Raw genomic sequence first — 72,089 nt, forward strand, 5'->3', positions numbered from 1 at the left:
ACATGTCTTCGACGTCAAAGGATCGAAAGTCATACTTCTCCTCCCTTAAAGAACCTAGAAACGCGGTGACCTCTTCTGACCGCGACAGGTAGTAAGGGTCCTTAACTTCAACGAGGTTGAGGCCCTTGCGTAGTACACTGGAGACGTAGGACTGCCAGGACCCTCGCTTAGACACAATCGGACGGAAAGGTAACCTTTGCTTGTGAGTTTTCGCTGTGAAGAAGACGTCAAGGTGGGTCTTCATACACTTCTTTACTAGGTTAACGGTGCCCGGCATGGCGGCATCCTCTAGAGCTGCGGTGGCCGACCTCCTGAACCCCCTGATGTCGTTTTCAGACAAGGCCATGAAATTCTTATTAAGGGCCTGCAGCGCCTTCTGTTGAAACTCCCCTTGTGGAAGAACCACGAATCTTCCCTCCTTGTCCGCCTGAAGTAGACAACAACCATTTGTTTTCAGATCCCTTTTCACTGCCGATAAATTCAGCCCCGATCGCATTGCTCCTTGATCTCGTAAGGTCGTCACTTCATCAATGCACTGGTCCGTCACTGCTACTTGGGCGTTTGGCGGGCATTTTAGAGCTATCTTTCTAGTGAACGCCACCATCTCTTCTGATGAGACCCTGCTCCGTGGACTATACTTTGGTCCCCGGGCCAGAACGTCTAGGGTATTCTTATGCAAGGCAACCCCCTCCGCCTCATAAGGTGAACTGTTGGGCCTTCCCCCTCCCTGGGCATGCCTGTTCCGACTGTACAACAGTTCCTTCATAACTGCCTTCCACACGACGTCGTGTAGGTTTTGGGCAGCCCTTCTAAAATATCCATACTCCCATGCCGAGCGGTAGGATGATCCCAACTCTTTGGTACATACCAAGTCAACAATCCGTCGCAGCATCCCAGCTTGGTACAGGGCCTCCGACCTGGCAATTCTGGTCACCCTCCGAGAGTGTGACGACGAAGGGAACGCCGTTCCAAAGACCAACGAAGCGCCAGGAAAGGGTAGACCAAACTTCAGTGTGACCGACAACGTCTGGACCCACAGTTGAAGATAGGTGTGCTGAACGAAGAGCCTAGCCACATACAACCACACATGTTGGCTCGTTAGTGACGGTTGTGAAGGTACAGAAGAAGCGCCTTGACACGCTGTTAATGATGAAAAGCCCTCTTGACCAGAAGCGAACATCACCAGAAAAAGTAGGGCCGGTTGGTACAAATCCATTTTTTTGCGACGAAAAATAGGGACACTCGGTTAGACACAGAATAGGAAAGAACAGGTCGCAACTTTCAACCGATTTACTAGAATGAGAACAAAATACAGGCCTATCATCCATACCCTCCCCCTCTTCTTCAAAACTTGAGCGCCGCATACTGCTTCAGCCGCCAAAATAACGACGATATCGCCATTCACGAAAGATCACGCCCTTCAGAACACCCGTCCGGAGTTGATAAGGTGTTGTTGTTTCTCTGTCAGGGTCGCCGTCGCAGCACTGACACACTTATCTTTAAGTTGCATTATCGTCTTTGTCTCTAACACATGCCGCACATGAACATCTTTAGATCTGTATAAGACTTTTGTCTGGCTGTACTGGGGTTGACACCCGCAATAAATGACCTGGCCTGCTAGACGAGATCCCTCTTCATCTTTTTTGTCCATTTGTTTCGATGCTCTCGGATCCGGTCATTCAAACACCTACAGGTTTCTCCTACATACTCTCGACCGCTGTACGTTGGCATAGAGTACACTACACCCGCGCAACACTCCACGAATCTGTTCCTATTGCGCTACCTCCACGATGCCGCGAATAAATTCGCGAAGTCCTTAGTATTTTTTTTTCTTTTCCTGGCAACGACGAGAAACACAGGAGAATAAACCACACTTGACGTTTTCCACGTATTGGTCAGAATGATGACGCGAGCGCAGGGCGTGCTGCCTTTATAGAGCATTTTCAAATAAACACGCGGAAAGAAACAAGAGCGAAACCGAAACGGAGAAGCAACCCGTTGCTGCTCGGAGCGTGCGCGCGCAGTGGAAGCAGAGAGTGAAACCGAAACGGGGAGCCCCCGCGTGGAGATGACCGCTCGATGCCGGCCGGCCGCGGCGGAGCAGAGGGCGCTAGGAACGCGCACGCATTAGAGTCACTGTACCCGGGGAAGAGTATCGCATTCGCTTTCCCCGTGCCGCCGCCTTGCTCATTCGCCGAGGCGCGTCACGTGGTGCGTTTTCCTCCTCTTTGCTTCCAACCTCTCGCCGGGTCTACGGGGAACGCAATAGCTGGGACGCATGTGCGCGTACGTTCATGTGCCGCTCTTGGTTTTTTTGTACGTGAAATGGATCTCAGAGAGCTGAGGAACTACGAACAACCATGTCTGGATGTTGCGCTGCAACGGGACAGAGTCAGGCAAAGCATTTTTCTGCATTCCAACGGGCAAAAGTGACGAGACGCGTAGATCGGCACAGAACCTGCCGGAAGAACTTCGCGCCTACGAATAACACACGCTTGAGCGAGGTAAATTTCGTGGCGTGTTTATTTTTCATTGCAGACCCTTTGCACACAGTATTGAATAACAGTTCAACTGTGCGAAGAACAGCCGGGCGTATCAAAGTTTCGCTTGTTGGATCTTCCCATTGCGTTCCCTGTCCTGCGGTGCTAACAAAACGTCGCTATCAGGACCACTTCACACGCGACGACTTCGAGGACAAGGAGATTCGAAAGAAGTTGAAGTGGACGGCAGTCCCAAGCAGTTTTGCATACCGGACACTTACAAGGCTGAGGAAAGCTCCTATCCCCCGATCTTCGCACGCAGAGTTCTCCGATGAGTCACCAAAAGACTGGCACACTGAAGTTGATGACAACCTAGTGTAAGATCAAGGGGCAGTGGAGGATGGTAATGCTTCGAAATATATGTAGATATGCACTATGAGAACTATTGAAACTTGTGAAAACTATTCCGAAATATTGAAAGTTACGAAAACTATTCCTAAATATTGAGCTGTAATTGTGAGTGAACCAACTTTGCAGAGGAAGACAACACCGTCACAAATTTCTGTGACCAGAGCATCGAGGAATATGCACAGGAAAAACCTGCAGACAAGTCATGTGATGGTCCCCTCGACGAGGTCGCAGCCTTGAAAGAAACGAGCAAAGGCTGAGACGGAATGTAGTGACTTGAAGCTCACGGTCTACTCCTCATGGAAGATCAACTGCTTGCGTTGGAGCGGGGCATTGGAAGAACAATCCGCAGCACTTTACATGCGCGTGAAAAAAACGTTGGCATGCACATAGCCATTGAATGTCTGAAATAGAAATTTAATTGCGAAGAGATGAGAATAAAACTGGTGGAGGTTATTTATGTCAACCTGAAGCTGCACACACGAGCACTATATTTTTATGTCCACAAAACAAGTGAACTAAAAGAAGGAAAAAAAACTGATCTATAGAGCACAAACGAGACTCGACGATGCCTTTTAGAGGCGAACACGCGCCAACATAATTCGTCTGTTAGCTACAGAATACAACAAACTATACTGTAGTGACGCTTGTGCACTGTTTCATTAAGTATTAGCCGGGCCCCACCACAGGAAGTCACTAAATGTTTGGTGCACAGCCGCGAAATCAACGCCATGTAACACTGACTACAGCTATCCTAACACGCGATCCGCGGCGGCTTGGAAGCAATATGGCTGCCGGGGCAGACGACGCGGAGTGGTTGCGGTACTCATGAGACTGGCTGTCGGTATTAGGAGTTGAACGGTGTGTTCGTTCTGCTTCATGTTCGAACTTTGTCCCAGTGTGTCAGCAACGCAGTGGGCTTTGTACGCACAGTGCACCCATGTATCAGATCTTTCTATTAGTGCTTTGTATCAAATAAATCTTTATTTTACCCCAAAATCGCTTTAGTTATTTTGAATACCGAGTAACGGCGGCAGGCCTGAAATCCAGTAGAAGTCGATGGTAGCCAGGACAGACCGAAAAGCCAGCCAGACATGGGGGCTCCTGATTGGCCGACTGGTTGTGCATAATATCCACCACTCGCAATTTCATTGGTCGTGTGCCCAGTGTTGTGTGAATTATCTCAAACTATGGACTCTATGGGGAGCTGTTGGAGCCTGGCGCTGCTGTGTCACTCGCGCGCTGGCTCTCGTAGAGTGAGGGCGTGCGGTCTGTCGCTCCGCTGTCGCCGCACCAGGGGGATGGACGTGTAGTATATTTCTATTGTCGGGAAAAACTCAAGTGACCTCTAGCGTTGGGCCGATCGTTGGACGACAGTTGAGTACCTTTTTTGCTTTGCTTTTTTCTGTCTCCCTGGGCGACCTGTGACGCTGGGGGTGCTTTCCCCTTTCCCTCTCTCATCTGTTCTCTACCCTCTCCCCCGCTTTGGTGGTTCTGGGTGGTTGTGGATTTTCGTTCGCGTCGAGAGAAAAAAATAACAAAATGCGGTAGGCGTTGGCTGTTTCTGTTACACAAACTGCTTTATTTTGCGAGATAGATATTTCCAAATCACAAACTGCAATCTGCTGCAGCTGTGCAAAACACGAACATGATATGAACATAGTTTCTGAAGCTCGAATGATATGCCGAAGCAACTTTGCATTCACTGATAGCTGATGTCTCAATTGGAAGATTTCACAGTAGAACAACAGTATATTGGCCGCACAGGCACACACATTCAGAGATCCGGCATGACAGAGAACATGTCCATATCCCTTTGCTGCTTGTGTAGGCCTGGTTGACCCGCCACAAAGGAACTTGTGCAGCTGCTATGCCGAAGATGATCCTCCAACCACTTTGAGTGGCTTATCCATTCTACTGTATCCATGCAGATGCTATTCTGAAGCTGATATGGGTTGAGTGCTTATACCTGAACAAGAAAGATAGAGATCAGAAACGTGAAAACCAAAAATTCTACCTGTCAAACTGCTGCGTATATGCTACAGGTGTGGCGCTATGCTATGCTAAGCGGCAGAATGGAATAGGAACTGACTTACCTGTCATCGGTAGCGAAAAAGCACAGTATGCGTCATTCTTGAAGCGTTGTCGCACCAAGCAATGCGAAGCAGACCTGCCTTCCACTTACCTATCACTGAATTGACTTGCAGAAGTATCCATGAGGCACCGATCTTTCCGGAGTCCGTATCGACAACACGTTAGGACACTAAAAACCATCCAAAGTCGTGCTGGCATAGATGCTTTGCTTGCGTCCCTGCTGCACCCAACACATTTCGAAACTTTGCTGCGAATTGCACCGGCACCGCCGACACAGTGTCGCCGGCTTGAGCGCGCCAAGAAAAGTTCATAATTTGAAACCAACCAATGAGCGCTCGCATACCGGGGGAGCGGCATCAGGAGCCAATGGGCTCGTGACGGTTGAGAACTCGCGCTTCGACATGAAAATTCTGACGTTTCATGACGTTTGATGAAGTGAAAAGCTCGCAGGGCCTCACTTTAGTCTGCAAGTGAACTCGCGAGTTTCATCCCGTTGGCCGCACCGCGTCAGTTGAGGTTTGGCTGTCGACGGGAGCGGACGCTCTGTCGCCGCAGGGGAAAGGTGAGTGATTTGCCGCTGCGGTTGTTCCCGATGTTTGCATATTTTTTACAGCGCTCGTGTTAAGCCTTTTCTCCGCGCTGTCGTACGTTTATCATTTGCCGCAGCGGTTAGGCCTTTTCCCCGCATGACTGGACCAGTGACTTGCACGCCGTTGAGTTTCGTAGCGTCTTAAGCCTTTTCTCCGTGTTGTCGCATGTTTAGCGGTGTGTGCCTACCATGGTTATCTTTTGTTAGTTGTTGTGCGGTGACGATGCTATTAGGCCTAATCGATCCCCTTTCGCCTTTTCTTAGTTCTCTCGGGCGTTTAGCATTTGCCGTACGAGGCCTTTTCTCCGGCGTTTTGTACGCGCTCTCGCATGTTTAGACTTCTTTAACAGTCTTTGTTGTTGCAATTTTACTTGCCGCTAGTATTTTGTTGTTCTCTGTCTTTCTAGCATAGAGCTATGATGGTGGCGCCATCTCGTGTGACGCCTTACAACTAGGTGGCCCCCTGTCGTCGTCGATCTGCAACTACCGACCGTTAACAAGCAACATGGCGGTCACTGGTCACTCGAGCGTTCCGGAGCGGTTTCTTCGACACGGCATCGTTGATTTTCGAATAAATTGTTTCTCTCAACTCTATTTCTATCCATTTTTTTCGTTCTTATGGAAAGTTGTCGCCGGCAACACACAGTGTGGCCTGAACAGGAGCTAGATGCTCCTCATTTACTGTGGTGACTCCCTGGAGGGTGCTGATTACTGTCTTGACAAACCGGACGGTGTGTGACTGACATATTACGGGAGCATGCAAAGTCGTTGATAAGTAAAGCCCGTTCCGATATCCAGCGCTTTGCTCCAGAGCACTGGAAAACAACGCAGTTTTTCCCTCCTTTCCCGGCTGCGACTCGATGGAAAACAGCGCTTGGCGAAGTTGAGCTTCAGTGAACTTTCCCATCGCTGTCTCCCAGCGATAGGCTCCCTGAACCAATGAGAACGCGGCGCCGCGTTCACCTGACGGGGCTGCCTTTTTCTTTTTTTTTCTTTTCGTTCGATACGTGAGATCACCAAGTACAGCGCTGGGACAAGCGCTGCAAGTGCGAACCCCACAGTGGAAATACAGCGCTGTTTTGCAGTGCTGTAGAGCAAAGCGCTGTATGTCGGAACGGGCCTTAACCCTTATGCGCCTTTGGCTAGCCATGTCATAGGATGCACATATTGTATCAAGTTCCATGGGGCCAAGATATTGGATAGGAACGAAGATAAGAGAGTTTGAGATAATCGATACCCTGTACATTGAGAACAGTAACGCATGTATAAGGAGGCCATCGGTTAATCTCTCCGAGCGACAACTACGATTCTTAGGTGATGTATAAAGTTCCGTCTTGGGTTCAGGAATGTACCAGCAGGGGGCAGGATGCTGTCCCATGTTGATTTAGACGTTGGCTGCTCTTACGTAAACTCGGTCGTTAGAAAGCGGTTGTTTTGTTAAGTCCTTGTCCTCATTCTCGCTGTCACAATGAGTGAAACAGTATCGCAGTTTTATTTTTATTTAGAACATACTATCAGCCCAAGGGCTACAATAGGAGTGGCAGCAGAACAATGATACAACGGAAAAACAAAGAGGGAGAAGATACAATGCAGTATAATTCTACTCAAAAAAGCTATCTAATGCTGACATGAAAGTGTCAACGCTAGCACACTTTATCACAGATAAAGGTAACCGGTCGCCCTTGCGAATGGTACGAGGGAAAATGAATAACGAAAGCAGTCAGAGTGAAAACTGAACTCAGTGAAAAGTTTATCATGAGCTTGCCGTAGTGGGCGACCGACCAGCGGTTGCAGATACTTTGACCTGTCGATACTTAACATACCACTGTGAATTTTATAGATAAATTTCAGTCGGTTCATGTCAAGCCGTTTAGACATAGTTGGAATACCAGCCATAACACGTAATGCAGAAACAGACACTGTCGAACGATACTCATTGTAGATGAAACGCACAGCTCTATTCTGTATTTTTCAGTATTCTGCATTGCGGACTTAGTGTACGGATGCCAGACAGGGCTTGCGTACTCCACAATGGGTAAAACTAACATGTTGTATGCAAAAAGTTTCGTGCCTGATGTAGCGTGTCTTTGCGACCGTTTAAGAAAACAAAGCTTTTTGAATGCTTTTTCCGCTACCATGTCCACATGTAAATTATATGACATATTTGACTCAATATGGACACCGAGGTACTTGAAATTACTGACGCCATTCAATAGCAAACCATAAATGGACCATCGTAGATGGACTTCCGCGTTCTACGACAGACACTCATCACAACACTTTTTGCAATATTAAAAGACATTTGCCATTCGTCACACCACTTTGCAACATCCGCGATACAACTGTTAAGTTTGATTTGATCTGCAACGTCCATTATCTCGGTACAAATTACTGCATTCAGTTATTTGCATTACTATATGCACTGTGCCATAACATGTGTGTATGAATAGAAAAAAAAGGGGAGTGATCGATGAAATTCAAGCTAGTTAAATGATTCAGCATTAGGCACACTCTTTAGGACGTTTTCGGGCACCTTTGTGCTAACCCCTGCTAGGGCGCCGTCTAACACTACAATGGACAGCGCCTTTTTTCGCAGAAGATGCTCCTCAAACCCGGAAACTGGGCGAATGTTAAGATGCTCCTGGTGACGTGTCTGTAGAGAGCATGTGTAGCCTTAGGAAATCTCTTAGAAATGTTACACTTGCATTTATACAACGTCTCAACAAGGTCATATCATTTTTAGGCACGTGCCATTTAAGACATATGCATCTCTTCGCTCAGCTTATTCAAGCCATCCGCCTTCCTCAACATTTGGTGGAGCTTCAAACACAAGGATTACGACCGTTATCTTCTTGGTCTGTCGCACGGCAGGTCTGTACCTCAGTCTGCTTCTGACACACTATACCCTTGCATTTTTGTCCTCCTCTCAGCCCACACGAGGCATGCAATATATAGTGCATGACTGTACTGTACACATGATTTGCTGCACACCTTTGCAGTAGTGCTGCCGCAGCCTACACATTCTCATGAACACCCGAAAAATAATTACAGTGCAGAGTTGCTTTATACATGATTTTAAAATGCAGCCTTGAACAGTTATTGCATCTAATTATGATATCATAGTTCTGGTTCTGGGAAAGTATTTTTATGGTAGGATTGAAAGCAAGCTGGTGTAAAGTAAAACTCAGTGAAGTAGAAATGGTTTCCCATCTCAAATAACATTGACGTACCATGAACATATTTCATACATTGCCTTATCATACGTACTTCATAAGTTGACTTAATTTCAAAACGCTGCCTGAGTCACGCAGGCCCTGCTGTTTTTTGACTGTTTGACTGAGGGCTTTCACAAAAATAAGGAAAAATTCGTTGGTGTACTAATATCTCGCGTCTGGCTAATCACTCATCATCAGCAGCATCACTGCGCATTTCGTGGCATGAGTGGTTTTTTCTTTGTCACAAAATAAAATGGATTAGTTGTCTCACAGGAAGGCAGTTGCCTCAGGACAGAAGCCGCCGATATTTGGAACAGAGACTGTTCTTCTTCTGTTCTTCTTCTAGTTGTCTCATGCCTGACAAAGAAGACGGTCGTTGCCTGGTTTTGTTCTTCGAACGACTGGCCCACTGCGTACTTCGGTTCTGCTAACAAAGGTTGGGCACAAAATTAAAAAGAAAGTTTCTGGATGCCAAATCCAGTAATGAAAGGTTTATTTCCCTGGCAATCATGCACCAAGTTAGGTCGTCAAAAAAGTAACCAGCTGAGGCATCGTGAAACGGCCCCAATGGATCATTTATAACCTTGAGCAATATTGATCTAGAACCTTTTTGAAAAACTTGGTGTCACAATGGGTGAAAAGACAATGTTTTTCAAGCATGAAACCGGAATGTGTTCATTGTCACACGTGAGGCACCCTACAGTAGCTTGAAGAGCTATAAGTTCGTGCTGATGCTCTTGTACAGATATCAGGAATACTTTTGCATTCTTTAGAATGATTTTTTTGTATGTTTACAGTACAAAGACACAATAATTATACAAAAACAAAAATGAAATCCCCACGACGTAGTACGTTCCTTGCAACCGTTGTTCGAAAAGGACATAGTTCCTCTGTTTTCGGTTAATGAGGCGTGAGCACGATATCATTTCGCGTTGAACTTCCCAGGAGCTTGCTTTCTGGTAAAGCTCTGCTACTGGGTTGCAGGAAAGTGCAACCACACAGTAATATACAAGGAACAAACAAAACAGAACAAAAGGAACCAAATATTGCCACTACTCCAACAGTTATTTTCCCGATCAGAAAAACAAAGAAGAAGAAGAGCTTCCTGTACCATCCTTCATTATTTTTGCGTTATTCAGCACCATACACTCTGTTATCCAAAAAGGTACACATTAACTCCAGAAGAGGAGTAACCGGCTTGTCCCATAGCTATCCCCTCCACAGGAGTTTATCTCTTTTTTTTTTCGCTTCCAGAGGGAGTAAGCGTGTACTCCTTCAGTGCTGTAGTAGATATGTTCCTTCGATTGAGTTCTGTAGCAACATGATATACCAAATGAGGAGTGAAATACGAAATACTGAACGAGACAAGTGCAACGCGTCAGTTTGGCACCACAGAAGAACGAATGTGAACTGTTACATGCACTTATTAGAATGTCCAGAATTTCTCAGGGACCAACTACGGGCTCGCGATTCTTTGTTCCGCCTCAGGCTGCTTTGCTGAGACATAGTTATGCTTTCCACGTTTAGTACTGGCTAGGCTCCAAGAAAGCTAAACGTCGTAAAAGAAAAGGATGCAATGAAGGATGCAATGCTATTGTAGAGGAGGTGGTGTCCCTCTACATGTGTCCTGAGGTTGTGCGTACACGAGGTCTTACAGGCTAACTTGTTTTTATATATGCTAGTTTTATACCATCACGCCCAACATTACTTAGTACGAAGTACCACACACTGCTAGAAATGGTCCCATTGAAGATTTCCCGAAAAGCTCACTGAATTCAATTGGACGTCATCTTGACAAATACATTCGAAAAATCCCCTGAAATTCCAATTCCCAATAAATGATTTGGAACAAATATTATGTTGGGCTCAAATGTATTTCAATAGGACTCAATGAAAATTCCCTGTAGAAGTCAATGGGGTCCAGTTCGAGACACGCTGAATAAGTCCCATACAAAACTCACTGCCGGTCAGTCTTGTTTGCCATTGAGCCAACATGATGCAACAAAGAATTTCCCATTGAAGTGAACCTGATATTCTCCTTTTCAATGTACTTTTTTGAAGGTCTAGTAACATTCAATGTCGTTGTTTCAAATGAAAGTTGTTGTGAAGAATGAAATAAATTTTGGCTGCAAAAAGGAAACACACTCGTTGTGGTTTATAACGTGAAAATTTATTGTTACACGTGACAATACAGTAGATGTGAAAATATCTCAAATGGCTGATATAAAAGCTGAAAGTTATTTCAAATTACTTGCAGAGATGTGAGTGTTTCAAGGAACCCTCACGGAGCTCAGGGTCGCTCACAAGAAACCACACGGAACATTAAATAGCAGCAACAAATACTCCATTCAGCACTTACGTGTCTTTGAAGGCATGCCGTTCATCACCAACGCACAGTGCCGCAATACACAGAGAGTAAACCCATGGAGGCTCGTTCTCGCAACGTCCAAACAACGAACGGCGCCGAGGAGAAAAAAAAAAATCTTAAAGCACTGAGCTCTTCGGCCATCATGTTGTTGTGCGCGAATTGCTGCAGATGCGCGACCACCATCATCACGGTTTGACGTTTCATAAGAGACTTACCATTCCGTTGGCGGCTTGCAGAAACGCATCCACATCCACCTCCGTGCAGTGCAATCTTGCGTGGATTAAAAAAACAATAACTTCAAGTGTGAGGCACAATATGAAGTTACCACGGCGCGTATACCTCTGAGGAAACATTCAAAAACATTTGAAATCACGCGAACTATTTTGGAGCGCGGAATGGGTAACATATGCTACTGCGCCCAAAAGGTATCATCAAATTACTTTAGTTGGGAACGATCGTGTCCCATTCGTGGTCAATACTACAAATTCCCTCAATGAGAAATACTCCGCTTATACACATTGAACGAATTGGCCGTCTGACTTCACGTTGAATGTCATTGGAACTGCGGGGAGAATTCAGTGAGACCATGCCTTCTATTTCCAGGAGGGCAGGGCAAATATTTCGCTACTCGCTCTTTTGTTACTGGCCTGCGTATTTTCCCAACCGCTGTCTGACACGATGTCTACAGCTATTGGTGTCTGAATCCGATTTTTGCAATTTTCTGTTTAGGTCCCTCCTTTGACGCTGAAACGTTAGTATTCGAACGAAGAACATGAAAAGCAAATACATATGCATATTTCCACTACTTGCCAAAAGTAACACTTGTCCTTTGTAGTAACCGGGCCCGCGAGGGCATCCGTCGTCGTCTTTCGGTTCCCTTCATATCTTGTACAGGTGGTGTGGGTCGAAGCCCGCGGAGTGCCTTCGATTGGAATCCAATATCTATAACGTCACTAAACGCCTATAATGTCACGTTTGCCACAGTGGTGGTACTCCACATGCACTGTTGTCACGTATTAAGTGAATGTCATCCATCTTCTTCCTGTTTGCTAGTCAAGTTAGATGTTTCCTCTCTGTATACTAACATCCCCACGAACAAAGCATTGCTGCAGCTGAAAGGGTGTTTTCAAGATATCCTGAAAGCTCCTACCATCCGTGCGTTCTATCCACATTTCTCAACCTTATTCTCAAAAATAACAACTTCGAATTCGACGACAAGCACTGCCTGCAAGTCAATGGCACGGCTATGGGTACCAAAATGGCACCTAACTACGCCAATATTTTTATTGAAGCTCAGAGGAGGAATTACTGTCTAAGCGCGTAAAGAAGGCCACGCTTTACAAGTGGTTCCTCGACGACATTTTCATGTTGTGGCCACACTCAGAAGATGACCTAATTATATTTGTCAACGAGTTTAACCGAGCACATCCGGCCATCAAGTTCACCCATTCGTATTCCGCTTTAACTGTTAACTTCATAAGTGTCCAAGTAAAGTTTACCAATGGGGTCTTGTCCACAAACCTGTTTCGTAAACCTACGGACTCTAAACAGCATCTAGCATTTAACAGTCGTCATCCGCGTCATACTAAACTTGCCATCCAGACTGTCCAGAGTGTCTACCCAGGCTGCTTCCATATATCACTGGATATGTGGACAAGTATTGCTTCTGAAGCTGTCATTGGCCTAAAGGTGTTCTTCATCAATGACGAGTGGCAAGCAAAGTCAGTTGTGATTGGATTTTTCAGTATCTTCGAGTCTCATACAGGTGAGATGACATAATACTGTGATTTTTTCACAAACAATTTATTTGATCTAATGACTCCGTCCTCGTGCCATTGCGGCCTGCCCATCATCAAGGCAAAAGCTGTGGTGTTTTGTGGTGCATGATAAAAACAGTTTCATTTTTGACAAGTTGTTTTGCATTATATATACGTCATAAAATAGCCAAAGCACTTTTCTCAGCTTCATAGTTAACTTGCAATAAAGGCATGTCGACTTCGCTCATTTTAATGATTATCTTGCAGGGCCGAACATTGAAAGAAAAATGAAGGCACTTTTGAGTTCCTATGGCCTGCTGCCAAGAAATATTGGCTACATCATGGCGGACAATGCAGCCAACATAACAAAAGCATTTAGTGATCCAGATCCTATATCGCCTGAAATGCACAAGGAGGAACAGGATGATGAGACTGAGTCCGACCAGCCTGGTGGTGCACTGGACGATGATGTTGTCCACCAGGAGGTCTTGTCAGTGGTGTGCTTGAAATGCGAGAGGATGGCATAATGCGCTCACCTTCTTCAACTGGCTGTGAATGCAGCATTGAAAGCAGACGATGAAGCCTTTGAGCTTTCTAAGGTCATATCATCAGTGGCGCTTGCGTTTCGAAGGTCACCGTACGGAACTGAACAGCTCAAGAAGAGATGCATGAAGGCGCTACTCCTCGCCTGCATCACTAGGCGGAATTCATTCCCGCACGCAGGTGAGGGGCTGTCCGAAGTATGATAATTGGAATTTGGCTTATGTATGTTCTCAGCAGCTTATTTCTGAGTATAGGATGTCGTCTCTGATGCCGTAGATGCAGTATTAGAGGAGAGAGCAGCTATAGGACATCCAAGGGGAAACTCACTCTTCCTTCATCATTCACCAAGGACACAATCAGAGGCCTTGCAAAGTGTCTCAAACCACTCGAGGAGGCCACAAATATCCTTCAGGGAAATTGGCCAAAATCATATGCTTGGTGCTGGTCAGCATCATTTTCAGTAGGTCCACGCTATCCTTTGGGGCTCTTACATGTGGCCAGGAGCAGTGACGTAGCCACACATCCAAAGTAGGGGGTTCGATACAACAACCCAGTTCTCCCCCCCCCCCCCTCCTTCCATGTCGCTATCCTGGGTATCTCCACGCACGCATCCTATGCATACATAGAGCCTGAAGTTTTCGGGAAACATTTTTTTGTCTGAATTCGGGGGTAAAATCGGGTAAATGAAAATGTACTCTAAATTCATGCGAAATCGGGTGAAAAGGAAAAAAAAGAAAACTTTCAGTTTGCCAAATTCGGGGCGAAATCGGGATCAGTTACTCAAACTAACTGCATTGGTTTTGTACAAATGGTAATGTAACTGCATTTGCTACCAAACAAGTTAGTGTGCATTCCTACAGACCTCACAGTGAGTGCAATTTGCCGGGTAAACATCGGGTGTCACCCTAAAGAGGCAACCTTCAATTCGGGGAGCAAATTCGGCGGAGAATGGGGTTAAACCCTAAAACTTCAGATTATATGCATACAGCGATTTGAGAGAACATTCGAACGTTTAATAATGCGTCTACAGATGGGGTGTCATCAGTGGTGGATTTAGAGACCGGATGTCCTGACCCTCTCCTCAATCCCTATCTTCACATAGTGTTTAATTCACCCTAGGTCGTGTGTTTAGCATGTTGTCCATGGCCAAAAATATTCAAGTATGCCGCTTAGATTGACTCCAGCAACTGCAAGAAAGTTTGTGATCATCAAGCTGGACCCCCTTCCCCCCATATATATATTATTTTTCTCATCGGACTTGCTCGATTAGCGTGGATCGGCCTGTGGCAGGTAGGGATCAAGTCCCCCCTCCCCCGTGCCTACACAGCCAGGAAGTGTCTGCTATTTTATTTTGTAGGGTAATAAGTTATGTACAAAGAATTGCTGCTGAAGTACTGATGCCACATGTAGGAACCAGGATGACGCATGTACCAATAGTAAAAGGATAAATTCCATGATAGGCAAGCCTGAGCGATGGGCAAGACACGTAAACAAACACAAACACACGAAGCCTTCGTGTTTGTGTTTGTTTACGTGTCTTGCCCATCGCTCAGGCTTGCCTATCATGGAATTTATCCACCATCTAGCCTGCATTTACGCCATTCTGTCAGTAAAAGGATCATTCCTTTGCTAATGTAGGGAAATTGATTAGTTTGCATCAGATTCTGCATTGTTGAAGTGTGCCTCGCTCAAGTGGTGACTAGGCACATTACGGCTTCTTTTTTAACCGGTGGATTGTTGAAATATGATTTCCTTTCTTTCCTTCTTTTTTCGACACAGCGGTATGCAGTACCATGTGGACTGCGAGTGTGCAAGTGGAGTAACCGGCTTCACCCTAGTTGGGCCACAATTCCTGTTATTTCTCTTTAAATCGCCCTCCTCTACACATTTACTTTGATGCCCTTTCCCTGATTGTCAATGACAGCCTTTTCACCTGCCGCCACCTAGCACTTTCTGTTGGCACCATTCAAATCTCTCCCCTCTAACTTGTTGCATATGCAAGGTGTTTTCTGTTTTCGTTTTCTTTAATGTGAAAAGGCTTCATACAATGATTGCTCCCAATTCTGCTGTCTCACTTTTTGCATCCCCGATTTAAGAAAGCTAATTGAGAGATGTTTGTCACCTTGCTACGTGACAGGACGAGGACAGGGAAGGTGAGTCAACAAGAGTGAGTGAACAAGCAACAGGTGAGTCCATCAAGAGGGCTTCACCGTGTCTCCTTGCTGCAGATATAACAATCTAAAAATGCCTTTTCTTTCCCTACATTAAAATGGAAATGGTATTTTGTAGTCAATTTTCTTTGCATTCGTCATAGTGGCTTTTCAGAAGCATGGAAGCAGGACAGAGCAGCCTCAAACAACATCTTCGCCTTCCTAGATGAAGTGTCGAAGCCAATGAATACTTGGTAGAAGTGCAAGGGTGCAGGCGAGCTGGTACATTGTAAAACGACGATAGAACCTGAGACACGGACCAGACAAGAGAAAACACGACACGTTCTGTTTTGAGACCGTGTCGTGTTGTCTCTTTTCTGTTCCGTGTCTCAGGTTTTATCGCCGTTTTACAATGTATACTTCCCTGTCAGAAGTGGAACAATACCAGCAGAAACCAACACAGGTTGATAACCCATTAGAACTCTTGAAGAACAATGAGGCCAGGTTTTCGGCGCTCTCCAAAGCAGTACGATGCTTTCTTGCATTGCCTGCATCGTCTGGAGATGTGGGGCAGCTATTTTCTACAGTAGGATCGCTTAAAAGGGCACGGAGAGCCAGCTTGTCAATAGCCAAGGTAGCAGAAATGCTTTTATAGCGTGAGCACAGGCTCCCCGCACTAAAATGACGATGCTGTAAGTTGAATTTCAGTGGCATCACACAAGTCAGTCCGTTGTACTACTCGCATCTCGCATGTACAAGTTTTCTGTTCCAATAAAGGCAAAGTATTCACTATGCAACAAGATATATTTCACGTATTACTTATTTGGAATAATGCTAAATATATGACAACCAATGACCTTATCAGAGACTGATGTAAGAAATTGGGTCAACAACACACGCTTTTAGTGGAATTGTAGAGGAGCCTGTTTATTGAGCTTCCTACTGACGCCATTCATGTGTTCTATCAATGTGGGGAACAAGCGTTATCCTTCATGTCCCGGCCTTTGCTAGTTGGGGTAGTGTACAGGTCGCACCAGAACTTAATTCCTCATTTTGTAGAGGAATTAGAGAGAATATTGCGCTTTTGTCAATCACACAAGTACTATGTGGTTCTTCTGGGAGACTGTAACATTGATCTTTTGAGCAACAACCCTTACTCGATAGCGTATAAGGAAATCTATTGTTCTTACGGTTTTCAGCAAGTTATAACTTCGCCGACAAGATTGAGCTCAAAATCTTCAACATTGATAGACCATATTCTTACCAACCTCAGGGAGGACCATTTGCTTTATGGTGTTGCTGCATGTGACATCAGTGATCCCGAACTCGTGTATGTGTCTCGTGCAGCTCGAAGCATATGGGAAATACATAGAGTAAGGCACCCGTTCGTCGATTACACCATTGCTGAAGCACAATCGTCTGCACAGGTGTGGGAGTTCCCAGACAACCTGGACGTTGAAGACAAGTTTAGATGCTTCCACAATGTTTTGCAAACTATTATCACAAAGTCAACTTTCTATGTTACGCGTACTAAACGAAATAGGGAAAGGAACCGTGGATCACGAGTGGCCTCCTGAGGCCAATCAAACATAAATACAATCTCTATAAAAACCATCGGTCTAGGAAACCATGCACTATACTTGAGGTATACAAAATAGAACAATGTTCTTTGCAAAATACCGAGGGACGCTAAGGTGCATTACTGTTCGCGGTCTGCGGTGCGAAATTATGACGGCAACATTATAACAAATGTGTCCGATATGTGTAACCTCTTTAACCGATACTTTTGTTGCATCACAGACCAAGCCGAGTATATACCTCCAGCGAGAAATGATTTAGTTATGCTACCAGAGAGGCGCTCACCAACATTTTTCTTGGACCCAACGTGTGCAGAGGAAGTGGAAACTATCATGTAAAACATGAAAATAAAAAAAAATCCACTGGGTACGACAACATTTCACCCAGGTTCTTGAAACATTTTCGACATTATCTTTCAGGGCCATTGTCTTGTATTATAAATGACGTTTTCTTAGAAGGAGTGTTTCCGGTGGAACTAAAGGTCGCTAAAATCATACCAGTACACAAAAAGGGGATAGGCTCCAGATTTCCAATTATAGGCATATAGCTGTGCTGAGTTCACTCAGTAAGGTGATCGAAACGCTTCTCCATCGTAGACTGTTAAAGTACCTTGACAAACATAGTTTCTTGTTGGAATGTCAGTTCGGGTATCGTCAAGGTAAATCTACAGATTTAGCGCTACTCAACACTGTTGAGAAAGTTAGAACAGCCATAGATAGAAAAAGGATAATAATGGACATATTTATAGATCTAACGAAGGCGTTTGACCTCATAGATCATGAGAGATTACTGCTGAAACTAGAACTGTACGGAATAAGAGGTACGCCACACCAACGCTTAAAAAGCCACCTAACTGGCAGAACCCAGTACGTATCAATAGGCGATGCTAAATGTACTAGCCTACAAAACATAGTTGGGGTACCTCAGGGTTCGACCCTGGACCCTCTGTTTTTTTTTTAGTTTTTATTAATGATCTGCCAGAGGTCTTGTCAGCAGAGTGTACCCTTTACGCGGACGACACCAGCGTTGAAAGATGAAAGTCACTGAAAAGGTTAGCCAGCTGTAGGACTCGAACCCATACCTTCTGGATTGCCGGTCCAGGGCTCTACCAACTGAGCTAAGCTAACACGCCTTCCCAGCGACTTTCGATAAGGGTGCGTCATCTGAAGGGACAATCCAGCCACTCTCATTGACACCAGCGTGTTTGTCGATGCCGTAACCCTAGAAACACTTCACCACGAAGCTAACCAAGCTCTTAACAGACTGTCAATCTGGCTGTCTTTAAATAAGTTAGTTCCGAATTTTTCAAAAACTAGCTACGTAGTGTTTCGACTAATACAGAGGTCACTTGATCTTGAGAATTCAAGTGTGTATTTTAGTTGTCACAGGCTCTCTCGCGGCGGGGCGGCGGAAATAAAGGCGCAGATATTGTCCGACGTAGCTGTGCTGCGCGTACGTGCGCTGCACAGTTGCGCTACGCCGGGGGAAATCACACCCTCTATAGTCTAGTGGCTAACGCGGCTGGCGGCATTCAACGCCCTAGGACGTCGCCCGAGCAGAATAGAACATGTTCTATTTTTCGCCGACCGCGCTCGCGCAGTCAGATCAGCGCTGTTGCAGTCGCGCTGTCGAGAATTGGTAAAGTTTTTGAGTGTCATACTTAATGAGCACCTTAATTGGTAAGAACATGTTAGTTACATTAGAGGGAAAATGTGTTGCGGCCTACAGGCACTGTCGGAGGCCAGAACCTGTTTTCCCGCACGCATGCCGGTCAATATCTACAATGCTTTGATCCACTCACACTTAAACTATGCAGCTAACCTAAACTATGAACTAACCTGTAGCAGTGTACTTCAGCCTTTGCTAATAGTTCAGAAGCGTGCACTGAGAATCATACTGGCCAAGGGTCCCAGGGACTCGATCACACACGCCTTCTCCCTATTTTCGATTATAGATGTCTTTACACTTATCAGATACAAATTAATTTTACTAGTGCACAGTTTGGTGTACTCCACTTGTGTACTTGGTTCTGTTTCTCTTACATATTACAACACAACTTATTCATCGCGCAGAACATACATGCACCTTATAATTTTTTTATTTAGACAGCGACTACGAGCACATTCAACTGGGCATTGATACACTTTGTCACGGTTTTACTGTATGCTATTGTTGTCGTTAGTGATGCATATGTCATTTAGTATTACTAGGGCTAGTCATTTTACTTTAGGTGTTAGCGTTGTAGTTGAGATAAGTATTGCTGATGCTGTTAATTTGTTGTAGATCTGTTACATACCTGTGGTTTCACTTTATTACACTTGTTCTGATAGGCTGACCCACAAGACATGTAACGCAGTTTCCATATTGTTTGCCCACACGGGACTACATAACAGGCTGCGGCCTCGTAGTCCCACATTTCATCAGTGTACGAGCAATGTGTCAGTAAATAAAATAAAAAAGTTGATGTAGAAATGCAAAATAATAATAATAATACTAAGCGCACATACGTGCATATCTTCCCTATTGCCACAGTTTTGAGCCTTTAGTAGTAGAGGTGAGCTGAAAATTGTGGGGGGGGGGGAGGCAGGCTGAGATAAAAAGTGTTGTGGAAGATGTTTAGGAGAGGTGAAAATTTTTTTTTCAAAAATTGAGGTGAGTTGAGGAAAATGGCTTTAAAGGAGGGCGAGGTGAGGAAATCCTCTAGAGGATATCGTGAGGTGAGGTAAAGTGAGGAAAACTTTTCCCCCGCAATTGAGGTGAGTTGAGGAAAAAAACCCAAAATTAAGGTGAGGTGAGGAAACTTTTCGAGAAAAATATGAAGTGGGGTGAAGTGAGGAAAACATCCGGGACGAAAACTGAGGTGAGGCAAAGATTGTGAGGACACCTGCCCCCCTCAGAGCGCCACCGAGCTTTACAACCCTGTACAGCAAGCTCTTCTCTCATCCCAAACACCGGAAGCAACGTCACGTATACGACTGGAACCTAGCTTCCCGCTGCCAGTAAAGTCAGGTTAACTGAAACACAGAAGGTGGAACACCATATTCATGTTTAGTCAAAAGCATGCTTCTAGGTAGCTGCCCCCGGAGCTGTCAACATCAGAACCTACAGACAACGACGATATCGACTTGAAAAACTAATCACAAGAACTTCAAACTCAACATCACATCATTACCCGTCATTCAACATCAAACTTCAACATGATATCACATCATTACCCATCATTCAACATCAAAGTCAGAATCACATCACATAGTTACCCATCATTCAACACCAAACGCACATCGCATCATTGCCCATCAGTCAACACCACCTCATCCTGAGTGATATGATGGTGAATGATGTCGGTGATGGCCATCATCAGTGAATTCGCCGAGCTACGCCTGGAAGTGGGGAGCGGAAGCGCAGCAGACGACGACGTGTTTGAAGCGCGTTAGGGCCAGTTCTCACTTGGCGACGCTCGACGCGGCGTCGTGAGTGGGCGGCGGAAGTAAAGGCGCAGATATAGTCCGACGTAGCTGTGCTGCGCGTACGTGCGCTGCACAGTTGCGCTACGCCGGGGGAAATCACACCCTCTATAGTCTAGTGGCTAACGCGGCTGGCGGCATTCAACGCGCTAGGACGTCGCCCGAGCAGAATAGAACATGTTCTATTTTTCGCCGACCGCGCTCGCGCAGTCAGATCAGCGCTGTTGCAGTCGCGCTGCCGCAGTCACAGCGACTTTGCGCATGCGCAACGGTCGCAGGCCACTGCTGACGCACGTCTGACTATAAACGCATATTTCCCGGATCGCTTCGCTTAGCATGTCTGACTTCGGCTGTCGCTGACTGCGACGCCAAAAACGTTGGACTATATCTGCGCCTTAAAGGGGCATTTCCGCGCCCCGTCAGCGGGCACGATTTTCATCAAGGAAGGGAACCCCAGACAGGGATGAAGAGACGACACAACAAATTCTCAAACACAGCAAAAACTTTAATGCACCTGTGCCCTATATATTAAAAAAAATCCTGAGAGGAGGAACAGGAAGTAAGGATGGCTTACTCACACAATGGCCACGTGTAGCAATCTCAACCGACTCCCTCAACAACGTTCGCCAAACATTCTTTTCTTTACAAGGTACCCTGGTTTCATGAAAAACAGGTTTGCAATTGTTAAATTCACGAAGGTGCTGGATGAGTTCACTTGGTACAAGACCCATGTTTTTACTATCGAGACAGTGTTCCCGTAGACGGCCATTCAAACAACGACTGGTTTGACCTACATAACGAAAACCACATTCCAAGGGAATGGAGTAAACAACTGAGTGATTGCCGGGAACAAAGAGTTTACGATGTTTTGTGGGGCAACCAGTGCAAACGAAAGAGAAAGGCGTTAATCTACTAATTTTAAAGGGCATTAGAAAAAACAATTTTGATACCAAATATTTTGCCACAGCATATATGTTGTGCGACACGGAGTGGTGGTAGGGAATAATGGCAACCTGATCAATCGCAGAACAAGGTTTAGGTGAAATAGTTTTCGAAATAACAATATGGCTCTAGAAGAAATAATACAATCATTGAACCCAGCAGAACGTAACCTAGAACACTGCCGTGACACACTAAACTTAATATGGTGGATGCAACTTTTGAAGACAGAAGCATTTAACAGGGAAGAAATACTACCAGATTTTACAATTTTGGAATGCGAACTAGAATGGGGCAAAAGAGGCTTGGCATCGTCCCTACCATAAGACCAACATAAACCTGTAAGGGTAAACAAAGTTAAGTCAAGAAACCTGGGCTCCCCCCCCCCCCCCAAGGATGTTCAACAGAGAAACTAAGTTCAGGGGCAAACGAAGTAAGGGTGGTAACTAAGCTCTCAGTAGAAGCCACATTATAACAAAAAAGCACAATGATGTCATCAACATACCTTCGGACCAACATGCCCCCACCAATTCAGGAAATAAAAGAGCGAATAGCGTTGTCGAGAACATTTAAATAAATTTCAGCCAAAACCGGTGCAACGGACCAACCAATGTAAACGCCTTCACATTGAATGTAGGGATGATTCTCCCAACTGATGACGGTGGAGCATAAGTAGATCCGAAGGATAGCCAAGAAATCGCATACAGACATACCGGCAGAACTCTGGAAGCTAATAATGTTGTCAATTAAGTCAGAGACCCGTTCAAGGAGAAGCGGTACTTTCATCGAGTAATAAATATCCTTGATATCAACGGAAAACATGTTAAGGAACATACCGTGGAATTCCTTGAGGGAATCAATTAATTCCACATAATTTTTCAGACACAGGGAACCTGGACAAGGTAGCGTTTTTAGTGCGTGTTGAGGAAATCTGATACACATCACTGCCATGCCCCCCGCTGCTAACAACAACACGAAAAGGCATGTCAGGTTTGTGATCCTTGAGAACTAATTTAACTGCTAGGGAATCATGACGGCAGTTGTTAAAGTTTGTGCAAGGAATGACTATTCTTGGACAGTACAGAAGCCTTCGATTTTTTTAGAGAACCCTCAAAGGGCTTGAAAAGCGTAGAAGGGGCAAATTGAACCTTAGAATGAAAATCAGGTAAGGAAAGGACACCAAATTTACCAGATTTGTCACAACTAAGAAGCATTAAATTAGAGCTATGCAATTCTGATTGAACGTTGGAAACAGCGAGGGACCAGGGAACACTGTCTCAATAGTAAAAACATGGGTCTTGTATCAAGTGAACTCATCCAGCACCTTCGTGAATGTAACAATTGCAAACCTGTTTTTCATGAAACCAGGGTACTTTGTAAAGAATGTTTGGCGAAGGTTGTTGAGGGAGCCGGTTGAGATTGCTGCACGTGGAAATTGTGTGAGAAAGCCATCCATGCTTCCTGTTCCTCCTATCCGGAGATTTTTGAATATATAGGGCACAGGTGTATTAAAGTTTTTGCTGTGTTTGAGAATTTGTTGTGTCGTCTCTTCATCCCTGCCCGGGGTTCCCTTCCTTGATCATACACCAGCTTGTCAGCGCCTTGTCTCTTCTATCGATCACGATTTTCATGTTCCCACCTCAGTGGCATTCCGTCGTCCAAAGCATACGAAAAATCAGGAGGTGTGACCTTTCTGTGTCACCAAATTGGTCGACAGCTGTCGTTCTCGGCACCTCTCGCCGACGTCGTGAAAGAGGGTCGTAATGACAGTTTTTTTTTGGCTCGACGTCTCTCCTCTCCCGACACCGGAAATGCGCGTCTGTTTCCGCCGCCCGCTCACAACGCCGCGTCAGGCGTCGCAAAGTGAGAACTGGCCCTTATTAACGACTCAGTGAATGTCGTCATCTTCCCAGCGTTGCGGTCACGGTGACGAACAGCGCTGCGACGACATGGCCAACAACGTGTTCTATGGAAAAGGTGCTGAGGCCACCATAGAGCTAGGGGCCAGGCAGATGTTTTTGCGGCGGCGCGCCACCCTTGCACGTGTGGCGGCGGCGGCTCACGCCGTCACCTGGCGTGGCGGCGTTGTGCGGCGCCTGCGTGAGCAAGATGAGCAATATACGCATTATGGCAGGCGGATGGGCTACTTGAAACATTTTTTTTTAGGAAGCCGTCCTAATTCGGAACGTACTGCTCGCTACACGGTTGTCTGAAATCGCCGATCAGTGTGTCTGCACTCCGCGCTTATTCGGTTGTCCTCTAAAATGTTGTGTCAATATTGTATTTAAAAGTAGGCCACGTGATGCACAAAGCGAATACACATACTCAAGCGAATGGTCTTGCAACACCTGGTGATTTAGGATGGGGTAAACAGCGGGACGCTAATTTGAGACAACCGTAGCACGAGCAGTATTTTGGGGGTGTAGACATTTCGGTGTCCCGTCAAATCCGCGAGTCAAAAATCGCGACACGTCAATATCGCGAGATGTCAAAATCGCGATACGTGAATAGCGCAACACGTCAAAATCGCGCGTAACGGGTTGCTAGTAATTGCGTTACTTGTAATCAATTACTTTTTGAGTATTTTTTCGAGTAATCAGTTACATTACTGTCAAACTAATTGTTCGAGTAATCAATTACTTTTCTGAGTAATCGATTACCCAGTAATTCATTACTTTTCCGGCAGACATTAACTTATCTTTCAGATGTTCTGCCCCAAGTCAAGCCCCTCGTGCAAGCAGGCTTTGTTGGGTCGTTCTACTATAGCAAGCGTAGGTCAATGTAATAACGTTCTGGAATTTCAGGGTCTCTCTCCCTAATCTCTTCCTACACCAGTGTGGTGGTACCTGAAGATTTGGAGGTTTAGTGAGTCATTGGGAAGCTTCCACAATGGGGTCAACGTCTTCCGGGCGATAAATACTGTAGACGTAGAGATCTACCTATCCTCGTTTTTTTTTTCGTGTTATTTCAGCTGTTCCCCTGTTTATTTTTATTTCTATTTATTTTTTTCTGAGGCACACAGAAATGGGTATAATAAGATGGGGTATTTAGATAAGCGCATTCATACGGACGCAATCTTATTAGATTTAAAAAAAAGCCTTCGACAAGGTACCCCACATCCGCCTTCTCCTCAAGTTATCTCGCCTTAACATACCATCGTCCCTGATAACCCGGATAGAACTTTTTTGTTTTGTTTTGTTTAACGGCAAACAGACAACAACAGTTAACTGTACGTTACCTCCTTCTGTCCCGTTACCTCTGGAGTACCTGAGGGCTCAGTACTTGGCCCGCTGCTTTTTCTCATCTACGAGTATATATATGAATGACCTTCCAAACAGCATTCATTTCAGAATTCGCCTTTTCGCTGATGATTGTGTCGTTTATCGTGCAATCTCATCTTCTTTGGACCAGTTCTCGCTACAGAGCGACCTTAGTTTAATTGATGAATGGTGTAACACCTGGTTGATGGAACTTGGATGGTTGGATGGATGGTTGGTCAGCAAATGCGTATTCGTTCGCTTCTCACTATCGCTATCTTCTGATTCGACGACATATTCTATCTCTGGTTATACTATCTCTGGGGCATATACGTACTTCGGGCTACACTTAACATCCAACTTATCATGGAAGGAGCATATGTCGATCATTTGCAAGAAAGTTAATAATTCACTCGCTTTTCTTCGTCGAAATATTCGTCCAGCTACTGCTAACGTCAAACTTCTTGCTTGCACTACCTTGATTCGACCCAAGATAGAGTACGCATCATCAGTATGGGATCGCCATCAAAGTTACCTAACATCCCTCATCGAATCGGTACAGAATAGATGTTACGTTTCATAATGTCAGACTACTCGACTCCATCAAGTGTTTCCCTCATGAAACGTCATCTGGCTCTTCCAAAGTTGTGTGAAAGAAGAACGTTTTTTTCAATTGTGCCTCAACCACAAATTCTTCCACACAACTTCATTACAGCAATTGTACATCACCAGGGCTAGTTTTATATCTCCACGCATCGACCACACCTTCAAAGTATTACGTACCGTTTGTCACTCAGAGTTCTCCAGAAAGTCATTTTTCCCCATCAGCCGAAGTCGAGTGGAACGGCCTACCCCAGTCAATAGTGGATATTGTTGACCCATTGTCTTTCGGAAACATCTCCATACTCATTTATTTTGCGGGTAGCCAACTACCATTCTGTTCGATCGTCATGTTTTCTTATTATTAACGTACTGTCACTTGTACGAAGCGAATATTAGTAATATTTATTCAGTGTTCTTAATAATGTATTAACACCATGGAGGAAGGAAACACAGGAGCGGCCCTTCCAAGTTTTTGCCATGGGACGGGCGTGCCAGCCTCGCATTGCACTCTGGGATGCTCCTGTCTACCATGTGACCGCTCACCTGACCCCAAGAGCATGCGCAGGCCAGCTGCCTGAGCAGACGACGGGTACGGGAGTCGTGATTGCAGCTCAGACGCTCAGGTATCTGCCTTGTGATGAGCGCCGCGCGTCCAGTTTTATTTGTGTGTGTTCGGAGGTTTAATCTTGGTTTGCCCTTATACTACAAGACCGGTCACGGTCTGCAGGACAAGCGGGCAGTGCTAGAAACATCATTCGTGGCAATGGCGTTTGTGTGACGACGTGGCCACGTTTTGTGTTTGTTGCTGAAGTGGTAAAGCATGCCAGTAATCAAACTTATACAACGATGAAGGAAATCAGATGAATCTGCAGCTGTAGCACAGCGCCAGCTTGCAAACGAACGATTCAAGATGACTCTCTCACAGACAGGGATACGAAACAAACCGATCAAGTACGTACTACGAATGAAACGTTATTCCCGTGACAGACAGAGCTGCTTTCTGTTGAACGGACAGCCGCAAGCGTGGTAAGAACACGTTAACAAAATGTTGTTTCCGCAATTTCCAGCTGTGCATTGTTCACAGTTGTGTGAGCCATCCAAAAATATTTTTTCGTCGAACCTAATCAATTAATTAATGATAATTAATTTTCTTATTTTTGAACTATTGGTCCTAGTGCCATGGTGTCAATTAGTCGGTTTTAGTTAGTCAATTACTTTTTCCCGAGTTCAATGTCGGGTTTCAGAATCCCCGCGGAGGAAAGAGCGCTCCCCTCCTCATTCGGCTTTTCCTTAGAAAAATTAGAATTTAAAATTAGAAAATTAATTATCACTAATTAATTGATTAGGTTCGACGAAACAAATATTTTTGGATGGTTCACACAACCGTGATCAACGTACAGCTGGTTTCATTCGCATAGAGCACTTAGTCTTTAACATTCGATCTATTTTCACTGGGGCACCCTAGCGAGATCAAAATTAAGCTTTCACCACTTAAGAAAAAACGGCGAGTGGCACAGGAAGGTCACTTGTGCCGGCAGGTTGTAGAGGGTTCAGGGTGGATGACGGTATCGTCAAATTCAAATTACAGGAATGAATGAAGCCATTTGCATGCCAAAAACGCAGGTATATATCACACGGCCTTACACCTTCATCGTCCCTGACCCCATTTTCATTTTTCGAACTGCAAATTGATGACGAGACTGAAACCTCGGTACTGTACGTGACTACTTTTAATGTGTACCAACAAACAACTGACCGAAAGAAAAAGAAAAAAGACTTCTACAGCCTGTATTTAGCGTTCTCCCGACGGGGGGCAGCACAACAGGGAGTAATTACATGCTAATAATAATTCGGGGATTTACATAATACCAACGAGAGAAGTTTGCCAAGCAGGCAGTATCTTCACAGGGTGCATGACGGAGAACAAAGAGGTAATTAAATCCCATTGATGGCACAGGGTGCCCTAGAGAAAACAAGGAAAAGACAAAAGAAGAAAAGAAAAACAAACGACAAGGAACAAAAGAAAAGACAAAAACAAACAAGAAAAACGCAAGAAAACACACTGAAACAGACACACACAAACAAAAACGAACACTGCCGCGTGTCGCGCTTTTGACGTGCCGCCATATTCCAGGGATTTTGACATCTCGCGATTTTAACGTGTCGCAATTTCGACGTGTCGCGATTTTTGACGTAGAACCAGATATTTCAGTGCTCTAGCTACACTGTTGATCCGTCTGGAAACTGTACAATAAAAATGACGCCAATATTTCAAGACAATATTGCCAAAAACTTTTAATATGCAACAGGAGGCAGATGGTTTCAATATTCGGCTCCTTCGTAAGTATAAATAAGTAAAATTCATCAACAAACTAAATAAAACATGCTGCAACCTTGGGACACGTAGCACCAGGCTACGGGTATGTTCAACCAATTAGGTATTGCACGAGGCAGTAACCACGGACTTGCAGTGCACTCATGGCAAACGTATAGTATAGGTATAGTATATTATTACTACGCTCCCAATGTGACCAGCCTTTTGCAGAGCTTGCACTGAGCCCACTCCTGGCTAGCTTCGTACTCCTCACGTCACACCAGACAGTAATATTCCATGGAGTCATCCATAACAGTATTTGGGCGCCGTTTATTCCTGGACGTCCTAGGCTATGATCTGTTCAATGTTCGCTGTCTCTTGATTGTTTCTGCCATGTACACTTTACAGATGTGATGTACCGCATAGTGGCACCGGTAAGCGCATTTTTCCGCCGAAGGAGACACCACAAGCTACCAGAGGTCGGGAAGCTACGACTACAAAAGGAGGACCTAGAAGTACGCACAGAACAAGTGTCAGAGAAAATTTGCTTTTGAGGCCTGGAACCAGTTTTCATTAGAGTCAGTAGTTTTCATTACCTCGGGGGCGATCCGTTCTAGACAACACTGTGTCGTTGTTCTAAATGCAGCAGAAGTGTAGAAGGATGGGTGAAACATCGAAAGGTGGATCTGCTTGCGCCAAAAGGAGACAAGAAAAGTTTCAGTGTGCCCGCTTTTCCCCTGCGCTTCATATCCCATTCGAGGAGCATCCAGATGACCAGAATGTACGGCAATAATGAGAGAGTCTGAGAGATCCCACCCCTTACTTTTTTAGGGCCCCTTGGCGCTCCACTGTCACATCACGTTACAGCGTAGCATAGGTGGGGAGTAACGCGTTACAAAGTAGTGCGTTACCGGTAACGTGTTACATTCAAGTAGTGAAATACGGTAACGCATTACATTTGGGAGAAAAGTAATGAGTAACGTAACGTCATTACATTTTTAACAACTAACGCGTAACGGCGTTATGCGTTACTGCGTGTTCGGGAACTTGAAAGCTTGAGCGAGGACCGTGCCTGCAGAATCCGGGAAAATCCCCGATTTTTTCTATTCATCTTCAACAATGACAAGAAGGTCACATCGACGCCCACGAAGAACGCAAAAGAAGGGTTGTTGACCTACCCTGGTTGAGGTGTCACCTTTGTTTACCACCTCTGTTTTTCACTCCCTCTGGTATTTTTCGGACGAATGGGGCAAAGGCGGCAGAAAAATAGCCTCTATCCTCTGAACAAGTAACAAAGTACCAAGGAATTGGCTGTATGGATTTGTACTGTATGAGATAAAAGGTCACCGTTTCTGTCAACCTTGACAAGGAGCACTCACCGGTCATTAGGCGTCCTCTCAGCCCAACGGGCGAAGCTCACCGATGAAAATTTTGAACATCAACTATACTTCTGCGTTGCAATAAATCGTACGTGTAAGTTGTGTTCATGCGTGACCCTTGTTTGTGCCCAACATTGCTTGTATTGATTTGAGGAATGCACTTATGTGACTCAACCAAAAATGGTACATATTATAAGGACAACTGGTGAAGTAATGCAAAAGTAGCAGCATTACCTATCAGAAGTAACGGCGTTAGTAATGCGTAACCTACTACCGCAACAGTAACGAATAACGTAAGGCGTTACTTTTCGAAAAAGTAGTGAGTAACGGTAGTGCAATACAAAATAAAAGTAACTTCCCCACCTATGCAGCGTAGAGCCGCCATAGACTCCTTCGCAGGCACCGGCTGAGCTACAATGAGGAGTCTAGTTAATATACTCTTTTTCGAGGGAGGGAGGAAGGGGGTCGAGTGTAGGTCAGACGCCTCTTCGAAAGGAAGATGAAGACAGAATTTGTCTCACTTTTGTAGAAAATTAATCTATTTCACTTATACCCCTGTCACACGGGCATTTTCGATCCTGCTCGACCGAACCTGCTTGAACCCAATGCAGATCGGATGGTGCTACACGGCCGCTTCCAAGCAGGATCGAACTTTGATCCTGCTTGACTCAAGACAGTTCCCATAACAGGATTGAGAATTTCGAGACAGCTCGACGGCCGCCATTTGCATCCTCGACCCCGGTGAACTGTCATAACTTAAGACGGACATGCGCGCGGAGCTACAAATGATGCTTACATCGGTATACGATAAATTACCACTAATATCGCTGTTATATAGGAAACGCGAAATTAATGAGTCCCGTTTATTCATTTGCACAAGTCAACCATTCAATGCGCATTGAAAGTGGCCGTGTAGCAGCGTCATAACTCGAGCGTGCTCGGGAAGTTCGATGCAGATCGGATTCGAGAAGGATCGAAATGCCCGTGTGACAGGGGTATTAGTTTCAAAATCGATATACTGCTATGTAGAGCCACTCCAGGCGGCGGCGCCGCCACAGAAGAGGGCGGAGCGCAAGGCGAGAACGGCGTGGCGCGTAGCTCTACGCAGGCATTCGAACCTGGGTCTTTTGGGTCCGCTACACTCCGACAGCATGACTTTGAAATAACCGGAAATCAGAAGGGCAAGGTTTGAACCCTGGCGTCAGCAGCTTCTCATTCCCAGAAATGCGGGACACAGTTTCTTAAAGTTGGCTTGACCGGCGTACTCGCTGCCCTCCATGGAAGCAATGCATACCATCTGGTTTTGTTAGAATACCTGTTGACCCTGAGAAATCTACAAACACGGGTGTTAAGTTTCTATGATCATCGAGAGCACCTCTCTGTGCAGTTTGTATTGAGTCACTAATTAAGAAGCGTTTGTTGACTCTAGTTGTATTTTTTTATTTTGTTTTCCAGAACCCGGTTTACTCAGTCGCCTATTTCCTTCCAGGGGGTTTTGTTTAAAGTGACTTTCATTGATACACTGCTCCGTGAATAGATGCGGATTATCTCCAGACGTGTATGAATGGGCATTGTGACATGTGGAACACTGGCGTCTGTCTTCCCTCGGGGACTCGAGAAACATGAATTGAGGCCAAACTTGCCATATGTAGGGAACTCGTTTCCTTCGAGCCCTTTTATGTTTTTGTATACATTTCGTTTTGAGCCACTAATGGGTTTTGGATTTGTAACATTGTTTATTTGTGACAATTATCGAATTCTGGGAACTATCCTTTGTAATTTGCTCGCTTCAGGATTGGAACATTTTGGAGACCTTTGGTAACGGACCAATCCTGGGGCTGAGAAATGTGAAATTTGCATCTTTGATTTTGTTTGTGCAATTTGTGGGCGGCACCCTGATTTTGAACAAAAAGGCCCGTCGCCCATGTGTAGGAGTCTTTGATCTGATCTTTGTCGGACTTTCTCTTCGGAAGTCGTCTTGCTGTACATAGATGTAAATAAACTTCTTCCGCTACGACCTGGACTGGCCTGGCTCTCTCCGCGGACCGGACTCGCGTCGTCCCACCACCACCCTTCACGACAACTCTCTTCCCCGGGACCCGAGGAAGAAGTTGACTACGGGTGTTGCTGTGAGAGGCACTTCGATGGCGTACTAGTGGAATGGAAGCGCAAGAGCGTCACAATTTTGTTCCTGGAGGACTTATTTTCGCCCTGTTGGCTTCATGGCAGAATGCACTGGTGTGCTATTTTTGTTGTACTTGGCCAAAACAATGGGCTCTGCAGAAAATGTGCATATAAGACATGAAAGTTGAATTTGTATTGTACGCTTTGCAACTTTGTGCGCAACTGTGGGACGCTCCAATTTTGTTCGCACGACAAAAGAAATGTTGACGAACTCAGTGTGGCTTGCGTAGCGTCTGTATCTTAATTCCTGAATGCGATATCAACGGGCAGTGTTAGCTCAGTGGTAAAGCCGTTGGTCGCAACCTTCGAGGGCCGTGGCTCGATACGCGGGCTGCGTAGTTTTCTTCTTCCTTTTTTTTTCATAGCGGGAGTTATGAGAGTAACGACAGGGCGAGAGCGTCATAGTTTCAGCTTAATAATGTCATACTGGATCTATATCATACTGCATGGCGTTCGATTTGATTTAGTTGCGGTAATGCTGTGCGATCGCCTGTGCACTTAATATGTGAATAGCAGATGACTTTCCCTCGCACTCCGACTTACTTCACCTTTACAGGAATCCCAGTTTTGCACAGTGCCAGTTTGTTGTACTGTTGATTATTGTCCATCACTTAACATAAATTTCGAACTTGGCCTTAAACGTTCTTTCTTGCCTATGAAGTCGAGGTCGATGTGACGACGGAACCAATTATGCGGGCCAACTTTGGCGCGCTCTAGGCTGTGGCTGAAAGGCTGGCGCTCTAGGCTGGCTGGCGCTCTAGGCTGAAAACCACATGCAATAATTACGAACAGTAGCTGACTTTCATAATATCGTGTATTGAAACAACCTCCCAACTTATATTAACGAGAATAATTTAAGCTGAATGGTAGTCTGCAAACCAGAGGCCTGCATGCGCATGCAGTCGATATACATCGGGTTTGCCACTCCTAATGCAGCCGAGCCACGAATAATCATGTGAAACTTCAGCGCATCCATGTTTTTCCAATGTTGTCGACACACGTCCAGGAAGCAGAGCGGTAGGACCGAGTTTCCAGATATCGCACCATGCTTGCCATGCTACTGAGACGAGGGAAGTTGATCTTAGCGTGCTCTGCAATGGCTTGCGAAGAAGCGTTCTTCGGGTGCACGGCACTACTGCGTTTTTTCGAAGAACATGTAGTCCTACAGAAAAAGATAGGATGCACGATTAGTAGGCCTCAATAAGATCTCACCCATTGTCATGAATCCAATATATGGAATCACGTAGAAAGTAGTGAATAGTTTTCTGCATCAATTTTGTAGCACTATCAACATTAGTGCCGTAAGATTCCATTTCGTAAGGATCAAATGCTACTATCCTGACATCCGTATTCCAAATGCAAGTTTTCCAGTTCACAGTGTTCTCGAACTTATCTCTGCCATGCTTTTCTGACTCCGTAGGAAAGAGTCGGGGAGCTAGGACTTACAGATTGCAACGCGCACTTCACGAAACATGAACACATTGTGAATAATATACAGTGAAGCCTGCCATCAAAAATACCGTTCCCGGTAGGAGCTTCCTTAGTGGATTTTCCCTGGCAAACTTCAATCATCTCACTTCGGTACCTCTCGTGCACAAAAAGAAAAAAAAAACTTCCTTTCAGCGGACAAGAAACCTGGTTTCGTGCGTGTCCGCACTAGTGAGGTTTCATTGTAATAGATTTCGATGCAGTTGTAGCAATGCGACTGGCTTAAAACGAACATAGTATTAAAATGCAACACAAGCTTTACTACACTTTGAAACACATTCGTCGTGTAGAACCAAAACTGGTAATATCACCACATGCATTTCAATCCTGTCGAGGCAGTCCATTATCACCGTGCATTTGTGTAGCATTTCACGGCAGTTTGTTCAGGCAAAGAGGGTACATTCGAACATAAACTTGCAACACAGCGCTGTACATAAAAAGGGATGCTTAACTGGTCATAACATATGAATCCGTGGCGTAAACTATACAACAAATATTAGCTTTTTTTGTATATTATGTGCAACGCACCCTAGCTACCCCACTCAAGGCCGCAAGGCTAGCTTCAGGAGACATGGTTACATAGTTAACTGAGATGCTAGCAACCGGCAATGGCTGTTCTCGACACAGTGCCAGCCAGCACTGCTGTATTGACCTGTGTGCTGCGAACTCGTGGAATAGGAAAATTTATGTTATGATATATTAAATTAATTTAAAACAATATATAACTTGAGTAATATATAAGAAAATGACAGACGTGGTTTTGGGATACATATGCAAATCGTGATGAATGATGGGCACCACGTCTGACGGCCCGGTGTTTGCTCTTTGAATTAGTTTTCCCTTCATACGCGTAAGCTGTTTGTGCACGGGTAACAATGATTGCAGTCATGGACCATGTTCAGACATGTGCACCACTTCTCACAAGAGGATTTTCTCGCTCACAGAATATAGCATAACTCTTGTCTGCATGTAATTCGCACAGAGAGAGTAGCACTACTTCATCGTATGTATACTTACAATTAGTATTGAGCACGCAACGATGGATGCTTTGGCTCTAATATCTAGATCAAGAGGAAAAGTGACGCTGAATGTGTCTGCGTCCGTGAACATTTCCTTCACTGCCCCAGACCACTGTTTCGTGATTACGCCAATCTCCTTGCCTGCCAGCGTCAGCACCTGTGATTATATCAGTAGGAATGAAATCATATCTTGTGAACAGTAACAGGTATAAGCGTCAATAAACTTATTCTAAGCGTGTCCCAAGAGTGCAATCAACGTTGGGATGCTCGCGCTTCCCAAGTCACACCCATCCTACTTGGTCTGCGTAACAGATAGCTGTGTCGTGTCGTCTACAAGTTTAGTACGGGTGTGGAATCCACTATATTTGCAATTGTTTCATTACTGTTACAACTATTGCTTGCGAAATGAGTCGTTCGAGAATGAAAACATGTGCAGGTTATAGAATAAGTGTGTGTTTATGGGGGGTCTCTTGCGCCTCCAACTAGAGTATTAGTTTTATTTTCCTTTTTTATTTATTTATTTTATTTTCATTTATTTTTTGTTCTATAACTTTAGAGGCACCAGGTCGCGTGGCGTTGAGGCTAAGATGATCGCTTAAGAAAGCGATAACATTTCATAGAGCTTCAGGAACGCGCTTGACGAAGAGGACAACACAAAAATCAAACCAGAATAAGAAAACTAATGCAGAGTGAACTGCTATATAATATGCCGTTTCGTCCACTTCTGAAATACGTACTTGGTTCTAGAATTATTTGAATATGGGACAACAGCTTGTACAGATTGGTGATGGCAGATCTATACCTTTGTTACTGTTAATTCAGGTGCCCCACAGGGATCGACATATAAGGCCACTATTACTCCTTCTCTATACTAATGACATATCTGTCAATATTGAGATTAATTTTCGCCCTTCGCGGACGACTGCATGTTGTTTTCCGTAATTCCGAACAGGGAATTACAGAAAACAACATACAGTCGTCCGCGAAAGGAAGAATACAGAACTCTGTGCAGCTGGCAAAGGGAGCTGAGCGTCAGGAGACGTGGCCAAGTGAACATACGGCCGGTTTTACGTCAGTTCAGACAGGGAGGTCCCGTCGATCTCCTGGATTATCATTTTTTAATATATATTTAGAAGCTCATCATACATGATGATCAACAGCGGAAAAATGTTTGAATAATGAGTTTCCGCGCAAAAAATCGAGAAAAATCTGGCCCTGAATACAAGTGTTTCATTAAAGATGAAAGTCACTGAAAAGGTTAGGTCAGAACATTAGTTCTCTCATGTACAAGTGTTTCAGTTTTGCCGTGTTTGCACGCATATATATGTCCCGAGCATTAAAAGATACTCTAGTGAAATTTTGTAATGCTTTAGTATCCCTACAGGCCAGCCTTCGGAGCGCACTCCCCCCTTGGACACGCTGTAACACTTTCACTTCGCACATCTTCCGGGTTGTGTTGGGAACATGGGCGGCAGGTCGCAAAACCTCTTATCCCCCGAAATGGTTGTCATCCAAAATAGGTTGAATGCAATTATATAGTCGGTTCTAACCTAAGCTTTAAAGAAATCATGCATTCATTACGTTGCACCGGCGGTGAACAGACCGATATCACGCCTCTTGGACGCTGGCTACCAGTCGGGCCTATCCATAAATTCCTTTCGCATATCATTTTCCCCAAGAGTAGTCACGCATGCTTCGCATCACAATTCGCGCTACACCGTTCAGTCTTTGTTTTCGCATAATTTCTCATTTTTCGCGTTGTTAGCGTCCACAACAAAAACCACAAGGTAGCTTAGCCTTTTCGCTCTTAAAAAAACACTCTCAAGCTTGACGCGTTTCTTGAGACCACCGCAAGAAAATTGTACCATTATTTCTCATTCACATATAGCTATGTTAACTGCAAAAGGTCAGTAGTCCATCAATCCTCCTTCAATGCGGTGCCCCTTACATCGTGCAAGCCTGTAAGTGCATTAACGTACGTCCCGGCGAACACGAAAAATAATGTATTGAATAACTTCTTCAGAGCTAGCCAACTGTAAGGGTGTGCGGAAGCCCCATCGCCAACGGATGGACGACGCGGCACTCGGAAAAGGGCGGTGAGTCGCGCGAAGACTTTCCAAAGACAGCCCATGTAGGGACATTGAGCATGTCGGATAGACCAAGGCGGAATCATGAAATAAATCAGTTAAATGTAACCTAGTTGCTATATTAAAGGGGTGCTGTGGTGACGCAATATTATTATCATTATTTTGCGCTGTGGAGTGTACTGAAACGAATAAAATGAGCTCATGAAACTATCGCTGAGCGCAGGTGACCTAAAGAGCAAGCGCGAGGCATCTCTCCCACGCACCTACTCTCCTCGTGAAAGAAGCACATCGCAGACCGAGAAGACGTCGCGACGTAATGCCATCCCCCGACACGCGATTCGCGGCATGCAGCGGCCCAGCTCAAACATGTATAAGCGGCGCGTGAGCTGAGAAGAAATAACAAAGAGAAAGTCTTGGGGCTCTCTCCCTGTCACGCGATGATCGTGCCGACCGGCCGCGGCTGCTTTCTCAAGACTTTTTTGTAAATTTGATTGCGCATCGCAGAGCGGAAATATTTTGCATGATGACCCCTGGTGGACAGCTTCACAGATGAGGCAGGGTTTCGACCCATGTTTAACCACAACACACGCTCTTAAAGTATGAACTACCGAACAGCCCAATTTTTAACGATTTTCACAGTAGACATTACCGCAAACTTGACGTCACAGCTGCAGGGGCAGCTCCGGGTGATGCATGGTCCCTGCACTCTGACCAAAGGGCTCCCGGCGTTGTCGCAGATATAGAATGATGATCGGCAGAAAGAACACCCTTCTTTCACGAAGCCTATCGTCTGTTCGGGTGGTGCTTGCACTTCCACTTGCTGAAGCGAGAATTTTTCTATTAGATATTTTTTTCGACATCTGCTCTGCACTTGTCAGGCCTACAGATTGTGCTGTTCGACAGCGTGTGGTGCTGATACACTGTACCTATAAGCCATCGTATCAAGTGACACGGAGCAAAAACATTCGCACCCCAACCGCATAGGTGATTACATGGGAATCAAGGCACCACCCCACCCCACATATCTACGCGGAGTAACACCCTATAGAAGCCTGCCCTCGCCGGCATACCACGCTCGCCAATTACTCAGGAACATTGTGTTGTTTACATTTCAACTCTTAAGAACATTCAATCACGGAAACTTCCGATTGATGTGTAAAAGGGGTTGATAGAGCATCGTAGCGCAAACTTAGCGCAACGTAGCACTAAACGCGCGATCCCGTAGTCAAAACAGTCAAGTTAACAAATCAAGATGGCTGTGTTGTGAACGGCAGTTCCCTGGCAAAAGCTAGGATGGTCCCAGATTGGCACCACAGTTGTTCCAGTTGGGTTCAGGATGGTCCCAGCCAGTTCCAGAGTGGTATACTCAGGTCCCATTGTGAATCCTTGGGTAGCACGAATGTTTCTAGTGTGCCTCCAGGCCGAGTCCCGTCCTGCCATCCCACTTGAAGTCAGATTCCACTGTGGTCCTTGGGTAGCATGAGTGGTTGCAGTGTGGCTCTAGGCTGGGCCCCGTCCTGCCATCCCACTTGAAGTTAGGTCCCATTGTGGTGAGAGCGGCAACATTTCCTTGAGTCTGAGGAAGGACAAAACACAGCTGGAACACGGATCGAAGTGGACGACATGACGACGACGACTCGGGACGACTTCGAGTCCCGTGTCGTCCACTTCGTCTTCATGTTCAAGGAAATGTTGCCGCACTCACCGTTCCACCAGCTCACTTGCACCCTCCACCCATTGTTCATCACCCATTGTGGTACTTAAAGTGGGATGCCCTGACCACTGTGTGTCCATCCTGGGAGTACAACCCACGAGCCCACTTGAAACCATGTTCCTTTTTTGATAGGGGGGTCTGCCTCCAGTGTCGCACCATCGCACCTGATATTAGAAACCACTTTGAAGCCTTGAAGCCAGTACCACGTATGAGTCACTGTAATTTTGACACCTGCCCTAGAAATACGTGAATCTTCACCGGGGTGAATTGAAGATGCTCTGCATTCCTTGCAGCTGCTCAAATGGTATGTGCTGATATGTTCACCGTGCGTTTTTGAGAGACAAATCTTCATTTATATCTCATGATATATCAATCGTTTATGGTCCTACCGCAATTCGCCCAAGTGACATTTTCGTCGGTAAATATACCAGAAACATTTGCGCAGCATACCGAAATCAAACGTTGCGTAATTTTCACTTGAGTTTGAAGCCGAAACTTTCATGGCCTCGTCGTCGACAAGGGGAGCAGAATAAGCGCCATATGCATCAGTATGTGTTTTGAAATGTCGTTGCGGTAGGCGGTTAGTCGTCGATAGTTCCCGTCTTTCAACTCTTCAAAACAGGCAAGCAAACGTAAATGTGTTTTAATTTCGATCCTCAAGCGCTGTATTACATATGTTTGTCATGCAATTTCTGCACCAGCTAAATCGCGAGAAACTACTAGCGACCCATATAGGACAGCAATTACGCTGGTGAGTAGTATAGTGACTTGATATTTATGAACGTTTATCTGAATGTGTAAATCTACTCCGTTATTACAGCTGTTTAAACTAGCGTAAGTGCAGGCTAGCTAGAGGGCGAACTCTTAAGAGCTCCTGCTCAGGCTTATAACTGACTTTGTTATGTGTCTTATCTTTTAGCTGGCTTGTCATGCAAATGGGGGATACTTGCAAGATGCTTATAAGAATAATATTAACGACCACTGACTAAGAATAAGGGCCAGCGACTGAAGTGAGGTATGTTGCGTGATTCTTCCAGCAAAACATTTACCATTTTATGCACGGCATTGTGTGTACTTTTGCAACATGTTTTCTACATGTTTCCTCAATGAAACAGAATTCAGTTCATTCACTGTGAAGTATGGACAGCAGCACTATTTACTGGCTGTCAGGGTAACATGATGTTGTGAAGTGCCCTTTTTGCACAAAACAAGATCGCAGGTACTGAAGTAGCAATGTGGGGTAGTTGGCGTTGACTATTCATCTCAAATGTGCAACACAGGACAAGAACAACGAGTGAAAAGGCAACTGGCCTATTCACGCGTCGTTTGTGTCCTGTATTGCAGCTTTTAGGATGGACAGCATGAACAAATATTTTTCTGAGATGTCAAAAAAGTATGTTCAGTCCAATGTGTCGATAGTAGGCATTCCTAGTAATCCAGTTCTTGAACTTTGAGTTACTTCTAGAACGCTCTCAGAGTGAGACACCATCAACAGACCACCACTACCCACTGTACTGCATTGTCCTGTAGCAGTATGTGCTGTGCTTCGAATATGCTCGAATATAGGTAACGATTTTTGTGCTTTGTAGTAAAGTGAGATATTCATATTCCCTACAGTATGTACTTTGACTGAGGTTGTGATGGCGTTAGTAGTCAAAGGTGCAGCTTCTTCTTCAGAGTGGCTTCAGAGATGGAATGACATCAAACATCTTCCTGTTGAATTCACTTCGAAGCTGATTGTGAGCCAGCTGGATGCTTATTTTAGCTCTACAATCCAGTCCCACTGAAATCCCATCCGTCAAGTGGTCCCACTTCCTGACTAGTTCCAGGTCCCAAGCGGTCCTCGTTATAGCGTGGTTCCCTACAGGGACCACATGGGAATCGGTACTAGCATGAGACCTGTCTCAAAAACCACTGTGAACTGTTCCCACTCTAGGTTTTTGCCTGGGTTGAGACGCTGCTCCCCAGGCAGCGAGGTGTCGCTTTGCCGGAGACGTCCCTGTATTATGTTATTTCACTGTCTTTCATCAGACAGACGATAAGTGTTGTGATTGCCGCTCCCTAATTATGTTGGCAATTTCGTTTCGTACGTCGCTCGTTTAGCGAGAAAATGGGAGTTGCAGCAAAGCGAAGTGAAAACAGGAACCTGTTTTTGAGGAACCGCAGTTCCACCCGGTGTACGACACGTCGCTGTCAGGGGACCAGCCTCTCAACTGCCACTGCGACTCTTCGCAACACCGCGATTTGATTGTTTCCACTATAGGAACCGCACGTTCCGCGTTATTACCTTGGGCTGCAGTGCTCACCCACTTACGGAAATTTACCGCGATTGAATGTCCTTCAGAGCTTTCTATGTAGACAAGACCATGTGCCACCTGTATTGTGTGACTGTCGATGATAGCGCATCGCAGACATGACGAACATGCCTACTGGCACGACCTCGCTGACCTCTGTGGTGTGCAGACGTTGTACACACAAGTCGTCAGATAAAGTAAGGCAGGGAGAGAACAGTTCGCAAAGAGAAGAATCAGTCCAGTCGCGTGCTTCCGTATGTTTTCTACAAAAAATTCAAGGTGTAGGTGTCGGTTCCAAAATACAGACACAACGGTAAACACGTCCACATTTGCCATGCGCTATGTTTCCCGTGTTGTGCGCGCGTGTTAATGAGAGAAGTACACCTGTCCTGGTTTTGTCTGCAGTTTTTGTATTATTAAAGGCGTCCCTGTATAACTTTTTTTCCAAATTATAGGTAGGATGAAATGCACTGCCTGCGTGCAAATGTTTAAGGAAACTTAAGCGAAACTTTAGGAACTGGAGCCCCTCGCTTCTGGGTGTCATTAGAAAACGGTCGATCACTGCGCAGAGATGGAATACATATCAGACAGGTGCGCGGAGGCATGACACACAGACGTAATAGTTGTAGTTCGCTACCGTTAGCTTTGACCGCCAATATTATAGACAAGTATCACCGTACACCAGGAACCCTCGAAAGCGGGCGATTAAATAAAATAATGCGAATGTCTTCTGCAGTGTAATCTGCCGTAATAGTTTTTTATGTAATATGCATATTCCCTTCACAGTTCACTGAAGCACACAATTGGTCACAGTGGCCATATTCAAGTTCGAGCTGAATGGCTGTGCCCTCACCGTCGCTGTGACCGACGATAGTTATGTCTTTGTTCGGTTTGATGCGTCGCCCGCTGTGCTAACTTAGCTCAGGAAGGTAGGAAGCCACTGAAAAGTTAGCCAGCTGTAGGACTCGAACCCACATCATCTGGACTACAGCCCAGGGCTCTACCGATTGAGATAAGCTTACAGGCCTCCCCATTGACTTCCAAGGTCGCGTCGTGTCACTCACTCATTCCACTCTCACTCATGTTTTCTCACTCACACGCAAATTCAAACGACGGGAATCGACGCAAGCGGTATCTGTTGAACACGGTGGAAATTGATGTTCTGTAGGGCTGGAACACAGAACATGAATTTCCATCGTGTAACTTAGCTCACATGTCTGTATTTTGGAACCTACACCTACACCTTGAATTTTTTGTAGAAAACATACGGAAGCACGCAACTGGACTCATTCTTGTTTTTGCGATCTGTCCTCTCCCTGCCTTTCTTTATCTGACGACTGATTAGAGGGCAAAATAGTTCACTTGTGTGTACAGGTCCCGACAAAAGTTTACGGAACACGCGAGCGGTGTATTTTCTCCTCGGTACGACACCCTAGCGGCAAGCGGAAACTGGCGAAATCAGACCAGTCCACTGCCTCAGAGGGGTGGCCGACTCCGCTCTTGGCGACACACAGCGGTAGTTTCGGTATGACTACTGTCGTATGTGCCTATGTGCCCCCAAAGTGAGTTCGATTTTACTGCTGTGCTTGCCAACAAGACGTGATTCAACGATTGTTGAGAGAGAGAGCTCGCTGCTGTCATCGTGATAACAAGGATGAATCATGGTGGCAACACTTTACGGTGTATTGCTTTTATTGGAAAGCCGTGATATGTAGACAAGAGAAAGAAATATATCTTGTAAACAGTTACTTTATTATGGACGACGCATGACGAGCTGATAAAAATTGAACTCTGGCATTGATAATTGATTGATTGATAAACAGCTGATGTTGAGTCACGAGTTGATGAGCACTACAGTTTAATCCAACTCACTTCGCCGGCACATACAACAGTAATCATACCGAAGCTACCGCTGTGTGTCGCTGAGAGCGCAGTCGTCCACCCCTCTGAGCCAGTGAACTGGCCTGATTTCGCCAGCTTCCGCATGCCGCTAGGGTGTCGTACCGAGGAGAAAATACACCGCTCGCGTGTTCCGTAAACTTTTGTCGGGACCTGTACGACGTCTGCCCACCACAGAGATCAGCGAAGTCCTGGCAGTAGCCATGTCCGTCATGTCTGCGATGCGCTGTCCTCGACAGTCACACAATACAGGTTGCACATAGTCTTGTCTACATAGAAAGCTCTGAAGGACATTCAATCGCGGTAAATTTCTATAAGTGGGTGGGCACTGCAGCCCAGGGTAATAACGCGGAACGTGCGGTTCCTGCAGTGGAAACAATCAAATAGCAGTGAGCAGTTGAGAGCCTGCTCCCCAGACGGCGACGTGTCGTACACCGGGTGGATCTGCGGTTCTTCATAAGCAGGTTCCTGTGCATGTTTCTCATGTTCCACAAACTGACACGGATTTTCGTGCTGAGTGTTAAGCACATCGGATATCACTCTTTCTCGATGTAGCTATAATTCCACTAAGGCGTAGGCATGAATGTACCGAGGTGGGGTTGGGGGCTGAAGCTTCATGAGAGAACTGATGTGCTGAGGCTGGAGCAACATAGAAGGAACAAATACATACAAAGCCTCAAAGCTTCATGTTCGCTTGTGAAAGTTGTACACTTTTGCTTCACAGGTCGCCATGACTTTTCTCATATGATGCTGTACTGTCACAGGTTTTCCCTGGGTTTTCGTAAGACTTCATTCCGAATGGTGAATGTCGACGCAGTTCCCCCTGACGTCGGCCTAGGACGCGCAGTAACCCCCCCCCCCCCCCCGAATTTCCTTTCTGCTGCCCTATCCATATCCGCTCACATCCGGATGGCATGGCAGCGCTAACACGAAAAAAAAAAAAAAAACGCTCTGAGCGTTTTTTTTTTTTTTTTTGAGACGTTTCCATGTCAGGCGGATGATGTGTTTTTCTTTTTTTTTACCACAGCACCCTTTTTTCCCACTGTTCGGTGAAGAAAGAACGGTGCCCGGTCCTCTGTGAACTGAACAACGCCTTTATTCCCTTGATGCGATGTCTATGTTCAGTGAATGGGCCCACATTGAGCACCCACTATGCATGATTCAATGTGGCTCGCTCTACAATGCATACTTTTTACGACGGGATACACGCCTCTTATTGCTTTTAGCGACTATATGTATGTTGTGAAGTATACTGGATTGCGATTCCCTCAAAGATGGAGCTCATCGGATGCACTTCCAGTGTGTTTTCTAGCCTAACCCCATCTTTCTGTCACTAAGGTCCAGTAACCCATGAACAATGTCCCCTGATGCTGGTAGGTCACGCTGTACCCCGCGATGAGAACCGTGCAGAGCTTCTCGCCCGAAAATGTATTATAAAATTTTTGCTCTTTCAGCCACCTACACTAAGCAATTCACATGGCCACTGGTGCCAGATATATTGCTCACGTGGAAAGTGATAAGAACTGGTCATAGTTCCCTTTCATAATTTATCTTGTTCTAGGTTTCTCGTGCCTCCGATTGTTTTGTGATTTAGCTGCTGGCAAATAACTGCATGGCCAGCAACTAGGAATAACCGTGAAATAAGCCTCGCGCAATAACCTGTAAAGTACATCGAAAGAGTGCCGTCCGGTGGCACTGAATGAAACCGCATAGGAACTTTTTGATCCAACAAAATCGCACAAAGAGGCCATTGTCTGTTTTCGAGTCATTGAGACTAAATGCGTAGAGCTGTATACAAACCTGCAAACAGCAGCAGCAAAGGCCTCGGTAGTTGCTCTGGCATCGAAGTGGTCGAATGAACTTCATCACCTGTCTCTTCTGAGTGTCCATCACGTTCATACTAAAGCATCTGCCTTCATCACAGCAGCATCGAGTACAGATGTTACTTGCTGCAAAAGATGATACGTTGGCAGACATTTCTGGACAAACACGAACGCGAAAGCCTCCATCATCCAAGCACGATGAAAATTTCCTGATGTATGTGACTCAATCTCAGGGTTTTTAGCATGGATGAAACATTGCTTAAGGTTTCATCTCAAAGAAACGGTAGCTGAGGTACCTTGCCACCCGTCAAATGGCATTCGCAGTTGCTTTTGCCTTGAGAAGAGGGCAGGCTAAGATCGATAATTAGTGTTGTAGCAAATCGGATATAAGTTATCCACAAAAAAGATATCAAACACGTGAAATCAATTTGAGCAATGTGATGCCGACCAACTCAAAGGAATAGCCCAATCGGTTTAGGGTATTTTCGGGATTGTTATCCTGGAAGTACGGGGTAACAAACCCAAAGAAACAAATCAGGACGACACAGATGACATCTCTATACTAGTTGTTGACGTCATGATTAGTTTCCTGTCCAACCTGCACCTGCCAGCTGACTAGCGCCCTCTTCCAAACACGCTAGATTGTCCCTACAAAGAACAACAACAACTTTATTTTGGCTTTGGAGAGTGCGGAGGTTCATCGTCACAGGCGATACTCTACCCCATTGCTGGTGGGATTGTGGGGTCAACGAACAACTTTATTTTGGCTTTGGAGAGTGGGGAGGTTCATCGCGTTTTAATGTGGGGAAGTTCGAATGTGGGGAATAAAGTAACGAGCCCCTTCAAAATAACGATCACAAAAGTCGTTATCACACGTCAAATGAATGAGTCACACACGTTAAATGAAATGATTGTCACTACAAAGAGTTTCACCGGTAATCATGGTATCTTTGAACGCGATGCCCTAATTTCTTCGCACAGACTGACTGGGTCTTTTGAGTCTTTCTTGCGCGCATTTTGTAAATCTCTAGCCTCGTTGTCTTTGTCCATTTTGTTTATCATACTATTTTGCATTTTGCTTGGAATTTGGTCGCTTGGTGAGCCTTGTTCTTTGTGCTAATTATACTGCATTGCTGGTTCTTCAGTGCATCCGCGTTTATTCCTTCTGTGTCTTCGCCCTGATGCCGATGTCCTTTTCCTCAGGTCCAGGGAAATGCCACGTTCATCACTGTTCGTTTTACATCAAATACCGAACACACCCGTATCTATGCAGCCTAAATTGAGTGTCGGGAAATCTGCGTGTGCAAACCCGCAAAACCCGCATTGCGAGTTGATATGTTTTTTTTCCTATGCTGATGTGTCACGGGCACGCACAAGTTACCCAAAAACATTATATATATATATATATATAGAAGTTTAAAAAAAGACGCGGAAACAGATTTTAGGGAAGTTAAAAACACTAGTTTATTACATGGGGAGACGTTAAAAAGTAAAATGGGCAAGGGGTCGACGTTTCGACAGTGGCACTGTCTTCGTCAGGACAAAAAATCAGGACTTCGACAGGACTTTTTTTTGTCCTGACGAAGACAGTGCCACTGTCGAAACGTCGACCCCTTGCCCATTTTACTTTTTAACGTCTCCCCATGTAATAAACTAGTGTTTTTAACTTCCCTAAAATCTGTTTCCGCGTCTTTTTTTAAACTTCTGTAAAACTTCGTGGCCGTTTGATAATCCTTTTACCTCACCCTATATATATATATATATATATATATATAGTGAGTAATTTGCGTGGATTATTAAATGATCACAAAAGCAGGTCGGCACTTGCAGCACACTATCATGTTACAATTTGAAAAATCCACTGTGAAACAGATAAAAACAACTTGAGGATAAAATGAATATGACGATAAGTGAATGAAATGGATACTCTTGTTTTGCTTGCTGCATACCCTTGGTTATCTGAGCGGACATCTCTAATGTCGCTTGCGTGAATGTGTGGCAAAGAATGTCACTTTAAAAGATGTCCCTGGAAGAAATATCCCGATACTGTCCCGAAACATGAAATATCTGGACGATTACGATAATCGGTAATGCGAAATGTGAGCGCAGCTTTTGAAGTCGAGCTTTCAATTTTTTTTTTTTTTTTTGATTCGCAGTACTTTCTTCAGGTAGCACTCCCATCCCAGTTTGCTGTGATGATCATGGTCATGACCGTGTTTTATCGGGTTTATACAGGGTGTCACACGAGTGACGGACCCTTAATTATGAAAAAAGAGATAAAAGTTGAAAACTTTGTGCACGACACTTCTCAAGGCTTTTGCCACCCAAATAGGTGTTTTCAGTCAGTCTACCTTATTAATTAGTTTAATTAACTTAATTGAACTGAATAATTTGCCAACGAAAGGTACCTTGTGTTGGGTTCATTAAAAAAGACCATGGCCACAAAACACCATTTCGCTCAAAAATACAGGCACATTCACAGTGTTTCCACAAAAATTTGACAACTGAAAACAGGTAACAACCTCCTGAAAAACCGTCGCTCACCAACGCTCGCGTGTTCAAATTTCCCCGTCTAAAGTTTGAGGAGGAGGAAAGGACAACACATAAACCAGCACAGAACATTCGATGTCGTCGAATTCGTTATTGGGACGGTCCCCCCCACCCTTTTTCTGCTGTTGTTCTCATGCTATTTCCATGCGCTGTGGGAGTGTCTTCGGCCTTGCCCATTGCGCCGGCACTGACGAAATCTGAGACCGCGCTAGCAGAGATGGCAAGTTTTCGAGTGCTGCATGATTTGGGAAAAGTTGAAGAAACTGTAAATTCCGATTGGGATATTATGTTGTGGACACGGACTTTTTAATTAACGCAAAGGAAAGATCGTTACCGTTCCTTGGCAAACTTTTGAGTTAAATTAGGACGATTAGCCAGGTACACTCATGCAAGCCGCATTTCTGAGCGACAAAAACCTTCACAAGCGTCATGCAGAAGCTTTGCCATTTGTATCTCACGTACATTTTCTTAAAAATAATCAGGTGTCACTCCCTCCTGCATCACCTTGAGGCACAAGACGCAGACAGAGCGTGGCTCATTTAACTGCCGTCGTAGCGCCGTTCTCCTTCACTTTCCTTCTCGTCCCCTCTCTCGCTTTCGTCGTGCCCTTCTTCGCCTACCTTCTCGCGCCGTCTTCCCTGTCACCGTACGTTCCCTTGCTGCTTTCCTCCTCAAACTCTACCGTACTTTCATCCTTGGCTCCTCATTCGCTCTACGGGTCACAACGCCAAGGCCGCTCAACCTAAGAACGGCGTCTAAGAGCTGCACTCCAAACTTTTCCTGGTTGGCAGCATTAATTCGGGCTGCCCGCCACAATTTTTGGTCTAATTGAGAGCTAGATATTTCCTCAAATGCGAAGGCCAGGAAGGGCTCCATGTGGATATTACCGCCGTTTAACATTTTAGATATTAGATTTGCATTTGCGTTTCCATTTCTGGCGCGTGTTTGAATATACGAATTCTGGACGTCGCCAATCGCTCTACAAACACTATTTAGCACTGTTTTCACGATCTAAGACGTTTGCAAGTTGAACTTTCCATTTCCGGTGCATGTTTATTTGTTCCATTATTGCACAAGAGAAATATCGGCCTCCATTCTATGTAAATAAAATAAAACAAAACCTCTTGCCAGACATCAGTTTGGTTTTCTTGGATTTGCGTTCATTGTTTCCTGTTGTTTTTTCTTCATATTAAAAGCCGGATGTTCTGCCGGCGCCTTGGAGAATCCGTGACAGTAAAACCCCCGGACTAGGGACGACGGGAACAGACACATGCAGACGAAGTTTGGAGGCTTTTTCTGTGTGTGGCCTTTTTCATCGTCCCTAGTTTCGGTATTTTACTGTCATGAATTACGCAAGGATTAATAGAACGGAACACCGAGAGACACGGAACACGTAGACAAACACGAAGCTCTCAACATGTACGTCACCAGTGTCTCTCGGCTTTTCGTTCTATTAATACTCATGCACGGTTAGTCGGCGCCCTATCCCATTTGCCAATGAATTAGACACACTAGTGCCTTTGTTCTTCAGCAGTTTTCAGGGTTTTTCGTGGTCAGCAAATTACACTGTAGCCTTGTTCGTACGTGTAAAGCTGCTGATTTGGTCCATACATTTGAAAACGTAAAGGACTTCTATTTGAACTGGGTGGACATACGACACCTGATTCCAAACCGAAATAGTCAAAAAGTTCGCGGACAAAGAAGGAATTGACCTAAAGTTCACCGTGTACAGGAAGCCCACTCATACGGGACGATATCTAAGGTTTGATTCCAATCACCCTACGTGTCACAAGGCTTCGGTGGTTTCGTCCCTTCTTTCGAGAGCTAAGAAGATTTGTTTGTCGGAGAAAGACAGGAAAAAAGAAGAAGCAGCAATCACTTCCGATTTAAAAAAGAACGGATACACAAGTAGCTTTGTTCAGAGAGTCGCCCGTCGTCAAGCTCGCGGTCTCCGAAACCGACCACGTCCAACTTACGACCAGCCCTGTCAGACTAGACGAATCACCATGCCATATGTGAAGGGAATCAGCGAGTCTCTGACACGTATACTAACGAGGGAAGGAATACGTGTGTCTCACAAACCCGTCTCAACAATCGGACACTATATACCACGGCCGAAAGATCGCCCACCGAAAGAAAAAGCACAAGGTGTAGTCTATTGTAGAGGAGGTGGTGTTTCTCTACATGAGTCCTGACCGGCGGTGATGGAATGTCCCAGCGGGCAGATGGACGTGACCTCACACTAGGACGGTGCCGGTAGAACTGACGTGCCAGCGCCGTAGCGCGTGGCATCGTCACCATTCGTCACGCATTCATCATCACACACGGGCCGCCACATCACTCCCCTTCAGATCAGATCCCCATCTGCCGCCTTCCGCCCCCAGCCGCCCATCACTCAGACGCGGAGCGGTGTAGAGCTGGTGCACGCGGAGCACCAAATGCAGCGCATCATATATCGGCGAGACAAAGAACTTCCCCGAAAGGCTACGGCAACATAAGAATGATGGACGGAAGTCAGACATCGAAATAAGCGCTCTCGCTGAACACTGTTAAGTTCGAGACCACCCGATCGACTTTCAAAACGCCTGCATCATCGACCTTGAGGGTAATCAGAAAAGAATGTTTGTAGAGTCCTGGCATCCACACCTGGAAACCTTAACCGATCTGTTGGAGCATTACCCAGCGTATACGTCAGCTGCCTCCGTCATGTGACTGAAAAACAATCCTGCGAATCACGAAATTCGAACCACGGCAAGAACGCTGCTGCCAACGGCCACTACAGTCACCCTTGAGGAAGGAGCCGAACTCGCTCCGAAACGTCGGGTATCCCCGTCCTGTACCTTGGTTGGAGATTTTCGTTACTATCATAGTTGGACGACCATGCCAGAAAACGTTTCCGTATCGTCGGTACTCCGTTCCCCAATGTTTCTCTTAGTGTGTGTGTGTGTGTGTGTATGTGGCCATGGTAGCGTTGTGGACATTCTACAAGGGTAACCGTTTCGTGCTGTTCGTGTGAGCCATAAAAGAGTTTGCGATGTCTTTCAGATGCCTCATTATTCTTGTTCACTCATCTCCAGAGCGAATGCTATATACTACACCACTGACCTTGTTTTCAATTTTAAAGAATAATGTTTACGGAAACTGCCGCCTTTTATTCGATGATCACCCTGCAAATTCATACTTGTCTCGTTAGTGTTAAGCCCGGCTTTTCTCAGACGTAAATCTGTAGCGTAGTTTTAATTTGAACCTTGAAACCCCAGTGCACGACAGGAGCCACATGAAACATTTTAACAACGCCATTCGCGACATACATACATCCGGTACGGTGGAAACAAGCCAATGCCATGTACCAGACCAGATATTCCAGAATTAACATAGCGGAACTTGCCGGACACACGCTTAGTAGCGCGTTGCATCGCACCCGGTACCGCTACCCAGGGACATTTTTTCCCGTCGGTGACTGCGGCTTTTTTCTGGATCCCGTTACGCGGACACCCGAGGAGGAGGAAGAGCTACACAGGCCGTGTCTTTACAGGAGCGACATTTCCCGCACGCGGAAGACGCGAAAAAACGTCATAGCCTCCTAAGCGCGAGCGCTCAATGTCCAGTGTTCACGTGCACTGCTAACCGTGGGGAATATCCCGCGACACAGCCACAAGATATTCTGTAGCAGACGACAGGAAAGACGCTGGCGGTGTCGTCTGTGAAGTGCGCAGTACGCCACTCCTGATATTCCACGCCGTGTGAATGCTCAACAGAACTGGGGACGGAACTTCTGTGTCTCTGATCAGTGTTTTCTCTTTCTTCCACTAGAACTTTCCGTGACGATGTCGCTCGCATGAATACAGAGAAAACGGAACGCGTGCGAGCAAGCCGAATTAGGCTGCATTTATTGTTTTAATGACCTTTTCGTTTCAATTATGAACATGCGTGGCCGCCTGCGCTCGCTATGGCTATACGAAGCACCGGTCTCCTGGTCTGGCTTCTATTAAGTGATATGATTCAGCAGAGCGCCCTTGAGACCAGCAATTTGTCCCGTGTATCGTGAAGCGCCGCACGACTCTGCAGGCTACGCCGCTGAATGTCGTGGGTGCACCGCGAAGTTAATCTGCCCTTGGAATTAGCGATGTGTCGTGTTTGCCTCGACCTGCTATCCAACAAACAACGGCAAGGCGTGCCTTCCGATTAACACAAGAAATAAGCAAAAGTAACAAAATGGTTTCGATGAGTTGGCAAGAAGCAACCATGGTTATAAGTGCGACACACACTTAGAAACAGACAGACACTACTGCCTACTAGTGCCCGTCCGTGTTGATTCAGTTCTTGTCTTGTCGCGCTTATAACGGTGGTTGAAGTACAAGTGTTTTAAAAATATATAGACGACGACTCTCAATGCTGATATTTAAATGAATATAGAATGAGTAGATAGAGTATTTTATTACAGTATTTACGTTACGTACAAATTGAGTGTCCTAATGCATTTCGCTATGTCTTCTTTAGTGGCTACCTTCTTATTTAAGCTTTTTAAAATGGTAACACACTTGACTCGGGAAATATCGCTCCAACACGGCGGTGAAAATGTCAATGGTTCCGCGTTACGCCACATTACAGCACAGCGTGTTCTGGTTTCTTAACGGCACGCGCGTGCATTTATACCTCGAAAGTGCAAGCAATATTCCTTCAGGGAGGTATAGTTGCTGTAACTCGAGGAATGTAGCCTTTATAACTCAAAACGAATGGACCCAGGAGAAACTGGTCCTTTCTTCCGTAAAAAGCAAACGCTTCAGACACTTTATTGAATCGTGCGCCATGCAGCAAATCGCAAGGATCGGGTAGTACACTCTTAAAAAAAGGGTGTACTTTAACTCCCTTTTTTGCCGCATATATAACACCTTTTTGGAGAGTACAATTACGCTCAAAAGGGTGTCTCCTCACTCCCTCAAGGGAGTATCATAACACCTTTCTCCCTACTGGAGAGTAATATTACTCCCCGGCAGTACACCCCTTTTTTTAAGAGTGTATACGCTGAACTGTCAAGACCCGCTTGACTTGTCACACACACTGCCATTTGGCTTCCTATTCTATTCCTCATGTACCACCTTCCGTGTTAGCAGTTGTGGAGGTAGGATAACTTACATTCGGCTAAAAAATAGACTTGCTGACCCTGGTTGTTGCAGGCGATGTATTTATTGCCAGTCTCGAAACCGGTGAATGCTGGAACAACAGAGGATACGGGAAACTTGAGTCGGAGGAACACCACAGAGATTTTAAAAGACTCAACGCGCAGATTAAGTTTCCTCAAGTGGAACCTATATTGACTTAAACTCGCAGCTCTAATCAGATGATTGCAGATGGTAAAACACAATGAAGTTGGTGGGTGCAGACAAAGTATACCAACATCTGCGCATGCAAAGCGGTGTGGGTATACTTTATGTGCATACTTTATTTTCTCTCGCTCACGGCTCTCAGTGAGGGCCGAGAAACATATTGGTGCATTTTGATACGCAATCACCCAAAACAGTAATGTATTGTAAGGCAATGACGCTTTCCGAGGTTATTGCCTGCCGGCGAAATTTTCCAAACCCATAATTTTCTTGTTCTCTTTGTAGCACTTAGTTGTAACTTGAACAGAGATAAAACTACGAAGTGATTTTATCTCAGCGTAGACAGATGAGACTTCAAAAGACGTACTTATAGGAATCCCGTGTTTACCATTCCCAAATGTCGCCACACAAGCACTGGACAGCTGTTGCGGCCTTCCTGGGCCGCTTCACCAGTGTGCAGGTGGGCAACGTTTGAGTGGGCGGCGCCAGAAGGTCACGTGGAACGTGTTAATAATCTGAAAATATCTGGCGCAATGACAGGCACCTACTCTATACGTGCTATACATCGATCATTCTTGACGAAGAAATACATACATCTACTATATCTACTATACAATACATCTACTTTCCTCTATATCTTTCGCACGACAGAATGCCTCTCTCAGCCCCTACTGGACTGCTTTCTTTTATGAACTGGAGTCTCTTTCGAGCCAGCCTTTGAACATCTGTGCACACCACTATGTCTCCAAAGGCTCCCTCACAAGCCGTTTCTTGAACCATTCAGGACGCGGCGGTCCTGTCTAAAAGGATAGCAGATCACGTAGGTCATTCTCCAGCAATTAACCACATTAAGGCATTACGTAGCCGAGGAGAAAGAACGGCTCGTCGAAAAGGGCAACTTCCTGACATTGTAGCGTACCACCGGATGAAAGCTACAGTAACACGAGGACTTGAGAACGAAGACCGGAAGCCGTTGCCGTGAGTTTTGTCAACACATTTCGCCGTTTCACCCTGCGACAAAAATCTGGAGGACAATTTGATCTCTGAAGGATTGCAAAAGATTCGTCTCGCGGCATTGGCTATCGCTAAGGGTGTAGACCAAAACAGGCTAGCGACAGACTTCTTCGTCATACTATCGATACCGGCGGATGCCTCGACCATTACTGTACACAGCAGTTTTGCCCAGAACTTGATGGCCAAAATCCACCAAGACTGGCCCCGTCAACCGCAAATTCACTGTACTCAAGCTAAAGACAGCGTTGAAACTTGTGAATGTGGACTCGTCCCCGGGACCAGATAAAATCACCTATGCCGCACTGCGAAACCTTCACAGGCGGTCATTCCACCCTGTCCTCTTTTCGCCTTGTGAGCCTGACATGATGCGTAGGAAAAGTGATGTAGCGAATGGTTTTGCATCGTCTCGACTGGTGGCTCGAAAAGCAAGGTTCGTTACCCTCACAGAATGGCAGGCTTTCTTTTCCACCTAAGCTCTGTGGATCCAGTTCTAGACCTCATTTCTACAGTCCAACATCAGTTTTCCTAGATATCAGGCGCGCCTATGATACCGTCTCGTACATTTGAGTGCTGCACGTCTTGCGCTTTTTTGGCGTGCCTGATCGACTCTTCAGCTGGCTTGACGATTTCCTCATGGACCGAACTGTCGCTGTCCGCACCTCCCACGGTGAAAGCCCTAAGCATCCTGTTCATCAAAACGTACCCGAAGGAAGCATTCAGAGTCTTACACTTTGATGTGGTAATGGCGGGCCTAAAATCGATAATTCACCGCAAAGTAGCATTCTCTGTGTATGCCGATGACATTTCCCTTTGGACAGTAAGCAAGTCACGACAAGCCATTCAGCGTCGGGATGGACCTTTCGCGCGAAAAGTACATCGAGCTCCATTTCACCCGCAAGGCTATGACAAATTTCCCTATTTGGGTTTGTGCAAAGAAGATCGAGTCTCTACGTTTCCATCCTTCCTTACCATCACATTAAGCACCTCGAAACCAAAGTGCAGCGATGGCTTCCTGTAATAGAATATCCTTCTGGCTTAGGATGGGGCTGTGATCAGCGCTCCCTTCTAGTCGTTCACGCGGCTTTGTTGAAGGCGACTGTGCTTTACAGCCTTCCAATCTTGCACAGGATTTTCACAACGTCATTGAATGTCCTTCGGATCCTGTTTGCCCGAAGACTTCATCGCTGCCTTCGGGTTCGCAGAATGGCTGAAACACAAGTGAAGTTGGTGAAATCCAGGTGGAGGTTCTCCGTGAGCGTGAAACGGCTATGCAGTTCCTGTGTTTCTACGCGCACATTCCCGGTCACCCACTCTTCAGGAATATTCGATACAGTCCTGAAAGTGAATTCCATCAAGCAGTGCAAAGGACACTCCAGACTCGCATCCTCCTTCATAGCTAAGGACGTTACACCACCGGACGCCCACTGGTCTCTGCCTGCGCCATCTACCTTCGTACGTCTTCCGGACCTCCTGGGACGAAGAGATCATGTTCTTCTTCAAGTCCTTCAAGCCCATTTTTATGCTCTGGTAGACGCGAAGTTTTCTACCTCTGCCGCAAGATACACCAATGGCGCATATGGAAATTGCAAGTCCGCCTCGGCATTCGTCATCCCATCCGAAGGCGTAGTGGAAGGACGTCGCCGTTCGCATCAAACCTCATCCACAGCTGCGGAACTTTATGCATATTTGATTGCAAATGGAGCAAGAGACGCGGGCAGGTAGGTTAAACAAATACGACAGGACTTTTATGCCATACTTTTCTTTCTGCAGCACATCAATGACTCGACTGCTGGAACGGGTTGTCTTCACTGACTCCAATTTTGCGCTCCATGCAATTTTAAATTCTGGCATCCCAGGCTCATCCGCACCACTGGTGATGGCTGTGTTAATGGCTTACAACGTTATCTACGAAGCAGAGCACAGGCACGTTGTCTAGTGGGTTCCACCCCATTGCGATGTCGAAGGGCGTGAACAGGCCGACAGGGCCGAAGAAGCAGCTCTCTCGTCTCAGAGACAGACGCGTATTGTGCTGGTGAGAGGAGATCATCGTTCCGTCCTTCGACGCCTCTGGACTCCCCCAGCTTCCCGCCTACTGGCCGCTTACGTTCTCTATTGCTATGCTGATCAGAGTTGATCCAGCGCTCGCTTTCCGCGTGCCTCGACATACCTATCGTCAAGATGCCGCGTTGGTGTATCGAATGCGCCTCGATGTGGGTTCTACAGCGCAGTGGCGTTACCTCTTGAGACAAGTTTAACAGTGTACTTAACAAGATGTAATTTTATACTTTTTGAATTGTGGCATGAGATGCCCGGGCAGCTTGCCAGATATGTCTAAACCGGTAGCGAAAACAAACGAGAATACCAAATCACACCCATCGGCAAGGCTATCATCATGAGGTTCGAGCGATCCTGGGTATTGGTAGTAGAGGTGCAACAAACAAACCCACTCGTACACATATACGAAATCATCTACCACCCGAGTACATTTCCGTCATTTCCTTATCCTGTTCCCTTCAACATGTGTAGCAGTGGGTTTGTTTATTCGTGTATCTCTGTATAATAATTGGGGGTTTACGTCGCGAGAAAACTGGGATCTATCTCAGTATCCGTGCCGTGTGTCCGTGCATTGTAAATTTGTAATATGGAGTTCGTACACGTTCTTTTGGTTAAACAAGGAGCGACGTTCACTTCTCAGAGTTATAGACCAAGATTAACCCTTCCGAAGAAAATATAATGCACCCATTTTGCTGGCCACGCGAAAAAAAAAAAAATCGGCATGGCACAACCAGCCGTGAAGACGTGCGTGCTAGCATGAACCAGCTGTGCACCAACGATGTCATATTTGTTTATTAACCTTCCTAATTTCTGTGTGGTCATCACGATGCCCTTCTGTTTGGGGCTGTCAGAATCTGTGATAACTGCATGTATTTCGAATTGATATATGTCATTAAGCCTGATATGATTTATTTTTCTCTGGTCTCGTCTGGTGTTGCTGCGATGGGTGATTAGTGTGGTTCGGTCAGTCAAAGGAATACATTGCAAACGAAGCGCGCGAATGTAAACGTGCCATGGATAACAATGCACTGCTTATTATTCATACTGTTGACGCCATGTCTGACGTCATTTATTTACAATCGTAATAGTCCGCGAAACGGATGGATGGCGCTGGCCGTCTCTATCATGACGTCATTCTGAAGACAGAGGGGCCTATGGGAGTTACGGTATGGGAGTTAGGTGAAAGAATGACGTAATGTATAACTGTGGAAACGAACATGACACTTTCCAGATATCAGAAGATGGCCCGATGAAATTGGCAGCTTGGCGCCCGTGATTGCTTCCGGACGACAAATTAATCAAGGGTGCAGCAAGGGAAACAGCTTTGGTCCGCAAATGGTATACAGACTACGTAATTACATGAGGATATCATCAACATCAAGTTGAGAGTTATTAAGAGCTAAGACATAGGAAATTGATAATTGGGTTGGTGCCGTAACAGTTTAGTATAGGAGGTGCTTCGTCACCTCCTATGGATGTGCACTGCTACTGTGGCTTGTCTGTTTGCAGGTACACTGTCAATAAAGGATTATTATTATTATACAGTTCCCCCGAAGTCTGCCCAGGACTACACTACCTATGCACTATACTATACTAACCCCCCTGTCACCCACTCCTTCCTGTTGTCCTCACTCCATCTGTTCACGTCTGTGCTCCGCTCACAGCCACAGTTTCTACACGGCGCTAACACGGAATTAAAAAAACAAAAACAAATATCTTATCACGCCCTGTCCCGTATATTGGATTCTATGGGCATTGATGCCAGTGCAGTGCCAGCCGCAAAAACAATGACAAAGAAGTTGCTGTTGCTGTTCGGTTCTGCTGCTGTTCGGTTGCGCAACGGGCTAAAAGCTGGTACGTGACATTTGAATTCAGCATGAGAGAGCCGCGATGCAAGGAAAAAGAATGCAAAGATACGAGGCAGAAAAGTGAACTTGCACGGCAAATCTTCGGCAGTGAGAACATTTACACGGCAGCAGACACCTAGCAGCGCTGGTGCTGAACTCTGTGGAAAATACTTCATTCATGAAAATACACATCTTTACGATGACTTTTGCATTTCACTGTTCATGGTAATCAACCAATTTTTCTCTAAGTGCAGCACGCATGGAGAGGTCCATGCTTCGCTTACACGTCTGCGTGCAAGAAATGACCTTGACGTCAAAGATGAGCCACAGACTGCAACTGAAGCATTGCACCACATACCAACTTTTTTGCAAAATTAAAAAAAAAAGAAGAAGAATCTTTCCGCAACACCGATGAGGGCAGATGCGTACAAGGAATACACAATATAGGGTCACTGGTGTGTCCTGCATATCGAAACTATTATCAACGACTTATACTAGGCTCATGTACTGGGATTTTAACTGTGACGACCGCAAGATTTGGAAAAGGCGACAGCAGATCCATTTAAGACGGGCGGAACCGTTTTACTGGGGTTGTGGGGTTGTAACAGAAGCGACCACAAAATTTGGAAAAGGCGGCAGCGGAGTCCTTCAAAACGGACGAAACCCCTTGTATCATGGTGCAAAAGGCAAATTCTTGGCGGCTTATGCTATGCCTTTCTACTGGAACTGCTAAAGAGGCGATCTCAAAATTGGGAAAGGGTGGCAGCAGGGCACATTGAAACGGGCAACACTCCCTGTATCATGGCGCGAAAGACACGTTATCGCTGGCTTATGCAATGCCATTTTGCTGGGATTACAACACAGGCGGTCGCCAAATTCGGAAAATGTGGCACGGATACCTCTTAAACGAGTGAAACCCCTTGTGTCATGCCCCTTCCCCTGCTTCACCCGAGAGGTCGCGCTTGCCAACCGCTTCTAAAACGGCACTCACGAAGCGCAAATGGTCAATTTCATCAACTTTTGCGCTTGGTATGATGTGAAATAAAAATATAATGAAATTGTCCAAAGCGACCGAAACGACATATATCACGGTGCCAAAGAGATGTCAACGGCTATGCTATGGCTATGCCCTTCTACTGGAATTGTAACAGGCGACACCAAAGGTTGGGAAAGGCGGCAGCAGAGCACTTTGTACCAGCAAGACGTACGCGTATGCCTGTTTCAAGTGTTATACATTGTTTTTTCTCCTGGCCCCGCCCCAATTACTCGCCGCTTGGACAATGAAACTTCTATAAGAATAGGTAGAAATACTCCGGAGAACGAACAAGGTGAATCGAAGTAAGGAGTCACAGAAGGAAGGCGTTTGAATGGTGAGTAGGAACAGAGTGGTCATTAACACAAGTGGCCGAATTCTGTATGGCGGAAGCCTTTCCGAAGCCGCCTTCGTGTTCGGTTGTCATGTGATCACAAAGGTTAAAGCCATGAGTGACTGCATTAAGTTCTGTGCGAACGCCCTGGTTGTGTTTCGTCTACATGACGTCATTCTTGGCGACACGTTCTATTACGTCTCCAACGGACCTCCGCTGGACAATTGCGCCAGATATGGCACTGATGGGTGGAAAACCCACGACTCCCGCTCGAGCTATTCAACCTTCAAATTTAAGAGCATTCTATGACTGTTGTAATGCGTTTGTCCTTTTTCGACCAACCACGAAACGGTAAAAGGGACGCGACAGGCCCGGCAGTTCTCCATCATGACAACCCAACCACATACTACAACAACGGGGTCAGAACAGTATTTCGTATTACCCTGTTGTCTTTGCCGAAAACACGTACATGTTCTCTGTTTTAGTCATTCTTGACACAACATAGTTTCGAATCCTTCGTACGAAAATCCCCCGTGGCTGCCATCGCCTATACACCCCTTCTGACAAGACGTTTCCAGAAGAATAAGAAATTATCCTCGTATGTACCTTCAAGTAGTTCCACTTGCTGCTTGATGATCAGCTGGTCGAGAGCTCCCAGGTACTCCAAGCCCGAGGGTGAGTTGGTGTTTGATCTAGAGCGGGCTGGAGCCGCTTGATGCCCTTGCTGCTGTTGCGTAGGTCCTTTAGGGTGTCCTTGCTGTTTCTGTGGTTTTGGCGGCATTTGTCACGCCTATACCATTCAGGTCCTTTGTTGGAAACCTGTGGGACAAAACCTGAAAATTATTCGTGCGTTACTGGAACTACCTTGATTCCTCCAATGCTGCTACGAAAATATGCGAACAGACACCTCTGCTCAGCTTCGCGCCCATGGCAAGAGAAGGTCAACAACACGTCAGCAAAATGGGACGCATGAACTACAGTCATGATATGAAATTCACAGCACGACAGAGAACTTCGCAGTGGGAATTTTTCATCATTATTAGCTATGCGCATTACAAATAAAAATGCTAGATTAAAAGCATATCATCCAAAAATCCTTACTCAGACACAACAGGAAGGCCGTAACTCTGGCGTAGTCGCAACCAGTGTAAAAATAAAACTGGCTCTCGACGTTCCTCTGCACGCGGACTTAACCTTGACGTTTTCTTCGATACTGTATTCTTGCACGGGCATATCCGACGGTGGTGGTGGTGCTGGTGGTGCTGGTGAAAGGGCTCGCCGTTGTTAGCCTCACACAGGTGGGCAACGTCACGACTGACGCCCTGGGGGAATGTGCGTCCTGGTCCAACGGTCGCACTTCAAAAACCATAACAAAAACAAGTGCCGTTACACGACAAGTAAGGGTCCATGACCTCTCCCTAACATATCCCAACGAACTTCTCGGTGAAAACTTTAACAGAGATGCGCAAGCAGTCCAGGTTGAGATTGCCCAGCGGCTCCATATGCTGGTTTACTCACATGCTGACACGATGGCGTTGATGATACTGGTTATACGTGAGTGATCGGCTTCGTTTATTCGTGACTCCACTTATAGATGTAATTACCACTGAGGAACTCCTAAACTAGCTGGATGAGCTTCGGAACAACGAGGCCTCTTCTGGAGTGAGCACCTACGGTGAGTTGTGTGCTTACAGCTTGTCAAAGGGAACACCAGTTGATTTCTGTCTGATAAGCGAGCTCTAGTATAGTTTGCACGTTTCAGTTGTCTGCCGCACAGGGTCACAAACAAGCAGACGCCCAGTTCCTTCCTGCAAAAGTCTGCGCGTTTGGCATTACTTTGCTACCTTGCGTTTTGTGCGGCTTGAGCGAGTTCTGCTTTTTCCGAACATTTCGGTCAACATATCATTACGGCGGCTGTACCATCATGGTGAAAAGCCTCATTCCACCCATAAATCATTAGTCCCCATGTGCCTCGATCATTATGTTCGACATTTCAGATTTCTCAAAATTGTCTCATTACGCCCAGTGTCGTACCGGCTACCAAAACGAAGCAACGGAATACCACTACCAGCAACTACAAAAAAAAGTAGCACGATGCTAGCGTCGCTACACATGTGAAAAAGTAACACCACACCGCTACCGCTACCAAACAAAAGCAACGTAAATATTATACCGCTGCTTTTCCACCGGTACCTATCTCGATCCAGCAACGCTTTACCGTAAGTATATCTTTGCCATGTGTGTATGTAGAGACGATGCAATATTTATGTTCCCACACGGAGCCAGCATGCAGCAAAAAGTATACCACCACTTACAGCAAAGATATATCATTTCACATCGATCTTGACCTTAAGATGATATGCATTTAACTCTTCCTTTACCGCAGAAATATCCTTATTTTTGTGTGGTTTGACAAATATATATTTTTGTGCCTGACATTATCACTTCTAAATGTGTTGCTATATTGGAAAATGTATAGTCAAATGAATGACATCTCGACTGATGTAAGTTTCAGCAACACAGCTATCCATGAATTCCATAATTAATTTGGGAACTAAAAAAAATCTGTGCAAACAGCAGAAACCTCATGAAGACACGCCCGTAATATTAAACAAATTTTGTCAGAAATAATATATGCAAATATAATTCTGGATCAAGAAGTTCCTGAGTTGTGGGAAATAACGTAAACAGCGATGTTGTTCATCTAAGTGAATGACAGAGTTCATTGAAGGAATGAACATAATAATTTCTACAGAAAATATACTGCTCATCATTCGTGTTCTTGTACCACATTTTGCGATTTCACCACTATTCTATTCCTCCCAGATAGTTTATAGGCCGGAAGAACGGCAATAGTGCAAGTTACGGAGTGCCGTTCAGCCTATGATATAATGCAGTTGAGTTCATCTCGGAAAAAGTGACGTATTTCTTTTAACAATATTTTTTCGCATTTGGCTGGGACACCCTGTATATTTATTACACTATCAAGGTGGGTTGGAAACCTGGAAAGGAAAAAAAGCCAGTCACCTTGTGGCCCGACAAAGAGACGCTGCCTTACAAACTACCGTGTTTTCCCGTGACTCGTTTGTCTTAATAAGATGATAACATGCCATTAAAAACTATTCATGGAAGAGGCCGAGATAGACGACATAAGGGGTCGGTTGGACTGATGCGGACGTTTTCAGTAAACTTTCCGTAGTTGCTAGTGAGCACCTGTGTGGTGTCGTTCTTTCTCGGTCCGTCTCCGTGCTGCCTTACTCAGTCATTGGTGTCGTGAACTTGTACCGACCAGCCAGCCCAAACAAATGTCGTTTCATGTATGACGAACAATTTTAAGAGCTATGTATCAGTCAGAGCATTTTCAAACTTTTCATTAGAAAGGTCAAGTCTGCGAACCTCTGCGAACCTCGGCGAATATGGCTTGAAATTCGAAGGTTCGTCGAACCTCGCGCACCAGCGGCCTTCGACTGCGAACTGAAGGTTCGCGAAAAGTTCGTTACATCACTACATAAAACTGTATTTATGAGGAAATGCGTGGCTAATAGCTTACTGCTGTTGTCTGCATTGGCGTGTTTAGTGGTCAGGTGCTCCCTTTAGTGAGACGAGGGAGAAATGGATGAACACTTGCAAATGGCGTCCACGCTGATGCAGCGGTGTATCGTAGCCATCTACTTTCTCTTCCCAAAATCTCGTTTTTTTTCCATGCGCACAGTGCCAGCAAGATACACTTGAAGGGAGCTTAATGAGATGAGTAGCATTTTACATAAACGAGGGTACTTTTCGAAGCACTGCATTCGCAATATGAATCGTTCTGAAACCGTACTGAGGTATGTCGAAACTGAGACGGCCAGCCTCAGCTCACAGCTCACCCCCCAGCAGTGTACCAGTTAATTCACAACACAAACGCAATGTGTCACGACGCAATCGCACTACCAGTAAGCAGAACTACATTCACTTTTCAAACCACGACCAATCAAACAGGCGCCGTTATGCGTACACTCCTGCTCCACTTCTCATGTTTCTGACTTGTTCAGTTTTTACTGCTTACGTGTAAAGTGAAATGTTCGACGCTTGCTTAATCACATATTCGTCCCAGAGTTACACAGCTGGCTACCCCATTCCTGATTCATTCGTCCGCGTGGCATCTCTCTGAAGAGCAGATGCCGCAGCACCTGCGTGGGGCACTAGCCGTGGTGCTCATGAAGGACAAATGCGTTTCAACATCCCTTACAAAAATGAATTTCTAGTTTCTATAGGGGTTTTATAGAATGCCTATCTAGCGTATCCAGTGTCTATCTTGTAGATAGAAACTGCATAGGATCTATGTAGAGAGCTTAACTAGTGGGTTCTATATGTTTTCTATAGAAACATATGAATCCAGTATGTATATATTCTGTATCCATTATTTATAGAGATAAATCATCCATGAAACATTTATTTTCTCACCATTATGTAGCTAGATACCTGCGCACTATCAGTAACAGCTATCAAATTAATTTATTTTCTGTGGAGACATCTCAATCCAGAATGTATATATTCTGTATCCATTCTGTACAGAGACATATCCCCTATCGAAACGTATTTTCTCAGCTTACGTAGCTCAGTACCCGCACAGCAGTCAGTAACTGTCTTTGCAGCTATCAAATTGATTTATTTTCACAAAATAAATTAGTGAAAATGAAAATAAAAACTTCCAGAACAAAATTGAAAAACTCAAATTATTTACATTGTTGGCCACAAATAATTCTGTAGGTGATCCGTTACCCTCAACTCTAACAGAAGTGGTATAATGTTAAGCATAATATGTAAATGGTAAGGGTAGCATCATGCAAAATCACAGCGGGACAGAAGTACAGGATAAACAACAGGCGTACTTAATAAACACGTATCACCAGATGCAAACACAAGATGTCATGTGATGGGCCACAGACTACGAGAGACCAAAGCATACAGAGCTGTGAAAGTTTTACCCTTGTCACACTGGCTAATTTAGTGTGAATTTCGTGAAGTGCGCTCATCCAAAGCAAATGTCACTTTCAGTATGTGCTTGCTACATGGGGTTAAGTAAGTGTCACTAAGCGATGATGGCAATTACAATAGACAAAGATAAACAGCTGCGAAATTTTTATGTGTGTGACACGATAGTGTCCTGCGAAAAATTGTTTTATTTCGAAACACTTCCTGTAAACCTTGCTCCAACATTAAACAAATTAGCCTCGAACATGTGCCACGACAAAAATACCCGCTGCCATGCCACAGAAACTGCGAATGATGAGTAAAATACTTTTTTCTTTGGCACACTCTACTAAACTAAGATTATGAGCTGTTGAAAATACTTGTTTAAAAATGTTGTGGCTGTCAGGGTCCATTACTTTTTCACAGCATTTTTACCTGTACCTTCATGCAAGCCGTTGAGGCTACACACTCGGGTCTGCCCCAGGGAAGTGAAGTGAGTTTGGGGAACTCACTAAAGCTTTAGTGCACGTTGTGTCGAGTGTCACTAAAAGGTGATGAGGGTTCTTCGTTTTCGGGTTTTATGATTTTTCAAATTCGGGAGGGAAAAAGCGGGTGCTATTTACACACGAGGATTCGGGGAGAAATCGGGCGCTAGGATCTCTGTTTGATATGTCATCGGGGAATTTTCGGGTTAAAGGAAAGGCATATATGAGACAAGCCACTGCTGTGGCACTGGGACGAGAAACAAGAACCTTTATATTTCCGCTCAGAACTGAGGCAGGTGAATGACCGCGGTATTCATGCACTTGCCGGAGCTCCACAAAAGCTCGTCTTTGATTCCTGCAGGAGGGGATTATAAAAGGAGGACAAATACGTTGTCACCAATAGCACTCTTTGCTGATATATTATGATTCACTTTTCCGACGGTTTACCCAGAACGACAAGTTGAAGGACCGCAAGGATTTCGGGTAGATATCGGGTTTTATCCGAATTTTTGAAAACTTGTTCGAGGGGGAACTATCGTGAAAAATTGGGTTTAACCCGAAAACGAAGAACCCTAAAGATGATGTGTGACAGTGCAAAGATAACACTAAGTGTAATTGTTGCTCAGTGAAAGTGACACAAAATTAGTCGGTCTGACAGGGGTATTAATCAAAGCATGTAGTTACGCTGTAGCCTTAAAACTACACAAGGCAACAAAAGGAGGTCTTCAAACAACTACAAACATTCCAAAACACACTGAACGTGCACAATACAAAGGAATGTCTTGTCGTTCACAGTCAGTGTAACACATTTTTCAGCATCAAAGACGTTTACACAGACCTCATCTACAGTTGGGACAACCTCAACAAATCCGCATCTTTCATTCTGAGCAGTAAGGAGGTTTAACACATTCCCTTTTGGTTCTAAGACACGTATCTTGAACATAGCATGTCGACTACAGTTGCAAGATCCCACCTGTTCACAACAGACAATTATATCTACTATGCGCCCAAACTTCCCTTGAGCAAAAATGTATGAATTGTTCTTCGTGACTTATCAAGAGCTGCTGTACAGAACCTGAAATTACTTATGCCTATTTTGTGAAAGTGCATGCCTTCTCCATCACGCTTCCCCTTACCAAAGAGGATAGCTCCTGAGATGTTTTTTGCAAGCTTGCGCAGTTTGTGTCCTCGAATGAGGTCAGAGATGAAGTCCTTAGAGTAACTTGTGTGTGAAGTGTCTACATGGAAGGTTCCCATCAATGTTCGCAATGACTGACGTATAAGGTACTTCTCTACTATCTGTGTGTGAACGTAACGTGTGCCATTGACATACCCAAGGAGCTCAGCATTCATGCCCTCATAACAAAAGCACGAGATACCCCAAAGTGGGCCCCATTCTGAAACACAATCAACTAGGTGCAACAGCAGATGAGTGTTGTACTTCATGGCACCTCTACCATACAAACTTTGATATTCTCTCAGAAATGACACCATTTGTTTCTGAACCATGGGCAACCTGTCAATGGCTACAGTCTTTCCATGTAGAATGTGCATCACTTCCACAAATTTCATCCAGTTGATGAAGTATTTTTTGGGGAGCAGACCTTTCATTATAACTGGTGAATAGAACAGAAGCCAGTTTCTCCACTCGGACGCTTTCCAGTGCTTCCAGTCCGTGATTGACCTTGGAAGACGTGTCACCTCCCACACAACCTCTATGCACGCAAGACGTTTATCGACTTCTGCCACCTTATCACCGATCTGGTAGGGATGTGTCCTTCTCTTCTGTCCGAACCAGAGCCTTGCAGTGCTTCTTACAAATCCAAGACAGAGAGCGTGCATGTGGTCTACCACAAAATTGAGAGGAAATAAAAAATATGCAAGCTGCAGAAGGACTGTTGCTCCTTTTATGCCACACTTTGGCACAGCATCCCCACTGGCTTCTGCATCAGCAGCATTTTTGCGAAATGAGGCGTCGGTTCTCTTCTTTGGCTGTTTGTCCCCAACTGGATATACCCTTGAGTGACCTCTCCCGCTCTCGATCACCTCACCGCTATGTTCACACCACAGGCACCCGTGTAGCCCATTAAACTGAGCCATATTTGCCACGGCACACCGTGCCACACTGTCCACAACACATGGTCCCGTAAACACCCTGGACGAAATCTTCTCTCCAGATGGATCCGTCCACGAAAAAGGTTGTCTTGACAAGCGGTTCATTTCTTCCACGTATGGCTGGAGAAAAGTGTTCATCTCTGGCTTGCACGTGCCGAACCAGAGGCCAGCAAGGACTAGATTCTTCTGTCTATCTTTAATCGGCAATTCATTTATCTGCAACTGCAATGGCCAGATTGAATAGTTCGATGCTTCAAAGACGGGGACGCCATCAGTACTCCAAGACATTGTGAGGTCGTAGTCTGACAACGGGAGATTGCCATATGCAGTGCTCTGAGTTATATCGCCAACGTCCCACTTTGGAGTTCGTAGTTCTTTCCGCACAATGCCAAAGTGTTCAAGCACAGAGCGCAGCTGGGCTTCGATATTCAGCAATAGGAAATAAGAACCATCCTTCAGAAGCTCAGAGGCACTTCGGCTAAGGCCACATTTCGGACAGTTCACCACCTGAGCACCTGTTGCTGTGCCAAGGCCGCTTTTGCAGGCTGGACAGTAAATGTATGATGTTGCGGAATCAGTTGATTCGCAGAACACCTTGAAAAAGTGGTACTTGGAGAGTGGTATTGTGACGTCCTTCGGCAGGTGAAGTTCAATTAGCTTGATAAGGTCCTCTGTAGCTTGCTTCGATGAGGAGTATCTCAAAGCATGTGTCATGACCAGGAGCATGCTTTCTCCCTTTGTCAGTTTTGCATTGCTGTACAGCTCTTCTTTCTGAAAATCAAGCAAGAAGTCTCAGGCATATGTAGATGTTAATGTCAACAAAGGACACCAGTCACTTTCCTTATTTATTAGATGTGCAACATCTTTAGCAATTTTAGTATCATGAAATGTCAGAAATGTTATCGATGTGAACCACTCATGCAAACATCTGCTTACACTTACGAGTTCGGGCTTGTGTTCCTGACCTTCATGAGAAGTCGGCTGGCCCATCTCATTGTCAGAATCGTCATCATCGGTACTTTCTTGAGAGGAGGATTCCTCATCTGATGTAGTACGTGAACTTGCATCCTCTGATTCAATGTGTTGTCTGACTGAGTCTACATCCTGTGTGCAATTCTGAAAATATTTCGGCATTATTACCATGAACAAAATTCCTACTTCAGCGCAACCTTTTTTGTACCTGCTCGCATTGTACAGAACATGCAGGAATTAAACGTTCCAAGTTCCTGTGTCCCTTTACAGGAGCATGACAACGTGCACTTGTGGCTAAATGGAAATCTCGGTGCGCCTTGCGCTCTCAAAGCTACAGGTTTAATGACAAAGCAATGCAACCCACATTGCCGGCTGTTGCGCTGCTTAACAATGAAGGGCCAGAGTGATAAAGTAAGGTTTAATCTGCTATGTTCACTCAATAAATCGATCTCAAGGATTGCCAAGGATGCTTACAGTGCTAAAATCGGTGCAGATCGCTGAATTATCCGTGCTGTGTGGTACATGCTCTTGTGACGTACTTGGCCTAAATGGGGTGTCAGCAGCTCCAGATCGTTGTTTCAGTCGAGACTGTGTGCTCCATGGGATGCACAGGTTGGTGTCGAAGAGCCACGGCCTATACCTCTTGGCTGCGGGCGCAGCCGGATCCATTTTGGTCAATCTGTTCGGCGAGTAATTCGTCACAGTTGTCCTGGTCACGCGTAATCCACCCAGAGTGCCGTACCAAACATAATTCACTCAAATACCAACCAAAACAATAAACTAGAGACGACAGCGGTTATACAGTGGCACAAAACAGATGTCCGCGGCAACGGCAACAGATGCCCGCGAAATTTATGCCGATGTCAGTATTGGCGATTGGCGTTATTTGTTTTGCGTGCAAAATGTCAAATTTCCTAGCAAAACCACAGTAACAGCAATGTGTTGTCGTTTTTCTGCCTAATATTTGATTGTTTGCAGCATATTCTAGCTTTTTTAATTACGAAAGGTGTCGCGTCTAGCGCAAGCTACTGCAGTAACATAGCCAAAGCCGTAGCCACATCCGTCATCTGTCAAGTTCAACTGCCGGCGGCAAACAGTCGCGTTCCTGTCCCAAGTCGTTTTTGAAATTAGCCTTCCGTGTTATATACGTCTACAGTATGACGTATATTTTGGTTAAGTGGGTTTCTGAGGAAACGTGGGATGTTTATCCTATCCGACGCTTGGTGGACGTCAAAACCGCGGCACTTATTGCGAAGAAACCAAGCCTGGTTGCAGGTTACACAGGAAAGGCATTTGATATCAAGTGGGACAAGTCGGAGGAGCCCTCGCCAGCATATTTGGTTGCTGCTGGTAAGTTGGTTGCTGTCTACATTATCGCACTGTCGAAAGTTTCCCTTTTATTTCAAGTTAGATACAATGACAGAGTCAAAAAGCTTGTATTCTTAAAGCGTCCGCCTGAAGTGCAGAAAATGCTATGCCATACTACCTAGAACACAAGAAAGGTGTCGCGGCCCTAACCTAACCTAATTTGTAGCAAAAATGCAGCACTTTTTTTGTTTTGGAGATAACCGGACGCGTAATCAAATGGACGCTAACTGGACGCTTAATCAAACGGACGCTAACCGGACGCTTAATCAAACGGACGCTTGTTGGTGGCTGTCAACATTATCGTAGCGTCAAAATTTTCCTGTTTATTTAAAGTTAGATACAATGACAAAGTGAAAATGCTTGTATTCTTAAAGCGTCCGCCTGAAGTGCGGAAAAATGTTATGCCATACTACCTAGAACATAAGAAAGGTGTTGCGGCCCTAACCTAACCTAATTTTTAACGAAAATGCAGCACCTTTTTTTGTTTTGGAGATAACCGGACGCGTAATCAAATGGACGCTAACTGGACGCTTAATCAAACGGACGCTTGTTGGTGGCTGTCAACATCGTCGTAGCGATGCCTCCTCTATAAATCATCTATAAATTTATAGATGAGGCGTTAGTCGTAGTGTCGAAATTTTCCATTTTATCTAAAGTTAGATACAATGATAAAGTGAGAATGGTTGCAATGTATTCTTAAATCGTCCGCCTGAATTGTGGAAAAATGCTATGCCACACTTAATTTAACCCAATTCTAGAACATAAGAAAGGTGTTGCGGCCCTAACCTAATTTGTAACAAAAATGCATCACTTTTTTTTATTTTGGTGCTAATGGGACCGTTAACAAAATCGATGCTTATCATGTGGTCTGGTCTACAGGATAGTCACTGCATTAGTACCATGTGTTTGCTGCTTAGTAGAAAGCAGCTTTGCATTGTCAGTAGAACTACACATTGAAACTGCCCATTTTCTTTAAGGGGACCAAGCAAAAATGGAGAAGTTACGGACGCAATTAGCAGGACAAGAAAGTGGTTGTGTCAACCACGTCGAACAGGGGAGTTCTGACCTTGCCGAAGTTGAGCGTTCCGACCATGCCGCGGAAGATTCAGGGGACAGCTTTGCCGCAAGTCAGAAAAGGGTAAGGCTGTTGATGTGTACTACATACAGTGAAAATGTATTCATTTTGCACTGCACATACATATTTGCTTTTTCTTCTTCTTTTACTGAATGTATGCACTGTACAGCTTGCATTCATGATCATTGTTGTCTCAAGACTTAAACCCGTCAACTCATTTTGGGACACAATGCATACCCGCATCAAATTTGACCAGTGAAGTGGGGGATAGCTGACACTTTCCTTATACAGAAGGTGTTGCTGGCACAGATATTTTCCTTCACCTGCCCAGGTTTCCCCCGTCCATTTTAGTCCAAGTGCCATAGTCATATTCCAAGCCCCATTCAGTTGAATCCAGGTGCCACCTGAATTAATCCATAGCGGTTTTAAGCACTATAACTGTATTATCACACCAGGAACGTCATTGCAGAATGGTCTGGTGGAAGGAAAATTTAAAAACAGAAGCAAAACTACAGGTGAAATGATGTTCTGCCATGTCTTATGCTGAGCATTCGCAGTTTGCCTATGCATTGGAAGTTAAGGAAGGAGTAGAGGGAACGACACCATTGGTGCTGTGGTCTTCTTAGGATGGAGCTTCGTCTCTGCGAGCTGTGAGCTTTTTCTTCCACTAAAACCTTCCATGAGGATGTCGCTCGTCTGAATACATAGTACATGTCTGTAGAACATTCTACGGTGATGTCACTCATATGAATACAGGGTCAGATTGCCGTAAAACGCCATATATTGATTCAGATTAATTCGGATTAAATTTAACAGCACCTGGAGTACTTTAGATGGCTCTTGGACTAATATGGATGGGAAAACTGTAACCTTTGCACAGGTGTTAGGCCCTAATTTGGTATTTTGAATTTCATGTAGAGCGCACCCTGCTGCTCGCACAGGAAGGAAGTTAAGCGCCTCAAGAAAGACAATGCCCTTCTGGAGGCCCGTCTTAGAGAGGCTGAAAACCTGGAAGGTGAATATGGCGCAAAATGAGCCAATAACTTGACATAATGTGCTAGCCCAAGTGTTTTTTGGATGCACAGATTAACCAATCAATACATATAACATGGCTGAAATGTACATTGCAGCATGACCACAATATTCCTTTTCCCTTTTCATGTAGCCGCGTCCAAACTAGTTAAAAAGCTGGATCGGCTCCTAAGCAAGGTGCAGGTGCAAGGAGATGCTTCACTATCCAGTGATGTGGGTATACTTTTTTTATTAGGCACAACTCTCATCGGCTATTGCCTTCAGTACTACTATGGGATGGCTGCACCTGCAATTCTTTGTGTGGTGTGGGAAGTTTGGGTGGGTTTGTTTTTGTTTTTGTTTTCTCTCTCTCTCTCTTCTCATTCTGTTTTTCTTTTTTGTTTGTATGTTTTGTTTTCACAGTGGAGTGGGCCAACGGTGACATCCTAGCTTAAAAAGCCTGAGGATGTGGGTTGGATTCCCACCGCTGGCTACCCTTTTCGATTCCTGGTTTCTGTGAATTGGATTCCTGTTCCTCACGTCAGCGACCACCACTTGGCAATTGTCATTCATACTTTGTTTGGTATGTTTTCTTTTAATCTTTTTCATGTTCCGTGAAGATACTGGCAACCACAGTACAGCTCGCAGTTATAACGGAGTGATAATTGGTTGTCACTGTACAGGGAAAACGTCACTGATCCACCTAGAAGGCACTTGGTAGAAACGGCATTTCATATCCCAATTGTTGGGTTACCCGGCTTCACTCTTGTCTCTTTTCTTCTTTTTTCCTTGTGCGTGTGCCTGAGATAGTTGAACGTTTGGGAGCAATACACTCATATTCAGGTACATACAGGGTATGAGGTTCAGACAACATTGGTAGGCTATACCGGAAGAACTGTCCTTTGTGCTTTCTGCCCTGTGATTGACAGTGCGCGCTGGTTTCAGACACCTGGTGCTTAATTTCTGTTCACACCCACTTATGTTTGATCTTTCAGGAGGACCTAGGAAATGGTGTCCTCATCAACAGGGATGTCCTCGGCTGTCTGCACAGTACCTTTAAGAATGATGCATGCAAATTCGCACGCAATCTCACTCGTGCCCTATTTCATAGTGAGGAATTGAAGAATAGGTCGCTGTATGGAAGGAAGTCTAATGTAAAGAAGGAAGTAGAAGTCAAGCCGGCACTAGACGGCACACGACTAGAGGCTATACTGAGTAGGTACCCCCTTTTATTCATATTTGTAGGGATTGAAGTGTAGTTCACACGTACAGGGTATGCATTCCAGGAAACATGTCATCGAGTTATATTTCAATACACCACCGAGAACCACACAGTCAACAGCATTTGTCCTTCCTCGGTTTTTGGCACCTGCTGATGTGAATCTCATCTAACTTAAGTTTTATTATGCTAATTGTTACAAATTTGAAAATTTGTCAAGTAAAGGCCGTTTCTTTTATCCCATCAATGTGAAGTGCATGCTGAATTTACTGAAGTTTATGACAGGGACATTGAGCAGCTATCTCATCAGAAAAAATAGCAAACATCGTGCTTTCCAGAGCCCCCAGAGTGTAGTGCTCGGCAACTTTTTGAGTGCGTTCATGCAGTCGGACAATAGTACGTTGCTCTTACCCCAGCCCACAAAGGGATAGTAGGAGTGACTGTTGCTCAAACTGGGGAAGAGAAAGCAGTATTCCAGCAGAATCCAGATGCAATACGCTATTCCTGTTTCATTGGTTTCTACTGTCCCTGTGTGGGCTGGGTGTAGCAACTTCCTTTTGTCAGGCTGACAACGAAGGCACACCAAAACTTGGCCAGCATTATGCTCTCGGTGCTCTAAAAAGCATGATAATTGCTTATTTTTTTCGATGGGACAGCTCCTCAATATCTGTGTCGATTATCATGAACTTGAGTAAATTCAGTACGTGTTTCGCATTGGTGAGGTAAAAAAGCGACCTTTCCTTGACAAATTTTCGAGTTTACTTCATAATATACATGAAGCACATAGATAATTAGCATAATAAAACTCGAGTTAGGTTACATTTACATAAGGAGGAGAAAGGATGTAGCACAAACATTCTGCTGACCATGTGATTCTAGGTGGCATATTTGATTAATAATTGAATTAGATTTTTTCTGGGACATCTTGCATAAGGTAGAGCACTGTTACATGCTTACTGTACCATGACCCCCAGTGTTGAAACTGGCTGGTAATAATCATCATTGCCAGCAATCATGCTGGTTTGGCACATGCAGTTATGGTGGAGTAAGGGCCTTTGGACGAACCGGATTGAGCTTTGTGAAAT

General features: G+C 45.2%; 1 protein-coding gene across 4 annotated transcripts; it reads right to left on the minus strand.

Annotated features, from left to right (window-relative positions):
- Positions 1 to 32,118: 32,118 nt before the first annotated feature.
- On the minus strand, positions 32,119 to 59,003 carry LOC135383036 (phospholipid scramblase 2-like). 4 transcript variants are annotated; one of them, XM_064612674.1, is made up of 7 exons: positions 58,905 to 59,003; positions 58,410 to 58,622; positions 51,333 to 51,410; positions 43,624 to 43,772; positions 36,566 to 36,736; positions 33,828 to 33,986; positions 32,119 to 32,484 (listed from the first exon to the last, which is right to left on the minus strand). In XM_064612674.1, the coding sequence occupies exons 2-7, from the start codon at positions 58,582 to 58,584 to the stop codon at positions 32,455 to 32,457; spliced, it is 762 nt and encodes a 253-aa protein (XP_064468744.1). In that variant the 5' UTR covers positions 58,585 to 58,622; positions 58,905 to 59,003; the 3' UTR covers positions 32,119 to 32,454. The 4 variants fall into 4 exon arrangements, with proteins under 4 accessions (XP_064468744.1, XP_064468745.1, XP_064468746.1 ...); XM_064612675.1 differs by having other exon boundaries at positions 58,410 to 58,636; XM_064612676.1 differs by lacking the exon at positions 51,333 to 51,410.
- Positions 59,004 to 72,089: the final 13,086 nt, after the last annotated feature.

Source organism: Ornithodoros turicata, chromosome 2, assembly GCF_037126465.1.
Source record: "Ornithodoros turicata isolate Travis chromosome 2, ASM3712646v1, whole genome shotgun sequence".
Lineage (NCBI taxonomy): Eukaryota > Metazoa > Arthropoda > Arachnida > Ixodida > Argasidae > Ornithodoros > Ornithodoros turicata.

What these genes read in the sequence shown, in the direction of transcription:
- LOC135383036 (XM_064612674.1), bottom strand. Translation starts at nt 58,584, where the DNA reads ATGCCGCCAAAACCACAGAAACAGCAAGGACACCCTAAAGGACCTACG. An exon ending in AGTCTATTTTTTAGCCGAAT is followed by an intron (nt 43,773 to 51,332) that starts GTAAGTTATCCT and finishes CATCTTTTGCAG; the next exon opens with CAAGTAACATCTGTACTCGA. An exon ending in GCTGTGACGTCAAGTTTGCG is followed by an intron (nt 33,987 to 36,565) that starts GTAATGTCTACT and finishes ATATAATCACAG; the next exon opens with GTGCTGACGCTGGCAGGCAA.